Here is a 72,089-nt window from a genome sequence, read left to right as displayed (position 1 = left end):
GAGTGATGATAGCAAACAACAACCTGAGAGGTTCTTCCTCTTCTTCCATCCCTTTCTTCTCAGTAGCTTCTCTCCTCAGCTGGGCAGGAAAGCCATGGATGTGTACAGGGTAGCTGCTGATTCATGTGTCTTCCTGAGCACCGACTCAACTGGGGAGCCACACTTAGGCCCTCAGATCTAAAAACCACTAATCAGCCTATCCAAAGGCCTGTTATACATAATATATGGCAATGAGTTCTACATTAGATATAAAGTAGTACATTTTTACACGCTATGAAAAATAAAACAGGGGTTTTTTCTATTTGCATTATTATTTCTGCCATGTTTATTAAAAAAAAAAAAAGAGAGAAAATATGCGTCAGCCAGATCAGATCATGACTAGAGTTTATTTATTGGCAGTCAGAAAATGGCCTAATTTTCTTTCCAGTGCAATGACTTAGACTAGGCATCAGCACTACAGAAATTAAAGACTGTGAGTACAGTAGTCTTCAGTCACTAATTCATAAAATTTGGAGAGATTTACACCCAACTGGTAAAAAAAAAATATGTCTGCAGCAACAGAAGCACTAAAGTTTTATCAGCATGTAAATCTATCACTGCTTGAGAAAAGCACAGCAAAACAGAAATCCTTGACATTCTACTGTCACTGGGTTTGGGGCTTGGGATTTTCTAAGGTGACAATATTCAACTAGACTAAAATGAGCTAGAATGCTAATTTTTCTCTCTAACTTCTTATCTGCTGGAATTAATCAGCTATCCAAATACGTGGCTGATTAAACTGAGTTGCTATCACTAGACCTATATCAGGAGCAAATTTGTTTCAAGGGAAGTATTATTCATTTAAACATGCAGATGTGACTTAAAAATATTTACAGGGAAGACATCTGGGAAAGGAAAGAGTATAGTTTTTCCCAGTCATCATGGGTTTGTGGCATCCGTGAATGGCACACAATATGCAATCAGTGTGAAAAAATCCACCTTACTGTTCATAAAGCACATGGCAGCTCCTCTGCACAACATATGTATTTCTTCTCTAACCGTAATTCAAGTATTGAGGTAATCTATTTTTCATTTTCAGTGCAGACACATTTATTAGCAGAGTTAATAAGACAGTCTTTGTCAGAACATATTGTCTGTTGTCAAGATCTAAGGATTAGCATTGTATTGCATGCCTGAATAGAATTACTTTCCCATAAGATTTGCTATACCAAGTTAGTTACATGGTCCAGTGGGTCTGGTGCCCTGCCAGATAGCAATAAATAAATGGCAAATAAATAAAATTTCAGAGAAAAGTTTAATTCTAGTACACCAACTCACTCACACATGCATTATGTATCTTGATAATTGTTGCAGTACAGAACACAGAAGGAAACATTTCCTTCCAACCTCTGCAAACAATTAGTTTATGCCCTGAAACCTGGCATTTGATTACCCTTATCTACCAGGCATAGCTACAAACACCATTATCAGAGATTCTTTCAGGATTACAACAGCCTTATCACATCTCTGGTTATGATAAGAAACTGTAAAACATTCAGAAACCTCTGCAAAAATCCAGATGAATTAGATTTTAGTAATAAGAACTTGATAAAGGAACATGTTCTCCTAGCTCTAAACACTCATAAATATGCAGTGTCTAATAACTAATTATCTCAGGTTTTCAGGAGATTATTTTTCTGGGAATCTGTCAACAGTGATTTTATTTTAGATATGGCCCTAGCTTCTCAGATACAGTTAGTTTATGGTTTCCAGACATTTGGTAAATGCCCAGAGGAAGGTCTTTTGTATGTGATGTGTCTCCCTCACTCTGAACTAATTAATCGTTACAAATATGGAAAATATCCATTTTGCTATGGTGGTGAACTTTTCAAATCTATTCATTTGGAAGATCAGAAACAATCCAATCAAACTGCTTACCACCAGGCTTCTCCACATCACTTTCTGCAGTCGAATTAAATAAAATTATTATTTCCAATTTGAAAACAAAAGTGAAAAATAATTAAACAGTGACCTGTGTGGTCCTTTAATTAGTGCTCTGTGCTTACCTAAAACACAACTGGTTTGATTTTTGCTGGGTTTCTGCTCCTAAAAGTGGCAAGTGTTGTGGGCTCTCCTGGAGAGGCCTTAGGAGGGGGGCGGGGGGGGAAGCAAGGAGGATTGGGTTTTTTTGCCCAACAGCATCCCCTGTCGTTGCTTTTAAAAATGATAATGTTTCACTTCCAAAGCACTTCCCTGACATCCCCAGCCAGCAGAGCAGGGCAGCTCCCAGGGCTCGACAACAGACCTGGAGAGCCAGGAGTGAGGAACTGGAAAGACTTAGTGTCCTCAGGAGACTTACAGGGGACTCTTTAAGGGAAAACTATTGCCCTAATAATTCAAAATAGTGTATGTTTTGTTACCATAAAAATCTCAATGACTGGAGTAGTAATTTTCTGAGGAGCCTTGAGTACCACAAGAGACACTTGTTAATTTAAAACAGACCATCTCGAGCTGTTGCGGTTTCTCCCAGTGAGCCCTATTTCCTCATGGAACATATGCCCATGTTTCTCTCAGTTATGTGACAGCTGTCAGCCCCAAATTGGCTTCCAGGTGTTCATAGAAAAAATGAGTCTTTGAGTGTACTCTTGCAAATACCTGTATGCCTACTCAGAAATTTTGATTTCTAGATGCCTTAATAATGAAATGTACACTTACAAAATCCTTTTCTCTCAAGGGAACAACTTTCAATTTGCATTTCTAGGGGTATTGAATTTTTTCCTTATATATGAATAGAAGCTTGCAAAATATAAACAGGTGGAGGTAGAAGTCTGAATATACATCTACTGATTTCTCTGCATCTTGCTTCCTTTATCTATTAAATTGGGTTAACGGTACTTCTGCACCTCCCAGGAGTGTTGTGAAAGCTTACTCGTTAAAGTTTGTACAGTATTTTGAGATCCTTGGTGGTAGATGCTACACAAGTGCAGAAACACATCACTTGATATATATGAATGACAATTCACTCACAGTCTCAGTGGTGTTCAGCAGGGGAGTAAGTGAAGAATACCAAATGCTGCAGGCTCAAATAAAAACAAGATCATCAAAATAAATGATCTACCAGAGGCTTCCAAACACCCTGCTTCCTACAGATGAGATGAAGAGTTCATCCCCTTCTCTGCTTGACAACAGAGGATAAGCCATAGCATTGCACATCACTAACAGTGGTTGTAGCATTATTCTCTGTTGGAGAATTTCACTTTATTGTACAGCCCCTTTAACTGATGAATTGAGGTCAGAATGGTTCATGTTATCACTGTGAATATAGAAAAAACTTGGCCCAAACATGGAAACCAAACCAACTTTCTTTTTCCCCCTCATTTGATATTCTAATCAAAAACAAAGCTTGTGGACATTAAAAAAAAAAAAAAAAAAAAAGAAAAAACACCCAAAAAACCAACTTTTGAATCTGGGGGAAGGAACCACTTACATTTCTGTGTGATCTACAGAAGGAAAGATTACTACATCTTCAGCACTGTGAAAAGCAAGCAGTCTGAACTCTTCTTTAATTTTGAGGATTTATAGTGACACAGTTACCTGAGCTCCTTCTGCGGACAACCTAGCTCCTCAGAGCAACAAGGTCTCTGGCAGATTCACAAGTCCTCAGTACTCCACAATTTCTGGAATAAAAACTTTTCATAAGATAGAACTTGCTGGTTTTTTCATATTTTCTGTACCTACAAACTTGACACATCGTCCGCACAAACTGACCCAATTTGCCTTTTGAACAAAAGTCGGATAACAAAATTTCTAACACTCACTTCAGCTGGACTAGAACTAGTTCAATCACATCTGACCTTGTGACAGGCCAGGTATCTTATATCCCTGCCCAAGGAGCAGTTGCAGCTGCACAGTTAGAAAAGAAGTGGGGAAAGATTTTTAAACTGGATCAGAACATAAAAATTTTGGAGTCATTTTTTCTTCTATCCAGAACCAGATAGTTCAACTCCAGGACAGCCCTGTAACCCCAGCCATGTTCTGCACTTTGAATAGCTCTTAATCCGGAGTAACACTGTAACTACCCAAGAAGGAAATACCATTATAGACCTTAAATAAGGGTGCAGGTCTCAAAGCCCGATTCGAACTCCTTTTGAATCTGTGGCAATTTTTTTAAATAGCTTTGAATTGAGACTTTAGCTTTTAACCAATTTGCTAAACTGATGGAGTTTCAGATGTCAAACTCACAGATAAGAGTGCAGTTTATTTCCTAAGCACCTTCTACTCCTATTGATTTATCAGATCAGGCTGAATGAATGTTTGTAGTTTGCTTCTTACCCAAAATGCAATTTGTCTTAATGATGTTTTTCCCAGAAAGTTGGCATAAATGATTTGTAGACAAAAGAATGTAATCTTGAAAGCTGAGGAGGAAGATGGCATTCCACTTCTCTTCTAGCTTTACTTTAGAGTCTACTGTTTATCTTTTAACTTTTCACAATTCATGAGCAAACAACTTACTCCATTCTAGTCCTTTCTTTAAAGGAGACTAATTATTTTCATTGTTAACTAAAAGATTTTCTTCTAATTAAAAGAAATTATAAGGCATTCAGCAGGGACATTATTCTAGTCAATAAACTAATTATGGTTGTGGCAAGTGAAGGAGAAACCATCAACTGATCTTAGGACCATGATTTAGAAAACTTTAAGTATGTGATTTTCCCATTCATTGAAAAAGCAACGTAGATCTTATATGCACTTTTAGTCACTGTTTAGATTCTACAGAAAAAAAAATTAGTCCTTTGAAATGAGCATAGTGCCTCTGGAAATTTCTAGCTGCACTAACTACATTCACTTGGTGTATCCTTGTAATGTCGTCTTGACTGGAACAGGAGAAGAGGAGCATTGAATCTCCATTTTTTGTTGCACTGCTGCCCTGTAAAATTTCATTCCCATTGAAACTAAGTCATTCCAAATAATGAAAGTGGCATTCTTTTGCTTTCAAAGTAACACCAAAAATAAGTTTCAAATGCTATAAAGATTTCAATGATTTCTCCCTTAAAAATACTACCAGCATCATCGTCATCATTGCAGAAATGAAAACTGTTTTTCACAAAATGGCAATGAGTTAAGAATGATGCGTTAACTCTACTCTGCAATTAAAAAATTGAGAACTAGCATAGTGTAGTTTTCTTCTGAAAACTAAACGTAAAGTCACTAGCCAAGTCAGGATTCAATTCAAAGGCAGAGATCTTACCTTCTGCTTATTAATTCTCTCACATTTGTGCACCTTCAAGACATTTTCTTTGGCACAAGCTCAATGTATGAGAACAGATAGACATTACATAAAAACTTGTGATTCTGCTCAGCAGAGATGTACCAGTTGCCTAGGCATAGATTTGTAATCTAATGCAATATAGAGCAGAAATGGCTAATTGTTAGGTTCATAGAATCATGGAATGGCTTGGGTTGGAAGGAACTTTGAAAGATCATCTAGTTCTAACCCCCCTGCCATGGGCAGGGGTATGTTTCATTAGACCAAGTTGCTCAGAGGTCCATCCAATCTGGCCTCAAAATGCAAACGTGGTGGGGTTTGGGTGTTTTTGTTTAGTTGGTGTTGGTTTTGGTATTGTAGTGTGAAGCCATTGTGACAGGGTTACAAGCATTTGTTATGTTCATATCCTCAACCTTGTAGACTTCAGAAATGTTTTAAAAAGGAATATGATGAAATAAGAGGGGGAAAAATACTTATTCTAGAATTTGAAGACTCATAACAAAAAAATTAGTCCTCAGAATCCAAAGTATTCTAGCCATGCCCCTAATACTTCTGCCTTCCTTTTTGATAGCTTGCTTCTCTCATGTCTGCATGAAAATGTTCCAAAATCAAGATGTATTGGAAGGTATTTTAAGGTCATTTATACAAACTGTGTCAGATAACAATACATTAAATCATCATTAACATTCAATATCTATTTGGCAATTTTTGCATCAAAGTCTAAATTCCACATTTACTGTTGGGGTTTTCTGTTAAAGTTTTAGCATTCTGTTTTGAATCAACCAGACAGGAAAGAGGACAAGGTGCTAAGGTTGCTAAAAGTTCAGGAAATTTGCTGGGTAACAAGAATTTCTGAAAATCTCCTAGGGGTTTGTAACACACTCTTTGACCCACTAACTGACTCTGCACCTACACAGAGTTTTGGATTATTAGCTGAAGAGGAAGATGCTGCCATTACTCCATGAAAAATGCAAAACAGAAGCCAATTTTTTACTCTACCAGGCATGTCTTCTATTTCCTGGATTATGTACACAGCTAGTTTGGATGACAAGCTGGAGAAAAATAAACTGAGATCTAATTTACTTTCACAATTATCAGTAAAATTGCAATGAGGATCAGACTCCACAGTTTTCACACAAAAAAGAGCAAATTGAGGACAAGCTGAATTTTGGGCTTCACTGGGCCTTCTTCACAGCCACAGAGGCATGCCATCAGCAGATCCAACCAAGACTAGAGCTATGAGTTTACGGTATGTCCTGTGGCTGCTCCTCAGCTCTGAGAGAAGGCATTACACAACAGTCATATTCACCTGGATGCTCCAGAAAATGGAGAGGAAAAGACTGGTGTCTTTTCCTCAGCTCATTTTCCTCCCTCCTTCTTAATTTCCCATTGCATTGTCTTTCCTGTTCTATGGATTAATCCTTTCAAACATTTCTCCTATGCCCACTGAACTTTCAGCAGTGACCGCACCAACTTTTCTTAAGCTGATGCTCGCAAAGCTATTTTGCCTTACATGGACCAGTGTCTGTAATTGCAGGATAGATTACTGGCCTTATTTACAAAGCAATGGTATACAATGTGGCCTTTGACATTAAACAATTCCCTTGGAACACTGTCAGTGAATGTCTTCCTCCTTATTTATCGGGTTTCCTCCTTTCCTCCTATCTTCAAGTCACAGCTCAACTCTGACCCTTTCTGTACCTCATCCATCACTTGTATTTTTCTATTCCTTACCACTGTTTTCTCCTTATTGTTAATCCTTAATCTCTTCTTACTCACAATTTCATATCTCGCTTTTTATACAGTCTCCCAGACCTTTTGACAAACGCCTGTTCTCTCTGTCCTCAATAGTTAAAAGCTTAAATCCTGTTTTATCTAGTTCCCATTGACACAGCAGATCTCATCTTTGTCCTTACACAGTCGCCAGTCCTCTCCCTGTTGTGTCTCGACTTTCTCTGTCTTGACTTCAGGGAGGAAGTGCAGGGACCTCACATGCAGAGAAAGAAGATTAACTGGGATTTACATGTCTAAGTTCAGACATGTTTGCCAAAATACCCAGCCATTGGGACTTAACCTTGGAAGAACACAAATTCCTTGTGTGCCTCTGAATTAAACTGCAGGGCTTCCCAAGAGTTACAAGATTTATACCATTCGGCTGAGTGGATTTGCCACTAACTATGGGAAGATTCACATATGGGATATTTCTTTTGCCTTTCCTGCTCAAGCAACTTTGATCTAGTTAAATTCCTGAGGGGCAGCTGACCAGATCATAAATTGCAGGTTGTAAGGTTTCACTTTAAATAATAAAATACCAGTTTCTCATTTTTACGTTTGTTTGGTGTGTTTTTTGTTTTGTTTTGTTGATTTTTTTTTTTTGTGGAGGTGTTGTTTGTTTGTTTACTTGTTTTAATAATATCAGGAGGTTGAATAAATAGATTTAATTTTGTCTGCTACCTCAAATACAAAGCTCCAATCTCCCAATCCTCAGAGGCTGCTCTAACAGAACTTATCTGTCATGAAGACATGAGTTCTTGCCATCACAGTCAATCTGCTGTATAATTCAGGAAAGAATTAAAACCTTCTCTTAACAAAGACTAGAAAAGATGGAGGTTGTTTTCAATACTGGTCCTTTTTGCAATGCAGCTCCACACACCTTTAGAGCATCCAGCAGAACAAGGCAGTCCAGTGTGCTGCAGGGATAAAAAGAAGGTGGTGGAGGAAAAGTGACAAATACCCCAGAGCTATGGCTCAAGATCTACTCATACAATGCCAGTCTGTCTTTAAGGTATTTTATGGGTATATTGCCCAGTTCCCTGCCCATCTTTGTATATCGGAATTCCTATATGTATCAGAGTGAACACGAAACTGAGAGGACACTGTGATGGCAGTCTCTGCTGACTGCTTGAACTACTCTGTAAAAGTGTAGATGGTCAAATGAATGCACAGAGAGTATTTGTGATTGAAAAACCAGACAATTAAGCCAGCCTTAAGGAGCAATGAAAACTAGCGAGAGTAAAGACTGGGGTGAAAGGGCAAAAGGTGCAGAGGTTAAGACCAGAAGCTTCAGCTCATGCTTGAGTATGGCCAGCCAGTGAAGAGTGTGAAGAAATTATACAAACTGAAAGACAGCACAGCCAAAATGTCCCAGCTGCTCAGGAGCATCATTATTTGTATCACATGCCTACCCAGAGGCTCAACATAAGTATCAGGGCCCCATTGCACTACACCTTGCACAAACACAGCAAAAGACAGTCCAAAGTCATAATCGCAGGAATAAGCAGAGAAAAAGCATCAGCTCTGCAGCGTGTAGGAGGCAGAGCTTTGGATCAGCGGGGAGGAAAGTGAAAAGGCTTCATGCCAGAATGACTCTGGATATGCTACAAAGGATCATGAACCTCTCAATGAGGTTGAAGCCCAGTGAGTTCCACGTAGTTCCAGATGCTGTAATGAATGTTTCACAGAGAGATAATTAACCCCCCTCACCCAAAAGCTTCACAGTGCTGATGCTTTTCAGCACAATCTGTCCACGACGCCATGGTAGAGTGCAGAGCCAGCTTTATTATTTCAGTTTGTTCTGTTCCTTTTTACTGCTACTGCTCTCTAAGGCTAATTGTATTCCCTGTGCTGATGCACAGTGGTATCTATACATAGACCTCACTGTATGGATTCTTTTTTTTCTTTTTTCCCTCCTTTTTAATGGATAAGAAGTTCAAACACTATGCAGCTTTCTCAGTAAAATGCCAGGAATTGTCCAGTGAATTGGGAGAGGGCAAGAGTAAAGGAGCAAACCCTTGACCCTCTCTAGCTCAGTCCACTCTTCTTTTGGGTTAACATCCAGCTAAGTACCCAGGCCATTCCTTCCTTCTTCAGACTCCTAAATTCATGTTCACTTCAGAGCTATTTGGAGACATGTCCTTTTTTGGGATGGGCTTCAACCAATGTGACTACATCCACACCAGCAGTAGCACACAGACCTGTCTTTTCTCTGTCCCAATTAATCCTGCAGTTAGAAGTATACGGAGATGTAGAAAGACCAGGATAGGTCTTCCTGTTACAATAACTAATTGAAACCCTGGCTCTGGTTTTCAGGTGAAGGCTCAGGTTCATCAAATGTTAATGTAACTCTTCTACTGGTTTTAGCTGTCTTCTAGCATTGGACCCATGAATGGACTCATCACCACAGAATAAGATGAAAGAGAACCAAAGGTGCCTTTCAAGATTAAGGATCATCAAAGGCACTGAATCACAAAGTCATCATGTCCACAGCAATCCACAACCAGTTGAGAGGAGGACAGATGTATGTTTTTTACCATTTCATGAAATGAGACAAGACCTCTGTCTTGAATGGCAGCCTGTCCACATGGCTGCTCACAGCACTTGTGCTGCATGGGGCCACCATGCCTCAGACATGACATCCTACAAATCTGCAGCTCCAGCAGGTGTTTTGCAGTCAGTCTCTAATTTTTTGTTGATCAGTTTCTTAGGGGTACAAAAACAGGCACAAAGACAATCAAGTTCACGTGTCAGAATGCAATGCTATTAGCAAGTTCAAAAATATAAAGATTATGACAGATCCACGTCAGCACGGTGGCTACTACAGTACTTGTACTTGGCCAGTTAGGTCAGAAAAAAATATTTTTCTCTTATTAGGTGCATTTGCAATAAATTTATCCCAGTGTCTAATAAAACTGTCATTAGAATCTGATGAAGGCTAAATGCACAGATCATGCTACCCTGATAACTCTTGCAGTATGTTTCCAAGATAACCATTTAACACTGCTCACTCTTAGCAAGTATTTTTGATTTATATTTTAATTTTACTTTGTGGGAGAAAAGATTATTGCAATTTAACAGAGATCCATAACATATTCTTGGCAGTAAGCAGTGAAGAGGTAAATTGAATGATTAATTTCATACTGAAATCAACCTACACTGAAAGTAAAGAACCACCTTTTGCTCTCTTTTGGATGATCGAGCTCCCTTGCTTTAGAGCAGTTAATACTTAACTTTAACAAATCTCTCCTTGTTTGGAACTTTAGATTTGAGGAACAGACCAAGACAGATGGTTTCTTTCTCTGTAAGCTATTGATTAATGGATTGTACTAAATGGTGTGACATGCCCTTTAAATGGAATTTACAAGTAATATATTGTATGGCAACTGCATTATTAATGATTTTGATACCTGGTATTTGTGTCTTCCTACTCTGAATTCTTCTTATTTATCCTGGTGAAGGTGGAGGAGAAAAGCTGGTTCCCTCCTGCTTGCTGGGTTTTGCTCTTGCAACCATATACATTCCTGGGCTTATTTTCTTTATTCACATTACATCTAGCCTGACAATTTCCCTGACTCTGTTCCAGTACAAAAAAGCAAAAAAAAATAATCTTCCTTTGCAAGAAAAGTGCCAAAGCCTCTAGATAAATGTATCTATGTAAGAATTGAAGATGAATGGAGATTTCACTCATCATTATTAAAATATGTTTACAGTTCTACATAAAAGCAAACAGAGAGAATCAAATCTTGCGGTTTGACTTTTTTATTACTTAAAACTTTCTCTACTTATTTTTCCTGCACTTTGAGAGGCAGCCTGCACTACAAATGTACTTATTGGGTTTACGAAATGGTAGACTTATGTATGGAAGACTGAAATAAAGGGCAAAGGAATATTAAAAAGCAATTAAACAAGAAGGAAAACTCAGTATTGTTCAGTTCATATTATCCAGTCGTTCAAGGAGAGAATTCTGAACTCCCAGAAACAGAGGAATAATTTACAGAAAATAAAGACATTGCAGAAAAAATATGCTTAGCCTTCACCAGGGAAAACATTAGGGAGATATTTATTTTAGGCTCTTTGCTTACAGTATCTGAGTTGTTAGAAGAGAAAATATACTATCAAACTGATGAGTTAAAGAACAGTGAATCATTAGAATCTGGTGGAACTGCTGAGGAAACTTACAAGTGAAGTAACTGGCATCAGCATGAGTGGCACAACCTACTCATTAAAGTATTTTGCTGTCACTCCATCAAAACCAAGGACCTGGCTCGAACAAGTAATAATGTCTTGCAGCTTTACAGACTGATATCAGATATTGAAATTTATCTTTGCTTAAATAGCTCAGAATGATACAAAACCAACAGATTAGAGCTGTCACCTGTTCAAAGCATCCTAACATCAGCATACATATCTAAATGAACATGATATGATAAGGACTGGAGGTAATTGAAAGCCGGAAGTACCACTCTTCACGAATCTGTGAACTTGTAAAAATGCTTTACCCATTTCAGAATGAATGTTCTAGCTTCCAAAATGAGATAATGGGAAGTAAAATCCTTAAGTGATGGCTTGAAAAAATCAAAACATTCAGTGTTGCAATTTTCCAGGAGGTCCAAGACTCGCACTGGGGCACAGTCTCAGTTTGCCTCCATTTCCAGGTACCAACACTGCTGGACCTAGGGAACAGAGTAGGAACTAGGTGGGTACAAACTCTGGGAGCTGCATCCAGAGAGAGACACCAGAGTCGGGAAGTCAGGGATCTTTCATGTTCAGCTCTGCAGCAGGGAGCCAGCAAGTCCGATCACTTGAGCGAGTGTAAGGTGGTGATTTTGCCTCAGAATGGAAGACGCCTGAAACTCAGGCTCCAGGTAAGGAAGCCAGACAAGCTAAGTTTTTTCATTGAAAATAAATTTCTCCTCCTACCCTGCAAAGAATTAAATTCAGCAAAATTCTTTTTAGGTGGAAATAGCCAGTGTTATTGAACAACAGATTGCTCCGGTAGAGAAAGGAAGAGAAGTAATTACCATTGGTGACCAGCAGATGTGAAAGTGTGGGTGTGCTCTGTGCTGAGCATGTCAGTATACAAACTTACATACTATTTAATAATTATATTGTTCTACCTTGTGCCATGGTGTGACATATAAAATCTCAGTATGTCAAAAGACCACTAGAAGAAGAAGAAATAACAAACTTAGCTGTAAAAGCTTTGAGCAATGAAGTAAAAATAGATACAATTCAACATTCATCAAAGTAATTTCAAGGACAATTGCTGCATTCCAACAAAGAATATTACTTACAAGCATTTACTTCGTCTAGAGAGAATTCTTTAAGCCCTTAATGTTTTAGAAAAACTCATGAGAACTTCATCTCTTAAAAATTAAACCAGAGAAGATAGCTTTTCTCAACCAGTTCTTTAGTCTCCAAGCACTGTTTGAGCAACAGTCCACCGAAGACACTGGAAACACTTCCATGAACTTCACTGTGACTCTTCACATCTTGTGCAGCACTGAAAGCAAAGAAGGTCTTGATAGCTAAGACAATAGGTTTTTAAGCCTAATTGTCTTCTCAGGTGTTTTCATGCAGAAGTTGAATTTTCTCGAATCCATTTACTCAGTAGAATATAATGAAGTTCCTTAAAGTCGAGATTATGTTGGGCTTTGGTTTTGCATCATTAAGCAAGTTTGTTTTTCTACTTAGCATGAATTTTATGCCATTTTCAACAGCATGGTAAATGCCCTCCATGTTCCAGTTCAATGCCAAACTACCTGAGATGCTAACTGTGTTTAGGTGCACAAAATTTCATCTCTGAGACATATGTATAACATCACAGTCAAATGAAATGTTAATCCCAAAGCAACAATGTACTTTGGAGTTGTGATAAAAGATTCTCATTATGAAAGAAAGCTACTGTTTTTGTACACTCCATAAGAAGAACTGGATAAAATCAGAAGTCATCTGATATGTAAGGTCAGTCTATACAGAAACTGATCCAAACTCTTCTTCAAGTTTTAAAAATTGCTTAATATCTGATTACAAGTTATTTTAGTGATAATTTTTTACAATCTATTTATAGACAAATAAAAAAAATCTTAAGGTCTTTCAGTCCATTTGAAGACAGTAAGCGTCAGATTTTTTTTTTTAAATAAACACAGTATCATGGAATTGTCATGTCATTAATGAAAACACAAATCAGAGTTTCTAATCTACCAATGAAAAGAAATGGAAAAAAAGAAAAAAAAAGCTTTGTAAAAATTATCTAAACATCTGAACATAGTTTTAGCATGGGGATTCTGTAACATTTTTTCTGGTTATCTGCATTTTTTTATGGTAACCCATTATTTTGAATGGATTTCACTGATTTTTGAGTTAAAGGTAAGTGGTGAAGTTGGAAGCCCTCTTTTCCCTTTTTTAATAGAAGTAATAATAACAATTGAGGAACATGATCATTTTATCCAAAAGTATGCTATTTCCTTATAAATCACAAGATTGATATAACAGAAATTAAACCAACAAAGAAAAACATTGCAAAGAAATAAAGTAAATTTACAAATGGAATCAGTTCAGAAAGACGTGTAAACAATCACGTACATTTAATTACTTTTTCAAAGGCCAGATAACAGAGTGAAGAAACGTATTTCTTTCATTAGCTTACCCAGTCCTATGCTCCATATTATCACCTAGGAAAGGTTAATATATTTGTGTGTTGAGTCCAGAGCTAGCAAATGCCCATGAAGAAAAATAAGAAATAGTCTCCTTTATCCAAAGCTTTCTCATATGCTTATTAAAACAATTTGAAAAGTCAAATGATTGCCTTCAAGAAGTTAACTGTTTGAAATGATTTGAAATTCTCCTTATTTAGGAGCACTGCAAGATTAACATATATGCAAATAAAACAAAATTAACTATAGACTTCCGTACGATCACTTGTTTCAATTTGTTATAAGCCACCTTTTTGTCCCAAATTATGTCTTTCTGAACTGATTTTGTATGCACTCTCTAAAGATTTCTTTTTCAAGGCACAATATTTGTAAAGGAGTGAAGATTTTTTGAAGCTCTGCTTATGCAGAAGACAATAATATAAATCCTACACAATAATATACATAAATCCACACATATATATTGTCAATATACAAGAAACAGAAGTTTGTATATGCTTCACTCGAGAAATAATGGTGTCTAAAATTGAAATTCCTAGCTTTGGACTTTCTGTGGGCAAACTCAATGTTGATGGAAGAAGAAACCCCATCATCACACCAGTGATGAATGTGGCACATGCTAACTACAGTTCTCATTGCCACATAATTTGGTGGTGAAACATATACAGCACTTCATACATTCCCTGTACTACTCCCACTATACAGGTAACTATATATCATAGTAAGGAATGGCCATAGTCAACATTCTAGTGACAACTTCTTCTACTCTACGGAGTGGTCATGGCAACCGGACTACCTTTCCAATTCTTCCTTTTACCTTCCCAAAAAGCATTAGCAGAAAATGTTTTTCTGTGGTATCTTTTCCTTGATAAAAATGTTGACTTCAAAAGGATTTAATTTTGAAAAGAAAGTAGTCAACACCTACTGGTATCAAGAGAATGCCCTATATCTTTCAGCATCTCCGGAGAGAAAAGTTACCTCTTTGGAATATATTTTTGTGTACCTTTGGGGGAAAAAAATAAAAGAAAAAAAAAGAAAAGAAACAAACACCAAAATGCTCCAATCAAGGTGAGACAGTAATTTTAACTTTTGTGGGACAAACACATATATATCTATAGATAATGTCAAAATAATAATAAATAAAATAATAAATAAAATAACAAAAATATTCTCTTTGAAAACAGGAGAAAGCTACGAGCAATTATCAATGCATAGCTAGCCAGAATAATGTAGGAATGAGATAAATGACAGGTGAGAATTCAGAAAAATACAAACACAATAATCCCAAACACACTGTCAGTGGCATGTACCAAGTTCTGTATATAAGAAATACCTGATTGCATTCAAAACACAAGCTGAGTCCCATCTAATTCAAGACCTCAAGCAAAAGATACTTGGCCTTTCCTACTCTCCATCACAATGAACCTCTACATGCTGATGGCCCAGCCTCTGGCTTGTACGGCAAGATAACCAGCGACTTACTGCAACAGCATCGCAATTGACACTGTGCCAGCAGTGACGTGTCTGCAATGCCAATTAACTGCAGGAGCGGTGCTCTGCCCGACCTGCCCAGAGCATCCTCCAGCCTTGTCAAAATACCTGCTCTTCCCCAGGGGAACCTGAGATCCCTCGGTGGGGTGACAATGGTTTCATAGTGCCACAAGGACAGGTTGTCCCCCTCCTTTGACTTTGAAAAGAAGGAGTTATCTCCCGTTCCTCAGGAAGCAGAAGGTCAGGGAACATCTGCATTTAAATCGAAAACAGTTAGTAGTGCTAACACCCGGAGCAGCTCATAATTAGGGATTATTAGCACAGCAATATGGAATGATTGATACAGAGTTGAAGCTAATGACTTCAAGATGATTAGGTCATTTTGTCACTAGTTGTTTACTCTGTCTATAGACATAAAAATCTGTGTACTTTAACCACTGCAGAGCTCTGTATGATACCTGATGGATAGGAAAGAGAGTATGAACGGTAATGCTGTAATACTCTGTAAAATGAGCACATGGGAAATAAATGCTGAAACCAAAGAAAAAGCTTTGTATTTGTTTAGGTGAGCAAGCTGCAGCACAACTGAGGATTGTTTTGACTGTCTATTCCAGGAATTTCTGCAGCAGACTCAAGCGCCACACCTGAAACCTGTGAGGTTTGAGCTTAATTTACTGTTTTCAGTGGTTACAAGAACTCTTTTCTGTTCCATCTCTTTTCCTTTAGAAGCAAAGTTCAGAATATGTTTGAAGACAAAAACGTGCAAGGAAACCCACAAAAATCTTTCTAGGTGAAAATGTCTGAATGTATCTAAATGAGGTGGTACAAAACTATCCTGTAAGAAATCCAGTCTTCTGACTTGATTCAATATAGAATGGGAGCACCCACTTGTACCTTCAAAAGCAACAAGCCTTAATCACCTACTTAAGATAAGCATGTTCTCACATTCTCACATTTCTCAAGAGGGAAAAAACCCTTTACCTCTCCAAGTGCCTTGCTGAACCAAATCTTCAATAATGACCTTTGAGCAACTGCAAATGAATCCTGAGTGAATGCTGAGTCAGCAGAACTGCTAGGCCTCCTGCACCTGCTTCTTCAAAATCGGGGGAAAAAACAGCAAAACCCTGCAAAAATCATTTCTCCATATGCCCTAAGGGGTGTGAGATATCTCACCAGTCTCACCTGTGAACTCTTCATTGCTTAAGATGTGCAACACACCCCAGTTGCTTTATACCCTGAGCTCAGGAAGATACATGAGCTGGACACTGGCATCACAAGTAAAGGGTTTTCCATTCCAGTGATAGGGAAGTAATCAGGGGACATAGTGCACTGGAGGGCAGCCCTCTGAGGAAGAAGGGAAGAGGCAGGGAGGGAGCACAGAGCCATGCCTGATGCCATCTGTCATCACTGCAGCTGCCTCACAGAAGACAACCCTGTAATGGAAGCCTGTTAATTTCTTTGTAAAGTATCTCATTAGTCCCTCCCTTCCTGAGCTGCCTCTCTATTAAAATGCGATAAATTAATTCTGCCATTCCCAGTTCCAGCCTGTCCCCTTACTGAAATGAAGACGAGTCATGCTGGTCAGGACTCAAGAGAGATCATTATACAAGGGCCGGGGGAGGTATTTCATTTCCTGACTGCTGAGCTGCCCTATCTGTAGTAGACATGGAATCTCCCATCCCTCCTTTTGCTCTAGGAAACTTTGTACAAAGAATAAGAAGGTATGGAAAATGCATGTACGAACTCTCTGTGTAGCACTCTATTGAAACATACATATGACTGACAGGAGCAATGAATTTGAGGAGTCTGAGAGTTGGACCAGATTCCAGTGCAGTAACCCCTGGGTTCAGGACAATGTTTACTGATGCTATCAAAGATGTACACACTAGTATGAGTGCTCTCTTTGCCTGTTCATGGGGGTGCCTGGCTGTGCCAGCTGTGCAGAAAGGACATGCTGAAGGGCTGCAGCCAAGGCTCTGACCTCCTTCTCTGCAGTGAGTGCTGCTTCTGAGAGGAAGCACAGTGTGGATAGTTTTGATGAGGCAGTTAGCATATAAGGGGATGCCCTTTACATCTCTGAAAGAGAGGATCAGTATTAAAACCTACAGATGAAGGTATAATATTCTTACTGTAATTCACCTGAAACACTGAAATATACTAAGGAAAAGTGTTTAAAATTATAGAAGAAAACAGATTCTACCCTTTCTACCTCTCAGCCTGCACCCAGCAATAAAGGGGAATTTATGATTGAAATTTCAATTTCTGTTCTCCTTCCTCCACTTGTACACACAGAAACACATTTCTAACTTCCATCACACACACACTCACACACGACCGCACTCTGCTGATTTCCACCGGGCATTTAATTTCTGGCAGGCATCTTATGGGTCATAATGAATCTGAGAATTTGACTGATTTTTCTTTTAGCACTTTGCCCTCTTAAACACTGACAGGATCTCAGAGCCCTTGCTACTTTTCACAGCCAGCTAAGTGATGCATTGATGTCTCGCCAGCCACATTTGAATTTAGTTTTGTGCAAGACAGAAACGTCTTCTAGATGTGCTGGATTTTAATTGGGTAAGGAAAAAAAGCAAAAAGCTATGAGCATTCTGAGCAAAAATATCCCATATTTTATCCACCCTAACTTAAGTTAGTGTTAGCAAAAATAAAAGAACTTTCTTCCCCACTATAATCACCATCCTTCCTTCTTTTTTCTCAGAACAAGTAATAACTGAGATTACAGCTAAATGATACATACTTTTTATTGTTATTCTTAAAATTTATGTATTGTGTTTCATTTACATCAGAACAACAGCCACCCCAGGGAAAATCCTTGTTCCACTGTTCTCCTGTGCAATAGTTGAGATAAAATAAATTAATACCAAATGTCGTATATGCTTAAATAATGGCCATTCCCCATACCTCCCATACTCCAAATGTTGCCCTTAAACAGAAGCAGAGTCATTCTGTGCATCTATGCTACCTGTAGCAGGCAGGGCCACTACCAAGGGTCATACAGTATACCCAGACAGAATCTCCCAGAGTGGAGTCTGCCCGGAAAATCTGTGCTTGTAGGAAATCTTGGGTACCATTAACATTGAAATCTATAACCAAGTATCTTTTAAAAAAATTTCTGAGATAAAAAAACCCAAATCTACAAGAGTACTGATGTACCCCCTTCTTTCCCTCCTTTCTTATTTGTCCTGAGGTGTTTGAGGGGGGTGTGTCCCTTTCTTCTTCTTCTTTTTTTTTTTAATACATTCTTCCATATAGAAACAGTGTTTTCAGGCTAACACAGTCATTGCATTAAACAATAGCATCAGCACAGATCAACACAGAGCAGAGTTGAGGTGTCTATGAGAGAGCATGGTTCAGGTGGGTGATTCACTACGTAACAGAAAGAACCAGGAAGAAATTGTGAATGCAAATATCTCTGACCCTCTCAGAGACGTCTCTCCAGCTGTCTGTCCATTCTAATCATTGGCATTTACCATCCAGTCAGCTGCATTGGCAAGCAAAGAGTAATTCTACAGCCTACAGAGAGTAACTATACTGCTTGCCCAAGAATCTGTAGAGGTAAAGCTCTTCCAAACATCCATGAAAGCTTTCCCACATCACACCCAAACTGGGTGGTTGCTGATTGGCTGAATCAGGGTCACAGCACAGCAATCTCACTGCTGCCATCTGTAGTGGCAAAGAGTCCTAGGAATGCAAGACACAGGAACCAATGTCATCACATCTGAGCAAATATAAAATACACATTTCTGTAAAAGATATGCAACACTCAGAACAGAAAGGACATAATCCAGTCAGAGAGAGAAGGGGAAAAAATATCAGATGAGACTGCAACCACAATTTGATTTTGAGTCCACTCTCAAGTTTGCCCTTGAAATGGCCACAGCCCAGACAAATTTTTCCATGGCTTAAAAATTATTTACCTCTGGTATTCAGACTCAAAGTAGAAGCTGTGGGTAGCAATGATCTGCTGGTTTCAACTAAAGGTTTGAACACAGTTTCTATGCCCTTCCAAGATGATACCCTACTCACTGGCCCCTATCAGAGCTCTACTTCTATCTCCAAAGCTTTTCTAGATGGTTTGAAATAGCCACTGCAATTTAGAAGTAAAATATCATTAGTTTACTAATTCCCCAGCTGCTGCGCTCTCCACACTTTGTTTCTGGGTTTTCTTCCACGTTGGCTTTATACAATATTATACAATATGGCTTGTCTATGGATACCTGAAGAACTCATTACCTTTTTGAGCATTTGCATGCTCTACATTGAGTGTCATGTGCTCACATTTACCAGTGGAGATTGAGGAAAGTGGAAGGTGATTTGTTATTGCAAGGTAGTCTCTGATTTGCACATATGTTCAATTTTGGAAGGGGCTATGCTCAGAAGTCTTAAAAGGGTGCTGGCTTCTAAGTACATTTGGGAAGCTTGCAACAGAGGCTTACTGTTTTATCTCTTCTTGAAATATCTTTCACTTCTTTAATAAAAGAAAAACTATGTTAATAATCCTGGTAGATGATTTGTGAATTTTCAGTACACTGGTGCTGCTGTTAAACCTCCACGGATTAAACCTGCAGATCTGTAATTTTAGATTCTCTTCTCAAATTAACATTCCTAGGTATATAGCATAACCCACTACTGATGTTTTCAATTAGCAGTTTCACTTTATATCCTCATTAAAAAGGTTTTTCACCTAAAAGACATGTACATATAGAAAACTACAGAGGTACATTTGTCTGTCTCAGGAGGATAAAGAGTAAAGAAAATGAGGACAGAATATAACAGTGCATCCAGAGTGGCTGAATATTTTGCGTGTGATCACTGAAAGGCAGGTGCCCACCCCTTCATTCAGAAGGGAAACTCTGCACTGGATTTGGGCTCTCCCTTTTGCTTTTGTCATTAGCTGCACAGAAGTAAAATTGAAGAGATGTGGAACTGAATACTTTTCATTCTAGCTTTTATAAGAAATTCAATCTAAGAATTTGAAAACTGTTTTCTCCTCATACCACAGTGGTCTCTCTGTGCAAGAGACCTGTAATTCTGAGGCAGCATAAAGGGGCTATATGAAAGGTCCATTAGCAGAAAATTCTCCAATTCGTAGGAAACTCCCTTTCAGTGGCAACTAACACAAGCTGACTCTTGCCCTGTACCTCTTTCCTGGCCTGAGAAAGGTGATATGTCAGGGTCAGAGGCTCTGACAGAGAGGAGTTACACTAGGCATTTTTTTGGTACAGAGTCTATTAAAGGATGTCAGCTAAACAGTGGAATTAGAGCAACCCAGGTGAGCAATATCTCAATTTGGGCTGGCCATGCCCACAAAAAAAATCATAAATGGACTTATCAAATTGATTACAGTGGGTGGGTGAGTGGGTGATGTTAGATGTCTTGGTGGGTGATGCCTTGGTGCATCAAATGAAATCTTTCTCTTTCCATTTTTTGCCCAGAATTTGCATCAGTATTTATAAGTGATTCCATTTTTATTCTAAAATATTGTGACCAATACAGCTACATCAGTTCTGTATCTCCCTACTATTTCATGGAGCAAGCTACTCTCAAGTGGGGATGAGAAGAGAGAACAGGCAGTGAATTAAAGAACAGTTTAAAAACCAAACCAAAACAAACCAAAACCAACAAAAACTCAAACACACAAAAATTGTTTTCCGTTATGTTTTATTTTGTAAATGTATGTACAGTCAAGAATTACTAGAAATGAGGCATAGATCCTCAGTGGACAAAAAACCCCTTACATATGTATATGTAGGTATACTTACAAATATTTGTGTGTGTGTATGTGTTTGTTCATTTATATTGTAAACAAACTGCCACGGTTTGCACTAATCACAGACATTTGGGGTAGAGGTCCAACCTGTGACCAGCCCCATACCAGGACAGGCTGCAGCTATTACCACCTTGAGAAATTACGACTGCCACAACCAGTAACATATTTTTCCAATTAGTTTGAGGGAGGAAATGAGACATTTTTCTTCGTTAATGCCTCTCTCTCTTCCTCTCTTTGCCCATCCATTTTATGCTTCCTGATGGTGCTCAGGAGGCTGTCAGGTTCCCTCCAGCACACTTCCTGCTTCCACCCAGCAGGAATAAACTGTTAGCGCTTTGTTTGAAACGATTCCTGAGAAGTCTGATTCCTCTCACCAAAATATGAATAATTGTAGCATTTGACTCTTGGCTTCCTCCTCAGGGATTGTTCTGAGTTAAACAGTTATTGAATTTATCCTGACAGAGATTGCCAAAGAAAACTTTATTTGAAGGACAGAGGGGGGAACAAACTGTTTGCTGAACTGAAAAAAGTTTGAAATACTATAAAGGGAGAGAAAAAGTCCCATAATGGAAGGTGGAAATCTGGGACAGACAAATCAGGCCATAAAATGTAAGATCAACACAGCAATGGAAAGCAGGAAAGCATATCCTGGGCCAAACATACCAATGGAGACTATTACACACATGGACCTCAGATGTCATATACAACATGCATCTGCAAACCACCTCATACTTCAAAGTCCCACATTACACTAAACTCAACAAGTCTATGCTGGAAATGAAGAGGCCTGAGTCAACACTGCTAAGTGCTCAGTGAATCTAAGCATATAGACATCTTCAACCTTATGTATTCAGTCTTTCATTTCTAAACTAAGGCCACTGCCTTTGCTATTTTAAACACCAAGGACATGGCTCTAAGTCAGGAAAATGGAGTCACCTTTCTCAACACATCTGCATAACGTGTGCCTGTTAATCACACAACATCCAGTCCCAGTGAAGAGGCAGAAAAGCATGTCAGAAACAACACTCTCTAAGAAAGGGAGCTTAAGTCTCTTTGGGCCTATGCACCATCAAGTACTAACAAGATGCCTTTAATAACAGGAAAGTGAAAGTGCCAGTGAGCTCCACCCAAGACAGGTGACTTCAAATATCCCTGTCACTTACAAGTGCAAAGCTCAGATGTGATTTTCAAGTCTTCTGGTTTCCATCTGAAAAAGACGAGCATAAGTACTTGAAAGAAAGTTGCTTTTCAGGTGTCTGTAAAAGGTGTCAGAGATTTTACAACAAAGTCTGCTTTCAGTTAAATGTTTAGCTTAGCTGTGAAATTGGTAGGTGGTCCCCTACATGGGGACATTAATGTCACACTTTGGCTTGCACATAAACTGTGTCACCTGCCACTAGTAATGATGCGACAACAAAAGCCTAATAGAGGATCCCTTACAACTGAAATATTCTGTTCTTTTCTGTTCTATTCTGTTCTATTCTATTCTATTTGTTTTTCAAGTGAGCTAATCAAATGATGGGAGATAACATACAGTCCTCTTAAAGGGATTGGAAAGCACAAGACTTTGTTTTATTTCAGCAGCCCATCTTTCCAGGTGTTTCCCCATAGTTACAAAATGTGCGTGTATGCAACAGTGGGCTGTAACATTTTCCTCTGCTTTTGCAAAAATATCATGAACCTGATAGATGTTACCATGTTGGCCATGATATGCTCTGACTAAGATATTTCAGACCTGCATTGTCACAGAATCTGAATGGTTCACAAACTGAGTGAAGTACGCAGTCACATTTTTCTAGTAACTTAAAGAAACGCTACCATCACCATGGAACTTAGCCTAATGAGAGGAAAACAATGCACCATCAGACATAGGCTCTATAATCTGCCCCATTCTACGTCCTAGAACATCAGAGCCCATCTGCAAGCACTCACAAGACCAACAATAGCTGTTGTCTCCATTGGCAGTCAGGTCTTTTGTGTGGTGAGAATCAAGGGTGTGTCCTGGCCACCAGGAGAGCAGTCAACATCACTTCCTTGCTTCACCCTCATGGCTTTTTAGGGTTCCTGACCTCTGCCCATAACTTCAAGAAAATATCCTCTCCTCTACACTGACAGGTCATTTTCCTCCATCACGAGGATCTATTAATGGTACTCCAAAAGTCTTTGCAAAGACTTCCATTTTTCCCGTGAATTTTCTGCACCAGTTGACACAGCTCATGAGAATTCATAAATTCCCTCAGAGGCAAAAGTGAGAGCATGGTGGTGGGGAGACCTACAGTTGCAGATGTTTCCTATGCTGTTTAAACCCACCATAAGGCACAGGAAGGGCAGTGTAGGACCAAGAGACGTGTGATAGGACTACTAGCCTGGGGGCACCTTGTGTGTTCACTGAAGTTTAACTAAATAGTAGGAATGCCAAATTGTCATCAAAGTGAAAACAGCGGCAAACATGGTAAGTGCTGCTGACCTTTCTTTCCATACTTACCTATAGCCTCTTGCTATTTTACTTACAGAGTCATACTCTACCTCATATTTCTGCATTCCCTTCTCCTGTTAAAGAACAATCGGCACATTGTGTAGACCCTGGAAAATCTTCTCTATTGGCAATGGTTAGGATTGTCAGTAGTGCTGTGACTCTGAGGAAAGAAAAAGGGAAGGATTAACACTTTTACTGAGACTGGAAATGTTAAGATTTTACATTCAACCCCCCAGAACCTGAAATTTCTTAGTACTTCTTGAAGTCACTTCTTACTCAGTTGTAACTCTTACTGAGTTGCAACCAGGCTGCAAATAACTGTAAATATCAGTACATTATAAGCAACAGAGATCAAAGTTCTGTTTGTGGCATATTTTGCCATTTTTTCAAAGGTTTTCACTAAGATCTCACAAAATCTCTACAACAAGTTGCATTTGTGCATGGGGAACAATTGTGACAGTGGTCAGAAAATGGAGGCCTTTAGACTACTAAGGAAAGGAAGGGAGGTAAGATGATGCTAGACCAGATTTTTATGAATCACAAAATCAAGATCAGGATCATACGTGCTTTCAAATAATTATTTCATTCTATATAAAGGTTATAGTCCACTGATAATCAGGTGCTTTCCACAAAATAGTCTCCCATATTATGCCTTACAATTTGGATTTTCCCTTCCTTGTTCATTTGGGAGGATGAATGAGTGTCAAGGCGAGCAGAGGCAAGGGCATGTTAAGGATCACCTTCTCAACTCCCAAATATCTGTGAACATGAGGTAGAAATATAAGAAAAATCTGAACTGGTAACCTCCTGAGCAATGGAGCGAAAACAAGGAAAGAGAGGCCATAACTGTTGTCCTGCTACACCACAGCATTCTCATGCTGATCATTAGCAAATAAGAAGCGCTTTTTCAGCAATGGACATTCAAAACCAGTTCCTTTTCTATCACAGAGCAGTCATAACATTACAGAAAACCAGAAGAGCAGTCATGCTATGTCAGATGAAAGTCACTCTCTGCTAATACCTAGGGAGGAGTGTAAGAATGCAGCAAATGTGATTTCCTCAGTGCCTCTTGCAAGCTTTTTTTAATGCGAAACTCAGAGACCTCTGAAGCCAAGTATGGTTTCCATGAATACAATGACTCTCAATGGATTCCTCTTACAAGAACTTATCCCGTCTTATCTCAAACATATACAAACTTTCAGCCTGTGGCAAGGAGATTTGCACTCCAAGGATTAAAGACCCAACTCTGATTTGACACAGTTATGTCATCTTGGCTTGGAGTTCTCAGGAAATCATTTACCTCTGAAAAAACAGCTGTGAGAAAGTCTGTAGAACAAAGAACTTTAAGATAAGAATGGGAAAATTAGAGAATTAGAATTTTTGGGCCAGTGACTGCAGGTAGCTCAGAGATTCAAGAAGAAAAACACCAAAGTGGAAAGGTATAGAATCCTAAGGGGAAAATAGGGAAACAGCACCACAGAGGATTGGCTCTAGGGAGCAACAGGGATCAACCTTTCCCCTCCTGACCAATGCCTGCTTTGCCAGGAAGGATTCTTGGGGGACTTTATTGGGTGGTGATCCTGCCAGCATTTAGCCTTCTAGCTCTGTAAATCATCACTCTCATCTGTGTTATCTAATAAATATTTATTTTATACTTTTAAATCTTCTTGCAGAGTCTTTTTGCAGACAACTGAGGTGCCAAAATGAAGTGTCTCAATGAGGGAGGTTTGCACTGTTCAGAGTACAAGTAAGGCACTCAGAGGTACCTGCAGCACATTAGCAAATGTATGGGAGTGAGCCAGGCTTTAGCACTTCAGACTTCCGAGTTAATAAGGCCAGTGACGTCTTCCTAATCCAGGATTTTTACCCAGTATTTCTTTTTTGTTTGCTTTTTTACAGTCGCTGTGCACAAATAACAACCATATTCTTGGGTCACTATCAAGCCTAACAAGAGACATGCTTAACACATGCAGATCTTAAGGTCAAACTGTTCTCAGGGAACCATTAGTATCATGGAAGTAAATACAGTATTTTGAGAGTGAACACTGCTTTCGAAGGAAGAAAAAAAGAGGTAAGACACAGGCAAACTGTCACTCTAAGGTACTCACATTCATCAGATGGAAGTACTTCAGTCATTCGGGATCACGTCATAACACAGCCCTGTTGGAGGATCAGTCTGACCTGCTCTGACCACAGATGCTTTGGTTGTTATGTAGCAGCAGGAAATTATTATCGGTCTTCAACACATTAATGCCTTGGTCCATTCTCATTATTCCTCAGTTCATGAAAACATCAGAGTTCACTTCATGGTGAAAGTCTTAGTTAAGTGTCTGTGGGAGAAAAAGATGCATATGGGGCATGGTGGCAGAGAGAGGAGAAGGCACTGTTTCATATGTCAGCAGGGGAATTACTTATTCATATATACCTCATGCATGTGGCAAATCTTTCTGTAAAAGTCTCTTCCAGTTAATAATTATTTTCTAAACACAAATATGTTCTCACAAGAGAAAAAACACTACTTGTGCTTACTCAGAGTTTCCCCTTTATCCCTCTTGTACATCATGTCTACCCGAATTCTTTTGTAACAGCAGATTTCAGACAAATATCCCTGTGCTCCAGTTGTCCCTGTGTTCAGGAAGGCTCTCAACCAGCTGTTAGGCATGGAGGGCATGTGCCATGTAGGGTAGGTATATAAACACTTGCCAATTCATTATCATATCTGTCAGCTTGCTTTCATGTAATTCTCAAAAAATAATTCTTCAAGATACCCCCGGATAATCACTGTGTATAGTCAAGAGAGAAAACCCACAGAAACATTGAATGCTAGCCTGTCCATAAGGTTAAAAATGTTGTTACTGTTAGTAAGTGTTATTAGTAATTCCAACAACAAAAGAAAGAAAATCAACATGGTATTTAATGAGCTTTTGCCTTGTACAAAAGTATAGGACTGCAGATACTGGTCATGGAGATGTATGTGAGACAAGGCACCAGACTGCAAGCCCATGGCATCTCACCTGGGGTTTCTGATTTTGATGGAAAGTAATGAGAGTTTGGCAGCTTTGGCCAAATATTCAAGTGTTCTTGTAATTGCTTCACAAGCCCCCAGTCAATCTGCTACAAATATGTGTTTGGAAAAGCAGAGTCCCAGAGCTAAAGTAGCAGGGTTGATGTTAAGTCAAAATTGACTTTCACAACTTCTGGCTACAATGACCCTTGTTTTTGCAGCCAAGACTCAATACCCTACCAATAAAAAAGTACTAAATTTATCTTCATAGTGCTAATACAAACTGAGGGGAAAATGCCAACACAGTAAACCCTCAGCATTTTTAAAGTACAACAACTTCCTTGACAGACTCCATGTACTTCAGCTGGCAATCTTTTAATAGTCATTCTCCTGCCTTTATGAACCAATGCAGTGTAGAGACTTCTCAGCACTAGTCAATGTCTCCTCCCAGAATGATGAACTAGAGTATGGCTAAGCCATTTCTTTCACAAAGAGAAGTGGAGATGGAGACGGAGACGGACATGGAGACGGAGACAGATATGACATGACATGACATGACATGACATGACATGACATGGCATGACATGACATGATGAGAGAACTGGGATGGCAAGCAAGGGCTAGGAGAGCAAGGGCTGGTCCTCCTGCAGGGCCATGGATGTTGTTGCTGGGGAAGGCCACCAGCCCACCAGTGGCTGTCCTGTCTCCCTCAGCAGCAATCTCTTCAGGCATCAACCACAGGCAACACAGGCAGCTAGGTTGTGCTCCTGTCACAACTGCTGCTTCAGCAATTGTCTGCTTTGTCTGTTCCTCCTTTTGATCCTGCGTGAATGTTTCTGACTCTTGAAAGGACTGTTGAGAAGTTACTGGGTATTGTTTCAGGTCCATACAATATAATTGAGCTATGAGTTTTTGTTGCCATATGAGGATGCTTAAGTTAATGGTAGGAACAGAAGTTGCCTAAAGTGCAGATCTAAGTTCCAGAGACTTGCTTCTTTAGTGTCCCTATAGTTCACAGTTTGTAAGTTATTCTGATTTGAAAATTAATTTCTATTTTATAAGGTTAATTTTCAGTTAGATCAGTTTTCTGAACTTGTTCGTCATGCAACCACAAGAAAGCTAAATAACAGCAGAAGGGAAAGGTGGGAACGTGGGCAGCAGCCCAGGCTTGTATCAGCTGAGGCTGCCATAGGCACACACGTGCGGTTATATACACAGCTTCACATAATTACTGGATTATGGTCTTAAACCAAATTTTGAAAGATGCTCCATTGAAATGAAAATCACCCTAGAGCTCATCAGCGCCATCAGGCCTTGGTCTGCTTGACAGAGTACATACCCCTTAGAGAAATGAAAATATTAATACACTTTTGCTTGATCAACACTTGATGAAACTGTGCAAATACCGCCCTTTCAACTCTTTCAGTCATTTCCACTTCAGAGTTTTATTAAACAAAGAGGTTTCTTTACACAAACACAGATAGCAATATTACAGATTTGTTTGATAGATGGTGTCTATACATTTTTTTCATGGCAGGAGAATGCCAGACAACTTAATTCTAGACTTTCTAATAGGAAGAGTTATTGAGAAAAAGAAAGAAGATTGAAATATGGGCACATTCCTCATCAAAGGAAGCTGCTTTTTGTCAATAGCAAAACAGTATATATGGTTTGAATACTTTGTAATTGAAGATGCTATTCTCTGTAGGGATCATCATGCTCTTTTTCTTCCTGCTCATTGGTTTTACATCTTTTTTACATTTATAATGTTTGTTAAGTGAAATAAGAGAGCACTAGTTTCATCGGCTTTTTATTTATCAAGCCCAATTAATCACTTAAATATATTAATTGGACACAGTAGGAACTTCTTTTTAAACTGATCTTGATTTCCACATATAAACCTCCACCTATGAGCTGTACACAGGTTACCCTTGATGTTTGTTATTCACAGGATTTGGAGGATAAATTGAATACCATGGCATCCTTTCTGATACCTGTCTGAGTTTAAATACGTGACTTATAAAAACAGAAACATTTCTATGCACTAAATGTTCTTGTTCACAACCCAATAGCAATGACCATCTTAGGAGCAGTCTTTCTTCAGACCTGAATATTCATGAATAGCAAGAAGCAATGTGAGTGGGCTAACCCACCACCACGAATTTGTGACCCAGCTGCTTTGAAAGGCTCTCTATCTCCGCATTTTCTAATATGCTCATCACTGTAACATGGAGTGCATTTTTGGCTTGCTGCATTGTTGTGGAGGGGGTACATTCCTTGTGTGAAAGCCTTGCTGACATTTATGGTTTTGCACTGAGTGGAATAAGCAGGCATTTTATTAGCCAGATCCCAGTCAGGACATAAGAAGAGAGGAAATATAACTCTCGCCTCTAACAGCGTTCAGCTCTGTGGAGATTTATTTATTTCCTCCAAACCTAAGCTGAAGCACAAGCAGCTACTTGAAGCCTGTAACACAAATGGTTTGCACATAATGACCCAGTGTCTTCCTTTTCAACTTTTGGACCAAGTGCAGATGCCAGTGAATGTTGTTTCCCACTTCTTTTGGCATAACATAGCACCACAAACCATAACTTTCCCACTCCCAGTCTAAACTGTCTTGTAGGTTGTTGGCAACAGAAATAAAAATCTTAGGGCTCTTTACATAGTTTCTCACAATGTCAAAGGAACATTAACAGAGATAGAAATAGTAATGGACTATTCTTTTCCAGCTGTGCTGGAAGCCTATATATTCTCTTGATGCATTAACAACGGAACATAAGGATACTAAAGAAATCCATGGATTACAACTGTCAAAAGGCAACTGCTTTTAGGAAATGAAATGGAAGATCACTAAAAGTGGCCAGACAACTTAGGACATAAGAAAAATTACTCAAAAATTCTTTCCAAACCAACTAGGCTACACGAAGGTCTTTAGCAGGTTGGCAGACACTAGAAATAGGGAAGGTGCACCAGGGTTGCCACTGCATCATGGCTTCCCTGGGCCCAGCAGGATGTCTGAGATCCCTAGGATGTCTGAGAGCCAAGTTTTAAATGGGGCAAGCAATGGGTCTGCTGCAGCACCTTCCAGTGTGGACATTATTTCACAATCCCAGAAAATCTTACCATTAAGATTGCTTCTTGACCTTCATAGTGAATTTTCACTGGCCTTGATCTTCACACACACAAGCAAATTCACTTAGCATTTTTCATTCCTTTCTTATGCAAATTGTTGCGAAAACAAGAAGCAGAGGTTGTCAAATTCTTATAGAAAGGGGGTTGGCGTTGGCGTTTTTAGTATCTCTAAAGTCCCCAAAGTTGATGAATTGTGTCCTTTTGACCACCTCAACTCCAACACCTCTGCCTTGAAAGTCCAGCAAAGCTGTCACACATTTTATTCTCATTTTATGAGTGCTGCTACTGTCATCCACCTTTTACTTCTTTATTCCATTATTGCCTACACAGTTTGGCTTTAATACTTAAATATTTTTTTTTTTATTTCAAAGTCTCTGGGTCCTTGTTGAATAACATTAAAATCTTTCTCATAGGCTTACTTCCTTGTAAGATCATGAACCTTAATTTTCGTCAGTGTATGGCATGTACATAATTTGATAAGACACACAAATAGATAGATAGCATCCCAAGTTAACATCTACCCAGAAACCTCCCCATGAAGTTTTCCTCTTTGAATGTATTGATTTTAAATTTCTCCCCCAGGTAAGCCTCTCATTCTTTGCTCCTTCCTTCCAGGGGGTAAACCTTTTTTTTACTAGGCAATAAATAATATTATTAATGCCGACACTAAAGACAGACTTTTAAAGAAAATGAATGCAAACAAATCATTGTGGCAGCAATTCGTATTTGTCATGGGTGTCACATGCCTGTCTCATTCCTTCTTTGTTTCAGGAGGGCAAAAGTCAACAGCAACAAGAAAATCAGACATTTTAATTGTGCCTGATGTCTTTCTTTGCATTTCATGATTCATGTCTCTCTTCTCTTGGGCTATTAAAAATATAGAAGGCAATATCATGTTTGTTGGGGAATACTAAACTGGTGTCACCCAAAAGAATCTAGTCTTATCTGTATGCAATAACTTCCCATCTTTCAGTCTTCTCTCTCTATACCCAAGGACTGTGTTTTGTGACTCTAGTCAAGTGAAACCCAGAGTGTCTGCTAGAGAGTGGGATAGGAGTGACACCACCACCTACTCAGAAAGGCATATCTGAGCTTTAATTTAAAGTTGTCAACAAATATAAAAGCTCCTTCATAATTTTGCAACGTTTCCTTTTTCTCAGGAAAAATATCTCAGTTATTCTGTTCTGTTCTTTTCTCTATGCACTCCTTTCAGTGAAATTGGCAATGGCTTAAAGAGAAAAAAATTCTATTTGATGTTTTGTGCTGTTGAAACAGAAGAACAGATGGTAGCAGAAACTAATAGGAGACCTCTGCAGACAGTTCTAAAAAAAAGGGCAAAAAATGTTGTTTAAACCACCATCTGTATTAACAGAAAAAAAAAAGAAAGAGAGAAAGAGAGAAAAAGAAAGAAAGAAAGAGAGAAAGAAAGAAAGAAAGAGAGAAAGAAAGAAAGAAAAAGAAAGAAATTAATTCCTATAATCTGCTTCTAAAATAAGCTCCTCTCCATAGAAGCATATGTTTGTATTGTATTACCACTAATTTCATGGTGGGAAAAGCTAAATGATCTCAGATCTGACATAGGCTAAAAGCAAGATTTACCATGGCTCAGTTGTCTTTTAGGAGCTTGTTCAGCTGCACTAAATCATAAATTTAAGATCCAACACAGATTAGTTAATCCAATAAAATGTTTCAGTGCACTACATTGTGTTGGACTAGAATAGAACAGAAGGGAAGGAGCCATGTTGACCTCCATGATTGACTATTAATTAATGTATTCAAAATTTTCTGCCTAATTTCTTGCACTGTGCAATGCAGCTCAGAAACCTTTGACTTCAAGACAGATTCCTATTACTTAAGTCCAACTAGAAAACATTATTAGTAGAGGAAAAAAATACGTGCTCCCTAAAATAAATAAATAAAGTAACACTACATATAATGTGATTATTCTTTCTGTATACCCTGATTGCCATATTATTCTAAAGATACTTATTTTTATCCTTATTGCTAGTTACAAATATAATTTGAGACCTGAAAAACTTCTCATTACGATTTTCACCAAATCAGATCACTTTTTATAAGAATGTTTATTTCAAAGACTAAGCATTTTCTGAACAAAAGAAGAGTTTTATTGGATAATCTGTGTGTTAGTGTCATAATTTTCCAACGTCAAATTATGATGAGGTAACATATCTGACCTTACACTGTGGAAAAACATACAGCTGTTGTGCATAAGAGAAGGAGGAAAAAAGAACAAAAGCTGAAAACCTGGAAGTAACTCACTCCGTCTCTGTTATGAGGCAATGAGTTTTATGAAGTATCATGGCATGTAGATGTTTTCTCTCCATCTTTGGAGTAGCACACAAGAAAAAAATCTTGATACATAATTCACTTGTATTACTATTTCTTTAATTTCCACAGGAGAAGTTATTTTGCAGAATGAATTTAATCACACACAATAACCCAGGCTGCTCTCTTCACTTTCATTCCCTGTCAACTTCTAATCTGCATTCCTATTACCAATAAATACAATTAATTGCACTTGGCCAGAAGCAAAGAATTATTCTGCAGCTTCTCAGAGATCACTTGCTTTGAACTTTACCCGCAGAAATCCAGGGAAACACACACAACAGATAACCTCCAAATTCCAAGAGAGCACTCATGATCGTGGAACCTCCAGGCATCTAATGATTTCCAGGTGCACATCACCAAGTGTCTCATCCTTAATTAATTAGCCAGCTGGCCTGGTTTGTCAGCAGCAGTAGAACAGTACAGGCACAGCTTCAAGGTGGGTTATGTGGTTGAACTTCCAGCTCTACCTGAGATCAGAGAAAAAAGGCAAAGTACTGCTACGGAAAGAGCATTTTGTACAAGTAGAGGCATGCAAAAAAGCCAGTTACAAAATCCCAGTGCTTTCATGACAAGTACAGCAATAGTCTTGGTCAGGGACAAATGCACGACTTTCATCTTTTTATCTCAGTAATCAGAGCAAGGAACATAGAAATTGATATAGGAATAGCTGAGTATTCTTCAGGGTAAAAGAAAAACTCCCCTGCAGACAACTAACTTTTCTTCAAAATGTGATTAATGAGAACATTTTTGAGTATCTTCCTTGTTCACTTTGTTTGGTTTCTTTAGCTTTAAATGTCCACATCTCTATTTTTACTTCATGAAACAGGCTGAAGCTAGAAGAAAACTGTTACCACTTGTATTAATGTTAGAGATGAAACACTAAAAAAAGGACAATATTACAAATTTCTCAAGTAAATTGTTTTGATGATCCACTGGAGCATAGAAACCTCAGTATAGAGAAGGGGAAGTGCTATGAGAGTTTTTGGAGCAACCAGATCTATGTTCACTACTCAAAAGAGGGCATGTTGTTTAAAATTATCTGGCACTGATAAATCGCTGGTTTAGTGATTTACCCCAACCACAAACCAGAAACAATGCTGGACCAGTCCGTAAAATGAGTTCACTTAACTGTGGAGGATGCAGCTGGGTAGAATTTGAAATCAACAAATTCAAACCAGTCATGTTTAATCATGTTTCATACTACCAGAAAGCTTTGAATACGGGAATTGGAAACATCTCTCGATTATTTAACCCTTTAGGGATTTATTATTTTTCGTTACTAGTTAAGAGAAAAACAGGGATTTTGAGATAAAACAACGTGTGACAACTCTGTGTTTTTACCAAAACAGAACCTCTAACCAAAACCTGGTTGTTCTGGTATTCCTAAGGTGTTTCATTTCCAGTTAAGCAAATATGCCTTGTTACTTCTGGTTTTGTATCAAGCTGGGCTGAGTAGATCCTGAGTAGATTCTGTTTAACTAAATCACATTTTGCTAAAGCATCATCCAGGAATGAATAGAGTTTTGTTTTGAGGCATCAGGGAACAGAGAATCCACCTGTGGTTAAGTTTTCTGACTGCTCCATTTTTTGGTTTATATGTAATTTGATTTGATTTTTTTTCCCCAGCTTCAGTTAATATTTTCTGACTCATTATGTTTTCCTCCACTAGATTAAAAAACTGTTTACTACTAGGCATTTTCTTCTCAGGAAGACACATGCTGCAATCAAGTCATTCCTTTAGGAAAAACTCTTAAGATTCTTGGTATAACCTTTTTCTCTAACATTTCAATTATTTTTTCAATGTTCTCCTTAAAATTTAGACACTTTGGCTAGATGCAGTATTCTAGTATTGGCTCTCACTACACTGTGTACAGAGTAAATCCCTCCTTAATCCTACTTGTTACTCCTGCTTAAATTTCCAGGGACTGAGCATTTTTGCTGCTTGGTTTTATTTTTCCCATAGGAGCATTCTGGGAGTCTCATGTCACATTGCTTTTCAACTCTAAGCCCTATGTCTTTTCCTTTGTCACTACCTTCCTGGGAACAGAGCCTGATTCTATAATCTCTGTGTGCATTCTGTTTTCTAGACAGATGGTTCTGACCTAGTTTATTTGAACTTTTATCTCTTAAATCTATACCTTTGAAATCACCAAGGATTTAATTTTTACTGCTAGAAGATTGCAAAAAGATGTAAGTGGTTTGCATCTAGTACTCATCCTTACACATCCCCACCGGAGATCATCTGTAGATGTAGGCTACAGGGATAACAAAAAATAGAGTGTCCTGTTGTCCTCTTAACCGTGGAGCGGATGCAAGGCAGAAGAATTTACTTTAATCTGTAGGAATTGAGTCCTAAAAGTGTCTAGATTCCATAGCCTGAGATTAGCTCTGTTGGTTAAAACATGGTGCTAATAACACCAAGGTTGAGGGTTCAATCTCTGTATGAGCCATTCACTTAAGAGTTGGACTCTATGATCTTTGTGGGGCCCTTCCAACTCAGAATATTCTGCGATTCTGTGAAAAATAAAGAAGCAGCAAAACCAATCAACTATGTTTTTTCTTGTGTCTCTCATTCACTCAAAAACATTTTCTCATAAAGATTCTTCTCAATGCTTCTGAATTAGAGGAGGCTTCAAAAATTTATTCCAGTCAGTATCTTGTACTTTGCATGTTTTCCACAAAAAGCTGAATCTCATTTGTCCTCTGCTTTTGAGGCACAAGAAATCTGAATCTATATTCTCTACCCTGTTGAAAGAAAAGGCTTTTTATGACAGAACAGAGTGCAATATGAATTAGACAGGATATAAAAATTACCAACAGCTCTTCAGAATGACAAAGTATATATCTTCCATGAATCATGAGACTGCAACTCAAAGGTGATTCTTAATGGAACTGGCTTGATGTCGAGATAATTTTGTATGAAAATTGTCATGCTTTTGGAAAAAAGGTCTCAGTTCACAGTGCAGATTTTGTAACTCCTTCTATTGTAATAATTGAAGAAAAAACTCCACAAAACTTCATGTAGAAACAACAAAAAAAGATTCTTCTGGCTTATCAACGGCTTGTCTAGGAGTAATTTTCAGGATGATTTCACTTCCTAAAGGGAGAAAATAAAATTGGCTCTTCCTGATAACTCTACTTCAGAAAATATGGTGTCATGGTCTTATCCTCCATTATTCATCTTCAAGCCTTAATGGTAAGTCAGAAGGAGAGAGCTAAGACCCCTTCGGTTTGACAGCCTACATGCAACTCTTTAAACTAGTGCTGGTGTACTCTCCCAAGAGACAGATCTTGTTCTTTCCTGAATAGTATCTTCCATAGTAAACTCATCTGTTTTTATTCTACATTATCTGCCACTATGGAAATTACATAACAACAGGAAACATTTTCACTGGCTCTGTGAAGAAGATTAAAACCTCTTATTTCAATGCACACCTATCACACGTGTTGGTACTTTGGCAGCTTAATGTAGAATTATTGAAAGACTGAATTTGGAAAATCTGGATGCAAGATTCAATTTCCTAGAGAATCTTGAAAGGACCTTCTGGTTCAGGGAGTAAGTGAAAGATACTTCAATAAAATCACAAGGGTGGAAATCCAGGAGATCTTAGTCCAGTTTACAGTGAAAGTGCTTGTTACTGTTCAAATATTTATCTTTAATATTGCTAGAGAAAACAGATCTGCCACTAAGTGAAAGAGGTTTTTTCAGTGACTTTGATTACACTGTCTTGACAGTCTCACTTTCACATAAAAGCCTGTGAGCTTGATTTTCGAAGGTGGCTTCCAATTGCAGATGCACCAATTTCAGCTGATAAAATGACCGCTGCGTTTTTGGAGAGAATACCCTTAACTTCTGTTGTAGGTGGAGACGATCAGTAGTCCTGAAAATCTGGCACTGAATTCTGTGAAGATGAGCACCCAAAACTGGACCATAAAAGTTTAGCATCCTTATTTGAAATGCATGGCTTAGGTTTACCTGCATCTTTCATGGTCCATCCGCAAAACAATGTACACAGGTTGTCCATGACCTACCTTACATTCAGCTCCCCCAACCTGGCTAACTTATTATTAATGGGAATAAGTTATTCTAGTCTGAGATCCCAGGGAAATCTACTGATACCAAAACATTATTAGTTTGCCTCCTTGGGCAAGTAGATGGTCAATTTCCTGTGAGACTATACACATTGTTTGCTATGTAAACAGCTGCTTTGTGCGTCATCATGAAATACATGAAAAACACTTAAAAATGTCACCAAACCATTATTCTAGCTGTGTTCTACTAATAAGATATTCTATTGTTATGTATAGGAGCTTAGGTTATGTGCAATCAATGGCTAGAGTTGAACTTACTTTCAATTCTTAGCATCTTTGAAGATTAAGGATGGTTTTGGTTTAAATGTTTAGCTTTCAAAGCTTCTGGGAAGAATGAGAAACAATTTCCCTGTTTAGATTTCTTATAGTGCTATGTTGTTCAAAAGCAGAAAACAGAATAAGATGGGCCAGAAGAATAAAAATGGCTCATAAATTCCATTGGGTTACCTGTGGAACTCAGAGATGAGGAATGGCCCCTTATCATTTAAATCTACTTTGTTTTTTCTTGTGAATCTAGCAGATTTTAGAAAGTCACAAATGAAAAAATATCTATGTTGATATTCACCTTTCCTGTGGTTTTATTTTGTGTAATGCCTGCCTGTGATTTAGTGAAGAAATAATCTAATCCACTTAGTTCACCTTCTGGTTTTCATGCAATATTGCTATCACCATGGCAAGTTATTGCCTGTGGCAAGTAAACCAAAGCTGTGTTGTAAATACTTTTGCAAATAAAATTTTCTAATGTTTCCACTGCTGTTCATTCATGTTTTTCTTCCCGACTATGCAAGTGGGAGCATGGTCATGCCCAAAAAAGATCCCCTTGGAAGATTCTCCTTGCTCTCAAAGTCATTTGGAAATCTGCATTCACTGATTGCACAGCAATTCATTGCATGCTCTGCCAAAGTTTGCAAATAACTGTGGAGGAGAATGGAATTCCTGCGCACCATCCAGGCTGAACCACATGACATTACAGATAAATACCTCAATAGAAGAGGTTTTTACCCACCTAAACATCAAGTTTATTTTCAATGCTTGAGTTAGTTAGTGCCTGTTCAAGTTTCTAGTCCACATCAGCTCCATATGATCCAACCTTGGGCTTTCCTCTTCTTCAGCAGGTGCTCTGTGTAGTCGACTGAGTACATAGAAAACTAAGGCTTCTTCTTTAAGCTTGCAAGTATCACGGTATCACAGATTGGGTCAGCTTGGAAGAGACCACAGTGGATCATCTGGTCCAACCTCCCTGTTCAAGCAGGGTCATCCCAGAGAACATTGCACAGGATTGCATGCAGACGGCTCTTGAATATGTCCAGTGAAGGAGACTCCGCAACCTCCCTGGGCAACCTGTTCCAGTGCTCGGTCACCTGCACAGTAAAGTTCTTCCTCATATTCAGGTGGAACTTCCTGTGCATCAGTTTCTTCCTGTTGCCTCTTGTCCTATTGCTTGGCACCACCAAGAAGAGCCTGGATCCTTCCTCTTGACGCCCTCTCTTTGGATACTTATAGACATTCAGAAGGTCCTCTTTCAGTCACCTCTTCTCCAGGCTGAACAGGCCCAGCTCCCTCAGGCTTTCCTCATAAGAGATGCTCCAGTCCCTTAATCATCTTTGTTGCCGTCCACTGGACCTGCTCCAGGTGCTCTATGTCTCTCTGCTACTGAGGATCCCAGAACTGGACACAGCACTCCAGTTGCAAGTTCACTAGGGCTGAGTAAAGGGGCAGAATCACCTCTCTCAGCCTGCTGGTAATGTTGTTCCTAAAGCACCCCAGGATACCATTGACCTTCTTGGCCACCACGGCACCCTGCTGGCTCATGGACAGCTTGTTGTCCACCAGGACCTCCAGCTCTTGCAGAGCTGCTTTCCAGCAGGTCGACCCCCAGCCTGTGCTGATGCATGGGGTTATTCTTCCCCAGGTGCAGGACCCTGCATTTGCCTTTGTTGAATTTCAGAGTTCTTCTCTGCCCAACCTGTCAAGGTCCTTCTGAAAGGCTGCACAGCCCTCTGGGGTATCGACCACTCCTCCCAGCTTGGTGTTGTCAGCGAACTTGCTGAGAAGGTACTCTACCTCACTCAAGTCATTAATTAATAAGTTAAACTGTATGGGGCCTAGTATTGAACCTTGAGGGACACCACTAGTGACAGGCCACCAACTAGACCCTGTGCCACTGATTAGGACCCTTCAATGAGTAAATTAATCTCAACCTCTTCTCCATGCCTTGTTCACCCTGCAGTGGGATTTTTAGCTTTTTCATCAGGTTTGGGACTCCGTCTGCAGTCAATATGTAATAGTTTTTCCTGTCTTTTTCCAATATGCCATTTTGTCATCAGAGCCTGACAAGTCCAGAATAGACAGATCCCTGGGTTACCCAGTAGGAGAAATCCCCATCATGATACACTCACAGCAAAATTTTAAGACCTTTACTGATTTGGATAAAACTATTTTTAATCCTACCATCTCTGAAAAACAAAAAGAATTTCCTTCATAACACTTTGGGGAGATATGTGTACACATGCCTGCTTGTAAAGCTCTCTCAGCCCTTAGGAGGGGGGAGCAAATAGGAACTATGGATTGATATCAGTCAGGGTAAAAATGTATGTCAGATTTCAGGCAGATTGTATTTTCCTGTCTTGTTCAATCTCTTTTGGGAGAGGGAATGGAGATTTGTGCCTGAATTGTTTTCTTTTCTCCTTGTCATTACCCATATAACAATTCAAACTCTTCCCTTCTTAATCTGAGGTGACTTACAGAGGTTCCCTATCAAACACAGACACTATACAACACTGTATTAGATTATACACTTTGTCAGAAAATTGGCACTTTGGATACTAAACGATAGCCTGTGCTCTGCAACCATGCTATCATTCTTGCTCTAAGATCTTGTCAGAGCCTATAAATTACGCGGGATTTGGACCCGGAGTTATATGAAAGGGAGGGCTGTAGGAAACAGGAGGGTGCTGCCTCCACTCACAGGACTTATTTAAGGAAAAATTCTCTTCAATCTGGACCAGGACAGGCCTGTCATCTCACCACAGACTGTCTATTTTAACCTACACGTTACAGAATGAGCAACAGCATTAGGATGCCACCTCATGCTATTTACTGAAGACTGTATCTTAGGTGTCTCCATCTACAGGAACTGCATCTCCTATTGTGGTGCTATGCCATCCAAGCTATAAGAAATGCTGTCCAAGTATGCACCGACTCTGAAATGATGGCTCTGACAGTAGCTTATCTCCACAAGGCAGTGGGTCAGTGCTTTGAGAAGCTGAGACAGCATTCATCAGAAATAGCACCCAAGTTACTGCATAAAAAGGGGGATACAGTCAGCCAGATCACCCCCTTGTCACATTCCCATGTACATTTTAACCCCTGGGAGGAAAACTGAGGAATCCTTGCACTGCAGTCCCTTGCAAGCCTCTCCTGGGGACATGGAGGAAGTCCTTTGACACTAACTGAGAAAGACTCAGATAATGGACAAAAGAATGGAATTCAGATGCAATGTTTTTGGGATCTCTAACACTACTTTCATTTAGTAGTGAATATCCCACAGCAATTGAGATAACTCTAAGGATGAATATAATTTGGTCTGGCAGCCTCCCTGGAAGGAGAACTAAATGCTGTCTTCGCATCTTCAGGTATGTTTACTTCAGAGACAGGTAGCTGTACCATATACAAAGTTCTTTCCTATCCTTAAAAGAGAACACATCCAATTTCAAAGTAATTATTAGTCCTGCATGGTGCATTGGTTCCAGGCGGACAAGGTGTGTGCAAACCACATGAATGATCACCGAAACCCCCAGCAGTGCTGTGCTCCTGAGCCGCGCAAGGACTCAAAGTGTCAGTAGCTTTGCTGCAGCCTCATGTGTGCAATATTTGTGTGCAAAATGAAGGCAGAAAAAACACAAGGCAGTTTGCAAGAACACACAACTCCTTCTTCAGGCGTAAAACAGAAGCAATAAGATTTTGTGTTTATGACAAGTAAAAGGAACATTTGCTTCAAGTGAAATTGGTTTGAGTAACAAACATTTTGTAGAGAAGAGGGAGCAGGGTGTCAAAACTCCCTGGTTTGGGACAGTTGCTGTGTAGCACTTCTCGTGTTTGAGAAGCAGTGTGGGCAAGCAGTGCAAAGACAGGATGACAGAAATGCCATTTTCCCAGCCCACAGCTGGATGCATTTGGGCTGTACACCCCGGATTCAAGCCCAGTTCACAGGGTTGTGCCAGCAGCCGGTCGCCCTTTGCCCTTTGCCAGCCCCTTTCAGCGTGGATTCACAGAGCAGAACGGAGGTAGAGATAGCACAGAGCCTCCTGCTCAGGTTCTCCTTTAAGAACCTCCTTGCCACTGCCAGACCAAAGGAAAAGCCGTTGCCAGCAGCCGGCAGTGGCAGCAGCACCTGCCCTGCAAACGTATAGTGACAGTGCTCTCTGGTGGCAGCTGGAATCCTCACCCACTGCCTCAGCCTGCAGAAGGATGTGCTGAATTCCGAGCCACTCCTTTCTGTGTGAGTACGAGGTGATGAAGACTAGGACCATAAGCAAATATACATACAAGCACAGATACGCATTTTAAAACCTCTGGAGGTTTTAAACTAAAGAGTTGGGCAGAAAAAAATTCCAATTAAAAATCTCAGTGCAGCAACAGTGCTTATTTTTAGAAGGTTTGTGAAAAACAGGCTTTTCTGCTCTGCTCTGACTGGTTTGGGTTTTTGTGGGTTGTTTTTTTGGGGGAGGGTTTTTTGCATTTTTGGGGGGTTTTTTGTTTTATAGAAATGGCTGCCACAAGCCAAAAAGAAATACTTTCTTGTCTCTAAGCGAATGCCCACATACCTGTTTCATCAGCATATACTCTTGGTACAGCATAACACAGAAGAGTCACTCCCATAGCACCTATAATCTGCAGATCTTCAGAAATTTTACACAGCCCTTGAAGTTCAGAGTATCATAGTAAAGAAAATAGACGTACAGCTGGGACACAGCTGCAGAGACACTAAGAGACTTGCAAGTTGAAATACTGCAGGGAATATTCAATTTTGGTCTCTGCTTTCTACAGCAATGACAGACTTGCAAACACAAGAAGCCACATGCCACACTCATATTTTCTTCTAACTGTGTCACCAACTACAGGCCATGAAGGGCTTATCAATACAAGATCACAAAATGGTTGAAGCTAGAAGGGACCTCTGGTTCAACACCACCTCTCAAGCAGGACCATCTAGAGCTGGTTGCCCAGGACTGTGTACAGACGTTTTTGAAATTCTCCAAATGGAGAATGCCCAACCTCTCTGTACATTCCGCCTTCAGTATGCTGCCCTGCGACTGTTTAACAGTGTCTGTCTTTTCTATATTTGCCTTTGACTGGTACGTTCTGCACTGGAGCCTCATAGCAGCTCCATGTGACACTGCGTCATGCACTCTTATTTTTGTAATACAAGGTTAATTAATGCTTCATCACCCTCATGGTAAAAAAGTATTTCCTCATGTTCAGATAGAACCTGAAGTAGTTGACCAACAGCCTGTTAGAGGAAATACCTATCCATCATGAGGGAGATAATATGGGTTTTTTTCATTTATATGGGAGAAAGACATACAAGAAGATTTTAAAGAGCTGAATGAAAGCTTTCCTTGCCTGTGAGGGATGGTTTCTAATATATTGATAATCATAGCTAAGTATTTTCATTTCTCAGCATTCACCGTGGCACCTCTGCCAGTGCTTTGCTGACAGACATGAGCTTGCACTGACTCTGTACTGAATCAAGCAAAGGCAGGTTGGGCCAGAACAGGTTGAATATATATATGCTCAACACAACCTCAGCAAAACTGAGAATACTGCCAAAGGAATGTGATGCCTTGATATTGCTGGTTTGGAGGGGAGGCAGGCAGCATCTGTCACAAGACTTCAGTCTACACAGAATATAGAATAAGACATTTTAAAATTAAGAAATTTCTGTTAGGACACAACCAATTAACAATTCTTGAATTCAGTCGTACATTTTACATCAGAGAAACTCAGATGAAGCCATGAGACAAGCAATAGGTATCGTCTGAATTCACAAACCTGTAACCTAATGTAGACCTTACTCTCTCCTCTGAGGGTGAGACTGAAACAAGCTGGCTGGAGAGATAAAAGCAATAAGAATAATAATCTAAATACATAGAGTCAGTTCAGACTTCGCTGCCAGATAGCCCCTGAGTCCCACTGGCTGTTCAGATACAGACTCTCAGCTCAAGGTAAATTTAAGTTACACCAAAACCTTTTGTGCTTCTTGTAGGTTAAAAGGGTACCTAACCATAACCTTAGCATACATGTGATGTTTTTTTTCCACCAGGTCAGTCACATTCCCACTGAACTCTATGAAGTGGATCTAATTAATCCAGGTAAACCATTTCATATTAGCTGGATGTCCTTTTTCACTCACCACAAAATACACACACTTCTTCAAGCATTTCTGTGGTTTTCTTTGAATACTCTACATTAAAAATTAAATATTTCACACTGATTTCTCTTAAATAAGTCATAAAAAGAAATCCACATCCAATGCATGTGCAATCAGAGAAAAGGAGAACAGAAAAAAATTGCATTAAAAGATATCTGTCAGAAACTGTTCACTTGCCTTCACATTGATGTCTCTGGTATCAATGTGGGAGAGCTGGGGCAAGAAGGAATAACGCCACACAGAAGAGATATCCTTGACTAAATCCTTGATCCCCAGAAGCAGCTATCAGAAATACTTCATGCCGTAAGATTCACAGCAGGTTTTACTGTTGCCATGGTTATTCAAAATCTTCTTTTCAACAGAAGAGAAATAAATTCTCCAGGTCTCTGCAACACATAGCAACACAGCCATCTCACTGTCAGGCTCTCTGCATGAGGGTAGGCTTCAACAGCATCACCCTAAATCTAAACATCAAACATCAAATTGAGGTCATTTAAATATTTACAAGGACTGAAAAGCAACAATTACTTAATATAGAAGATGGAGAAGGTGTGAGGGAGGGAAGGATGGTAGGAAGGAAGGAAGGACGGAAGGAAGGAAGGAAGGAAGGCGTCATAGAATGGCTTGGGTTGGAAGGGACCTTAAAGATCATCTAGTTCAAGCCCCTGTGCCATGGGCGAGGACACGTTCCACTACACCAGGTTGCTCAGAGCCCCAACCTGGCCTTGAACACTTCCATGGATGAGGCACCCACAGCTTCTCTGGAAAACCTGTTCCAGTGCCTCACCATCTTCACAGTAAGAAATTTCTTCCTTATATCTATTCTAACTCTACCTCTCTCTGTTTGAAGTCATTACCCCTTGTGCTATAACTACACACCCTCATAATGATGCTGGACAGTTCTGTTTATTATGCCCTAACGAGGACCGGCGCTTCAGCACAAAAACATGTAGTGTTTTCAATGTTACCATTTAAATACAGGTTATATTATATCATGAAGCTGAGTTAGGGGAGGTTTAGCTTAGATATCAGGAAAAGGTTTTTCTCCCAGAAGATGGTTGAGCACTGGAACAGGCTCCCCAGGGAAGTGGACACAGCACCAAGCCTGTTTGAGTTCAAGTGTTTGGACAATGCTCTCAGGCACATGGCATGATTCTTGGGGGGTTGGGTGCAGATTCAGGAGTTGGACTCGATGATCCTGACGAGTCCTTTCCAACTCATCATATTCTATGATTCTATGTCAAGGAAGACTTAAAAAGGTCTGAAGTGCCATCACTTTAGGATACCTCATTCAGAGGGCTGTGTTGTGCAGTGTTTTCACCTCCTACAATTTAGGCTCATCTCCCAAATCAGGGATGCATTTAATGGTCTCATTCAAACTCCATAAGGGTACATCACTATGTAGGGTCATACTCTCTGCTTTCCCATTCCTAATCAGCAATTTTCTTCTTATTCATCTGAGGTCACATTAGTTTTCAGCAACAGCATCAAACTGAGAACTCTTGTTCAGTTAATTATCCAACCTGACTTCTAACTCCTTTCAGGGTCACTGTTTCCCTGGAAGCAAGTACCCGCTCTGCATGTGTATCCCATTGTCCTTGTTCCCAAACAAACAACTTTGCATTTTGCTACATTAACATTTGTGCTGGTTAAACAAGACTTACTTTCCAAATGAACTAGACTGATCTGTCAAACTGATCCAACTTTACCACTGTTTACTCTTACTAATGCTGTATCCTCTGCAAATTTTACAGGCACTGATTTCCTCATTTCTAAACCATGAAAAAACCTGCTGAATTGTGTTAGGCTGAAAAGGATCCCCATGGAACCCTGCTGGAAATACTCTCTGTGGATGATGATTCCTCATTTACAATTCCTTTTTTGAAATCCATCAGACAATTATAATCTATTTATTATGCGCTACATTAATTTTGCATGGTTCTAATTTTTTAATTGGAATGTCGTGGTATGAAGTCAAATGCTTTTGAGAAGTGCAGGTAGATGTCAGCACAGCTCCTCTTATCAACCTACCTTGTCAAAAACAAAGTTGTGTTTGCTTAAGCAAATCTGCTCTCCATAAAGTGAGATGAGCAACAGCTGCTGCATAAGACTGCGTTGAAACAAAATGCTGCATCTGGATTCTTAATGAGCAATGAGGAACTGTAGAAGTACAATTTTAAATGGGAAGCAGACTAGTTGCATTTTCTTACTCCCAAACCCAAAAGTTTCCAGTCCCTGTTCAGTGCATTTGTCTATATTACATACTCTGTTAAAATTCAAAGTGTAGAGAAAGGACTCATTGGGGATCTCTCAGCACTTCAAGCCACAAACACTTATCTGCTCTGCACTATAAGAAGAACTGAACAGCACATTTTCTTGCTCCCTCTTCATTCCGGTTCAGCTCTCAGTCTTCCTGAGGAAAAGTCTATCTCAGCTCTTATCTCTGTGTATAGAACATGTTCTGGAAGTTGCATAGAAAGTATCTTGTCATGATGACACCTGATGAGAAATCTAGAAGATAGTTTCAGTTTAAGGGTATAACTAAATTACTATGTGAGAAACACAGAGGCAGGACCTTTTCTGATAAGTTGATCTCTGAAACTCTAAAGAACTGTCTCATCTATTTCTGCATCACTTTCTAGAAGAACATGCAGATTACACAACAGTCTGAACTTCTCACAGAAGTCCTAGCAACTCAAAGAATATTTACTCAAGATGGAATGACAGGAACAGTCCAAGCTAAAAGGGAAGGATCCTTCCCTTCCTCCTCACTCCCCTCCATCCACATATACTTAAAAGCGGTGCTTGTTGGACTCACAAGATGATTTAGTTTTCGAGACTGCAAGACAACTAATCTACAGAAAACTATCAGGAAGTTGGGTAACCTCAGTAAAGCACTGGACAGGGTAAAGGATGGAGCATCAGAACAGGGAAGGTGAAGGGGAAGAGAGAAACAGAAGAGTAGGAAAGAGGAGAGAGACATTTTCCTCCTGTGTCAACGAACTACTAAAGCCTTCAATTACTTCTGAAAGAAAAAGGTAGGCTGGGCTGGTTTGGCACTGTTCCCTGAACAGTATGGTAACTGCCAAAGAAAAAAAGAAAGTCACCTCTTCCTCTACCTTCCATAACCCTCTTGCAAAGAAAGGTCTGCCCATCAATTTGGGGCAATTTCAAGTCCTCTCTTGAGCACAAGAAGGTAGTTGTGATAATTCAATAAGCACTCCTGTTCCTTACTGCGTTGAATCACTGCGTGAGAGCAGCACAAGGAACTTGAAGCTGGTAGAGCTGCTATGTTCTTGCTTAGTCAATGAACAAGAGAAACTCATCATCAGTGTGCTTTGTTTGTAAAGAGAGTTATGACCAACAGTTATTACACGCTGTCACCGCCTGGATGCTACATCTTTTTCTCTGAAATCCCATGCCTTATTAGTGGATAATAATTTTCTCTCAGTTTTATAGTATCAGTAAAGCATAAGTTAAAAAGTTGCTGTATATAAGTTTATTTTAAGAAGAGACTCCTCAATAAAGTAAATCAATCTCTGTGTGCACACGTACTTTCATACACAGGGAGTCAGATCCTCTGTCACTTTGCAGATGCTGCTGATGGGCTACAGTTTGCAGTACAACTTGGAATTCTTTCTGTGCAATTGGTAGGCAGTCTATGGAGTAGCAAGGACTGACAATAGTAATAAATCAGTACATAAGAATTTGTATAAAGATTTCAACTATAATTTAAAGCTACTGTTTTTAAATACCAAATTTCTTCAGATGCTTGCCAAGATGACGAATTCCTTTACTTCTCAAGGAAAATGCATGTTCCCTGACCCCGAAGTCAACATAATGTAAATTGGTAAAAATCACTGTAAATTATCTGGGTACAGAAATTAATTTGTTGCTAGGGTCTGATTGTGAATCTCCAACTCACAGTATTGAATAACTCAGATTCAATACCACATGGTTCTACATGATATCAATAACCAAAGGACCCACATAAGAAATACAGTACTTTCCTTGATAAATAAGATTGTACCAGTTATTTTGAATCTTTCTGTGTGACTTACTATGTGAAATTACAGACACCCCTATGCAACTCCTTTGAAATAAACATAGTTACAGTCACCATATAAAAGACATCATTGGCAGGTATTATACATAAATGAAACAGATAAAGGACAGGTTGATCTAGTACTGGAAGTCACTCCTTCTAAATCTGATACCAGAACTGACTTTGATTTGGTTTAGTTCTCTTGGATATAATAGTAGTCTCACTTAATACAGATTTACTCACTTTTAAGAATTGCTAATAGCTCTCTGTGGTCATTTTGGTCACCTCTTAAAACCAAGGTCTCTCTGTAATTTATGAGTGGGTCAATGAAACTGTTAATAATTCCAGCTGACTTCTTACACTCTCCTTATGTTTCAAAGCAGTGAGATGTGTTCCTGTCTTACATGGATAGCAACATCTCTTACTTGTCCTAGGATGAGTGACTGCTACTGTTTCTGAAGTACTGCACATATAAGATGTGGATTTGAAGCAGACTTTTCTAACATCCTACAACGTACCAATTAAGGGGACAGAAGTGGAGAGTAAGCTTAATGTTGCATAAGTCACTAAGATGCAGCCCTGTACCACTGCACATGCCCGTATTAGTGAACTTAAAAAGTTTCCATCTCTCTTTAAAAGGTTTCAACACTCTGCTAACACTGTGCTAATATGGCTACAACCATTATTTGTCAAAAGCTACTTCCCTAGTTCCAGCTACCTTTGTAGATCACAGATTCATAGTGTTGTGCTTGCTAAACATTGATAGGACCAGTAATATATTGCTATAAAGAAACTGGTGTTCGTGATGACTGATCTTTAATTAGATGCTGTATTAACTCAGTTCAGAAAGTGACTGTGCAGCCAGTAATGCTGCACAGCAGTTCAGTGAGTTGTGAGGCTGGCTGAGCTGCTGAGGAAGATCATCCATGTTGCTTGATTTGCTATTTGGGAACTTGTGAAAATGATGATGAGTACCTATGATACTGCAAACCATACACTTTCTGAAGAATATACTCACAACAGGAAAAAATTACAGAAAAACAAACTGTAATAGCCTGAGAACAAAGGTAGTTGTCCAAGCTAGTCCGCTATAACTGTATAATGACCTGGTAAGCCTGGGTCAGTGTCTTCCTGGTGCTCTATTGATCTTGTGTGCACATCTGTTTTGAAACTGGGACCAAGAAAATTCATGATTCAGAGTTGGGACATTAAACTCTTCCAAGGTGAGTTAGGACTCTCAGCGAATAAGCAGATATGTACATCCACAACCATGGTATTTGGTATTCTGCCCCAGTGCATTTAATCTAAATCTAAGCTGCCCTGAGGGACGTATAGAGACTTGTAATAGAAATATTAAGATTAGCACAAATTAAGTATAAATGGAAATGAATGTATGAAAGCACCAGAAGAAACACTAGAAGAAGTGTTAAAAGTCTGGCTTGCATTGCCAGCAAAGGACACTGTTCCTAGAAATAGAAATGAGAAATGTGTTGTTCATGAGAAGGCCAGAAAGTCTGCACTTTAGTAAGAACATAGCACAAATGAGTCATCAGGCCTTTTGACAATAAGAGGATTGCATCAAGGTCACAGTCCATCACATGTGCCATTTCTTTTCCTGTTAGACCACAAGGAAAACAGGCAATAGCTACACAGATGTGTATTATTCCCGACATATTTTTCAAACAAGGCAAAATAGACAACAAGCAGTAACCTTGCCTAAGAGTTATGTAAACTTACGCAAGATTCTGAATATGAGGACAACCCCATAATAACTTGATTCTTAATGAGTTTAAAAGACCAGTCCCAAAACTAACTCAGCATCACCTAACAAGAACTCCAGAATGTGATGAGCACTCAGTGGCTGGTACATCTCATCCCCCAAGGCACAAAGCTGATCTTGGGCCAGTATTTGTGAAGACATGAGAGTGTGAGTGGGTTAAATCAGCCTATTTAGAGTTTCTGAAATATCATCTTCCCTTCCACAATATTTTATGACAGTAATTTCTGACAAGTGCGGATAAACTTCTTCTAGTACCAGATATGCCAGTTGTCATGTATCCCCTCAGGACACTCATTGTACCATACAGGTATGTCCTCTAGGCCATCAGCTTCTTATGATTTAAATGGGAAATTGTGGAAGTTAGAATTTAGGGAACACAAAGAATTCCTAGCACTGTTTAGGTTAGTCTTGGACATTCTAAATTTGGTGTTGGCTTCTTGCAGAGAAAAGTAGAACAAAGCTGAGTAGGAATAGGGAAGAGAACAAATGTATAAGCAGGTCTGAGACTGTCCTCCCAGATAATCCCTCAGTACTTGATTATAGTTTCAGATGTCCTGAAGCCCTTTAGATAATCTTGTTCTTCTATTGTATAGACATTTGGCAATTATCACTATAGCTTCTTGTTTAAAAAAAATAAAAAATTGAAGTAGATAAATAAGGCTTAGGATAACAAAATATATCAACCACCCATTATCCCTTCAGTATATGTATCCTGCTGGCACGGTTCAGATTTCATTTACATGATAGATGCTTCTACTTCAGCTGGTCTGCATGTCATTTCCTGTAAGGAGTCACAGAACCTCAATTATTTATTTGAGATAAATGATGCAATAAAAACACACTTTACAGTCCAAAAGCCACCTTCATCAACTGCACAATGCCTGGCTTTCTGTTTGATTCCACCCCTTACCCCGTCCCTGCAAGACACTCGCCACAATGAAATAAATTATTCTGGTACCTAAGCAGCACAACATCCCCTTATTTTGTTCCTTGTAAACAACCTATCTGCCTCAGCCATCAAAGCTGTCCTAGCAAAAGGTAACATGAGGAAGAAGAGGAAGATGACTTGTAAATTCTCTGACTGAGGCACTAGCTGAAGCTTCAGGAGCTAAAACAGGTTAGACCTTATTTAACTGGCTGATGTTACACCCATTTCTCTGCTATGCTGACTGGGGAACAATCTAAGAAGGAGAGAGAAAAGGGGCTAGAAAAATTTCCTGACAGTGACAACTTCTTTATCTTCTTACTTTATCCAACCTGACAATGAAGTAACTGAGGGCTTAGAGTTGTCTGAATTCAGCAAGAAATTAAAATAACCAGAAAGCAGTTACTTCTGTCATAGAGCAGTACTCAATGAGATCAAGAGCTGTTATAACAACAAATTAAATTTGAGTCTGTCTCCTCTATTTGCAGTTTCTCAGTATATGGATATAGGAAATGCAGAGCAGAATACCCCATGGGGTGTGGCAAAGACTAATCTATGAATGTATTGCATTTGAAAACATAAAGTGCTATTAAGTACTAGATTGATTATTTTAATCAACAATGTTTTCACATCATCTGCAATTTTATGGCTACAAATGTGACTGTGAAATTATATTCCATGTATACAGAATCTCTCTTCAGTTCTCAAATCGTACTTCATCATTGGCTCAGCATCCAAATGCTTAAGATAAAATAAGGTTCAACTGCAGGATGAAACATCAAAGAAAATGCAATGCTACCGCATTTCTTCTTCTGAAGGGCCCAGACCAGTATTGTCAATAATCAATTAAAATATGAGACATTTTTGATTTACATGGTCTTGAAATTCTTGTGTAAGAGCCAGATTTGGAGGGGGTTGGTAAATGTAGGCTTTATAATTTTCATTTTCTTCAGAGAGGTTATTGTAACTGGTGTAAAGAAAGCAATAAAGCAAACTTTAGAAGGAAGACTTTCAGCTCTGAAACAACAGAAAGTCATATACTTCATACTTTTTATTTACAGGTTAACATTTTAAAAATAAAGAGGATGAAATTTTATTAATTGCACGCACAAAATACCATTTGTAACCTTAAAAAGAAAAGCAGGCAGTACAGAAATCAAGAGAAAGAGGGTTAGGAAGAAATCTGATTGTGCTTGCTAAAGAAGAAGCACTGAGGTGTTAAGGAATTCTGTGATAATCTTCATCACACCCTGAATTTTGTCTGATGTTGCTCTACAGTGCTAAATAGTTCTGGATCATGCTCCTGCATGTTATGGCTGTGGTAAAATTAGCTCTTGACCTTTATACTAGAGGGTTATGTTATTCTTTATAAAGCAGTTTACTGATCAAAAATCACCACCACCACTCCCTTTTTTCTTGTTGTTACTTAATACTGTGGAGTCCATTATCAACTTTATCCCTGAATCAGATGCTAGTAGCCAAAATATGTGTCACCTGTCACCAACTCTTTTCATACATCCCAGTCTGCATCCCCAGTAGAGCTACAGGGAAGAGGACAAATTAAAAAACAACCAAACTATTATGAAACCTGCAGTTATAGAGGGAGTAAAGTTCTAGCACGGGCACAAAAAACACATCTACCCCATGTCAGTTTGGGCAAATAAGGGAGACCAGGGTACCAAAGAGATGTTTATTTCCCCTTCCCTTCCTTTCCCTTCTCATCCCCTCCTTTCTTCTCTCTTTTCTTCTGCATTAAGATGTGTTCAAAGTTGCTGAGTTTCTCCATAGACACATATATCATGAAGGCTGGAGATTTCTAGCCAAAAATGCAAAGAGGTTAATTTGTTCCTGAATTTACATCTGCAAATCTTCACAGGAAGCCATTTGTGTAACCTCCATGAATTAAACATACCACAGTCAAAAAGTCTTTGGCACCAGTTGGGGATTAATGACCAACTGGAAAGATGATAGCTTGAAGAAAGTTGAGGCATTATTAAGCCTGTGTTCTAAAGCCAGGTTATTGCCATTATAGGCCTTTTTAAAAGGACTGAAGAAAATAAATATTACAGAGCAAGTAGCCAGTACCCTAAGGGGTTTTACAGTTTTGAAGGGTGCTGCTTTTACTCTCGACAGGTTTTTCCAAAGGTCTTTAGGAACCAATGCCTGAATTGGCTCATACTTTTTGCAATTTGGGGCACAGTCATGAGCTTGGCATCTCTTCCAGAAATGCTGGAGGAAAGATCCCAGAAATGAGCCAGCATCCATTTTGGTTGAGATGGACCACTGTAGATTATGACCAACAGGTAATGGTTGGGAAAGCACCACCTTGAAACCCACTTTTTCATATCCAAATGTATTATCACAGTGTAGAAAGTCTGTTTCTTGCTTGAAATTATTTCTGGGAAAACCTGTGGGTCTGTATAAAATTTACTGAAGCTATAAATGCTGAAAGGCTGAGCTTTTGGAAATGGCCCAGTCTTGGCTATACAGACAAGGGCTGGATAACCAAAAGGAAAATACTGAGTGATGTCAGATTGCAAAAGAGATGATCAGAATGTTACATCATCTTTCTGTTGGCATAAACCTAAGTACTGCTTTTTTAGACCAATACAGATGAGGAAAAGAAAATGCTCATATATTCAGGCTATTCATTTGTGACTCTTTTGGGGATCATTTTTATCTGTCACCTTTCCATACTCTGGCATGTTGCGGTAAGTAGAAGGGAATAACATAAAGTGCAAGCACAGAGTCTGGGGAAGTACTGTGGAAGTCTGTGGTACATAACGAGAACTCCTACTGTGAAGAGTTCTCTTACTGAAACACCATTTCAGCTCTAAAATGATGAAATCCACTCTTACTAAACAAGTACGTTATAAATCCCTCACTATGTTGTGTTCCCTCTGTTACTCACTCTTGAACCAATTTTTATAGCCCCTTGCTTTGCTGCTCCATTGTAACCTTTCTGAATCTAACTATATCTGAACAAAACCAATGATTATATGAGAGGATTACAATGGTGCTTGTACAACATTTAATTCCACTCATAAAATTGGGGGCCCTATGTCATATGGGCATCAATGTTAAAGCCATATCAAAATGAGAATACTTTATCTAGAGACAGTCTTGTTATCCATGGTTAAATCAACCTAATCAACTAATTGAAGAACACGACTTAGGTCTTTGATGTGCGAGAAAAAAGATTTTACATGCAGTCTCATCTGCTTTTGGATCTTCTGGCAGTCACAGTTATTTGCAGCATCTCAGCTGTTGGCTGCTATGAGTTCCACTACACTATTCACATCAGGAATAAAAAGCTAGGGTTTAATTCAGAACAGAGACAATTCCAAAGCTTCCACTAGCATTTTTCCACCACTTCCTCATCTAGATACAGTCCAGCTCCTCTTATCAGATACCGGAGTCCACTGAAGATAAGGATAGAAAAAGAAGTTATTCACTAGAAAGCTTTTGAACTTTCCATATTTTTTTTCTTTTAATATTGTAAGATTTGAAATGGGTAGGGATAGCAAATGAATCCTCTGGGAATTATTCTGCCTGGAACATAAAGAGGAGAACAGTTTCTAGAGGAAACAAAGTAAAGGTTCATCTGAGAGAAGGTGAGTTTAAACTAAAGCATAGTTTGGGTATCTAGAGGAAATCTACAAGTTTGCAGTATATCATATTTTTATGAGCCCTTTGTTGGACATGGTAGCTGGCATATTCTTCTATAATATTAATCTGCTTCAGTTCTCTTCACTTTGCTTTACAGATGTGAAGAAAAATGAGTACCTCATTAATTAGCTTTAGTCCAGTAACTAGTAAGGAAGAAATTTCACTGATTAGACTGTATTTTATTGTATTGGCTGGGGAAAAAAAGCAGACCTAAAAATAAGCAAAACTGAAAACCATTTGATGTATATGGGTAACTAAGTTTGACATTAATCATTACTAATTACTATAAATATTTCAACCTTGCTTTCCTTCTACATAACTAACATTTTTCAGTCTTGTAAAACTTCTATCTTTTGAAAACAAGAGGGATTTCACATTGAGACAGGGTATGCTTATGTTAACAAGTGATAGGTAGAAATTCTGTGCCCGTGACAGAAAATAAGGGGAAGGAAAAATCATGGTTTGGGAAGTTCTAGCTAGCAGTTGAACCTCAAAGAGCAGGACTAGCAAAGTGATAGGTTTAATCCATTACTACCTGTTTACTTTGCTTAAATCAGATGCTTGAGGAAATCGCTGCAGGTGCCTATGGACAAATAAAAAATGTTCATAACAACTGATTTGTGAAAAACAGTCACAGCAATCACAATAGTCACAGAAATCATTAGAAAAATATATTTCTCAAAAAATCACTTTCTTCATCTTGGATTAGAAGTGATTGTTGTGATATGGAAGCTGAAAATATCTGTTGTTGGACAGGGTAAGTTACTGAAAATTAAATGTTTAAATAAACAGCTTTACTACTGTAAGGTCTTGCAGAAAGATCATTTAATACAGCTGGAATCTGGTGGACTTGACTAGATTCTTCAAAGGCACCAGGAAGATTACACTGTCGTAGAAATGATGCAATTACATTTTCCCAGTAGAACTTCAAAGTCCAAATTTATCTATTTCCAGATAAATAGTGGCATCAGCTAAAGAAGACAATTGTCCTTGCCAGTGTCTCTCTGACTGGGTATCTTGAAACAAACATTAATGTTCACTGCAACCCTGTGAAGTGGTTAAGCACCATCAACCCCAGTTTCCACAGAGGAAAAGTAAGACAGAGTTGGGATGGTGATAGAAACATGTATAGTGAGTCAGTAGCTAACCAAACACCTCCTACACCTGATTTGGCCACTGCCACCAAGGGAAATATGAAAGGAGAACTAGCAAGAGACAAACGAAACAACACAGGTACTCAATAAATACTATATAGTTACTTCATAGTCTATGTCTCCAAGTTCCACTCTCTAAGACCCCCACTATCATCTCCCCCATGCCTTCTCTCTGCACTCAGAGTCTGAATGATAATCTAACAAATCTATTTAATATTCTTCCCATTTCTAATCTTCTGTTGGAAAGATTACCTAGTTGACGATAGTGCAACTTCTTTCAATGAAAACTTTTCTCATAATGGAAATATAATACAGTCATTATATGATAGGAAAAAGAGTCAGTGGCAATCCAGGAGTGTAGGTCTTTCCATTTTCTCTTTCTGTGGCCCTCACTTTCACATTCCTATTTCCTACTTTTTTTTTCTTTTTCTGCTGCATGTCTGCTAAGAATCTCACCTATTTCTATTTTTAACATATTACTGATTTTAGCTCCACTCACCTCCCTTCTCAACATTTTTTTCAAGTGTTTATTATTCTTTTGCATGAAATCACATTCTCTGAAAGTCTGTTCCCAAGTTGCTCATTTTCAGGTGATTTTTTTCCATGCTTCCTGCCAGTAACAGAAAATTGTCTTCCTTATATTAAGTACTGGAGTATGCACTCCATAATTTAGGTTAGTTCAAGCAGGGGTCACCTCAAAATTCTCATTGTTCCAATTGGAAGAGAGACTAGAGCTGATCACACCTCCTCCATATTACTCATGTCTTGTTGATTTGGTGTCATTTTCAAACCCTCCTAATTTTAAATAGAGAAATTTCTTCCTGCTGTAGCTGTACAATCTTATGCCATCCTGTACTAAGTAACATTGATAACACTGGGAAAAAAAATTGAGATTTCCTGTCTGAAGGAAAAGCGCTCTCAGAAACACAGACAAATTCACTTGACTGCAAAGCACTTATAAAAATTCATCTACAAAATACATCAAGAAACAAAAGAAAGCAGAGTTGAGTTCTTTTTTACTATGTCACAGGTCAGACTGAACAGTTATCTTGGGTTTTTCTAGCCCTTGGGAAATGGAAATAGAACATAATATGTTGTAGAAAAAAAAAGTTGTGTGCTTTCTGTAGGCTAATTATAGGATAAATTTAGTTCGGGCATGAAAACGCTCCTATTTTACTTTTTCTTTGGGTTCACTAATTCTGAAAGTCTCTTCTACCCGAAGACCATTTGGAGACCTCCATGAACAGAATTTCTGATGAACATGCATTACAGTGAGCATTACTGGAAGTGAGAACATGAGCAAAATCAACAGATACGAAAGCTTCCATATGAAAGTGTCATTGATCTGTGACATATCAAACAAAACATACATATTTCTGGTCAACAGGAATCTCCTCTTTCACAGCTCTTCCTTCCAGGAGTAACCTATCCATAGGGCACAAAGGCAAGTTATCAGTGCAGTACTTCCCCTAAGAATAAATGCAAATGTTAAATACATTCTCACAGCCTATAGCATCTCAAATGTTTTTATAGGAGAATTGGCAAAAGTGGCTGAACTGCTCTAGTCTGTGTCTTACTGCCAAGTTTGGATGCTTCTGCAAATAGCATAAAAACTGTTCTTACGACCATCTGGAACTAATGGAGAAACATTGTGGAAATCCTGCAGAGCAATAAAAGATGATTCAGTTGTGCAAGAATCTTGTCCAACAGCATAAGCTTTCCTCAGTAATCACTCAGATTCATATATAAGCCATACACATGTAATAGACCATATCAAGCAGACTATAGCCCAAAGTTGGGAAAAGGGATATTGAAATCCATTCTTTAAGGGAGGGAATGGAGCTAGAACATTCAACATATTCAAACAATAGTGTCCTTTTGATTAATTCACAGAGACTTGTCATTCACTGACAAGAGGTAGAGCTGCCAAGGCAGCACTATTGTTGGAAATCATAGAATCATAGAATTGTAGAATTGTAAAATGGCTTAGGTTGGAAGGAATCATAAAGGTCATACAGTTCCAACCCTCCTGCCATGGACAGGAACACATTCCAATGCACTCGCTTGCTCAAAGCCCCAACCAACTTGGACTTGAACATTTCCAAGGACGAGGCATCCACAACTTCTCTTGGTAACCTCTTCCAGTGCCTCACCACCCTCAAAGTAAAGAATTATTTCCTAATATCTAATCTAAACCTACTACCTTTCAGTTTGAAGCCATTCAGTTTAAAGCAGTCACTACATGCCCTTGTAAAAAGTCCTTCTCCATTGTTCTTGTAGGCCCCCTTCAGGTACTGGAAGGCCTCAATTGGGTCTCCCCAGTTGTTAGGCTGAACAATCTTCTCAGCCGTTTGTCATAGGAGAGGTGCTCCATCCCTCTGATCATCTCTGTGGCCTCCTCTGGACTCGTTCCGGCAGGTCAAGGTCTTTCCTGCACTGGGGACCCCAGAGCTGGATGCAGTATTCTAGAGATTATGAGATTGCTTTAGTATCTGCTGGCTAAATGTTTTGCTGCTTATATGCAGTTAAAAATGTCTGGAATTTATCTCCACTAGACAGAAAATAATAACTTATAATAACTTACAATTTCAAAAGAAAAATATCACATCAAATTTGATCTATTTTATATATTCCCTGATACATCACAAGGAGAAAAGAGAGATCACAAGGAGAAACCTACAAGTGAAAGTTAATTCTCTCACACCTAACTGATCAAAACTGTTTAAATTAGGGTAAGACCTGTTTTTAATCTCAGGAGATCAGAGGAAGAAAAAAAAAAGAACAAATACTGCTTTCCTATCTAAGATTTAAAAATTTTCCTTTTGTGATTTTAAGATTTTTATATTGAAGTCTATATGTGAAACACACTAAACAAAGATAGCTATAGAATCACTTCCTTGCTTAAATGCATTTTATGATAAAAGTTTTTCAGCCTAATCACTAGTATCAAGTGGGACAATTGTGCAAAACCACAAACTTGACCTTTATGCTTTTCCCAAATTGTCCTTGTCCCTTCAACTCTCTCTTTTCTGAATAAAAGTGTTGGCTGGAACACAAATATCAATTATTTGAGAAAACAGGGAGGTTCTGGAACAATATTAAAGACAGAAGTACCATAAAAAAAGCCCCAAAAACTACTTCTAAGAAGCAGTTGATAAACACTAGAAATGGCAATGAACTGCACTAGGTACCCTCCACCCACAATATACATTTCAGTCTCATAATCTCACTTGTGTATGTCTAGCACATCAAGACATCAGAAGTTTTTCAGTCCAGCATAGAGCTCTGAATAGCATATGGTTCCTGATTAACAAGGACAGCTACAGTAGAATCAATCCTGTGTAGCATATCAGTGTTTACAGTTGTTGATTTATTTGATAAATACTTTTCACTTAAGAATAATATTATTCCACAAACCAGTCCAAAATGTAGTAATAAACAAGAAATACGTCCACAGACCACCTACAGTTCTCTGTGGTGTAGTCTCCTTCTATATTTCCTGAAGCTAATAAAAATTCTAGGGAAAAAAAGCCCACAAAATATTTTCCAGAAATCCAGGAGACAGATAAGAGCCGACTGGCTCCCAGATTTCCGAGCAATTTTATTCATTCTGGAAATCTCTTCCACATTTTTTTATGCCATGCAGTTAAGCCCTTACTGAGTGAAAAATTCTGAGGAGTTTACCAGAAGTTTATCTTACTACATAAGGATCTCAGATCCTGATTCTGAGAGACTGAAAAATATTTTATCCTTTCATTTTATAATGGTCTTCTGAACTCTGATGCTGCATTCACATGACAACTTCTTATTTAGGTGTTGAACTGGGAACTCTCAATGTCTGGGAAACATTCTTTAATTATCACAGTCAAAGGATGCAAATTTTAGAGGTTAATTTGATTTAACAGATTAATATGACTTTGATATGAGGCATCTATCTGTCTTTGATCAGTACAATTTAAGAACTGAATTAATGTGTCAAACTCAACAATTTTCTCATTTCTAGAAAATCTTTGACTGAAAGGAATAACCTACTTACAAAGAGAATATTTCTTTAGAATTTTTTCACTTACAATAGTGAGACATTTTGAGGAAGCAGTTTCCACTGGCAAACTCGGAGATACAGTCTATTAGTCTCTGACTATAAAATTTCAAACTTAAAGACAATTAGAGAAACATTTGAACTGTTTATCATCCCAGCTTTGCACTTACACAAATATGAAAAACAAAAGAGGATATGGGAAGAAACACTGATAAGTTTAGGGTAACATAGAAGTTTAGAGATATCTAGAAATTTAGATAAATAACTATGAGTTTTATTATTGAATGAAGCAGTTTTTCAAGTCTCAGCTTCATGAATAAAATGAAAGCACTGAAGAAAGATACACCATATGGGAAACAACTCGATAATAATTGATACTATCATCACACTTCTATACTAAAATCCTTTGATGAGAATACAGTTCTGACATTCAGGACACTGGAAACAGAAGGCCTTTTTGAGTGATTATTTACATATGTAGGCTGTAGACTCTAATACTGTAGGCTTGGATGTCAGAAGGACACATTTCTGACTTGGGATCAGAAGTGACCAGTTCAGATCTGGTTCTTTTTTTTACCTTCAAGTATTCAAAATGAGTTGTGAGCAGTACTAGTAAGCCATTCTGGAGGGACCCTGCAAGCACTCATGCACTACTAGAAAGGGAGAATCTTGGGTTTTAATCCATTAACCTGGTAGCAGCAGAAAGTACTGAACAGAAACCAAGAAGGCCAGCTGTCCTCATGCACGTGATCTGTAAATAAAAGATTTCAAGCTTTCTGACTATGTTTACTTTGTTGGTAAACTAAAATAAAAACAAAAGTAAAATCAAAACAGATAACAAAAAACCCCAAGACCAAAAACCAACCCTAAGCATACATACAGCTACAAAAATACACAAATCCCCACAGCTAAAATACCCAGAATACACTGAAAATGCTGCTGTAATGCCTTATGAAATCTTACTGGTTTTCATAACCCAGGTTCCTAAGGCTGGAGATTTTTCATGATGTATCATAATCTCAAGATTTCAATAAGAAAAATAGCCATAGGAAATATCATCGGGGAGTATATTTTTTATTTTTACCCCCTAGAACGCAGAAAACATTTGCCATGAAAAGAAAAAAAAAGTCCATCACATTAAATTTTCCTGTTGAAGAATTTAGGGGAAAGAAAAAGAAAAAGCTATTTTACCACCATCTTTATTGTCAACTGAAAGGTCCCATGTGTCCTAAGTCAAGACTATGGGCAGCAAGGGAATAACAGACTTTTTCTAGGAGGATGATGATATCATAACTACTGGAATTTTTTTACCATTTTGATTCCAATTTTCTGAACAGGACATGCTCTAGTCTTTCACAGGTACAGCCACAGCTAAATAAATTTGTTTACAATAGAGGGGAACTGCAGTCTTGCAACATGCACGCCTATGCTAGTCCATTTCGAAGTATTGGTTCATTCTGAACAAATTTTTGAAGCCTGGTAAAGGAGACAAAAAAAGCTTCTTTCAAAATTTCTGAAGTCAACTGGTTTGTTTTGGGAAAAACCTTGCAAATATCATCTTAGTTATTCCTCAATGTGCTGCATAATTGCAGTCTGTTCTCCTCCCTCTATGATGAATATAATCAGCATCTGTATATTTTCTTGTGCTTTTATTAGTATTATTAAACAAACTAACACTCAGAGCTCATATTCCCAAATGTATTTAAGAACATTAGACAGTACTTGTGTCCATTAAGGACTGATCTGGATGATATTATGGTGCTCATATTTGTTATCACTGTATGAAAAATAATATAGTAATAAACCCATACAGCTTTACAGCTGATTCCATTTAATCTCAGCAAAAACAAATAGCTTGTCATGCAGAGTACTTTACATTATTAATCCACTGCCGATAGAAAGTCAGAAAAGGCATAACTGTTGTTCCTCATTTACTACTTCATGCAGACTGATCTGAATACTCTGCTTGGAAAACTGGCATTGAGGGAGCCCCAGCAGGCCTGGAGGATCACTTTAAAGGCAGTCAGGTGCTCAGAGCATTTGAGATCATACTCCTAAAAAGATGTTTATAACTATTCAATAAGAAATGAGATGACAATTCAATGACTGGATGTATAAAGTGCCATGAACAAGCAATAAGATGGTACAACAATTTCACATATATCATTATTCTCATTTTATAGGCAGGGAAATTGAGGCATGTCTTCTACATTTTTGGTCTTGTATGTTGTAGCAAGTCTGTAGGAGTTTTCTACACTCAAAATCTGAAGTTCTGTGTCCAGATCAATGATATGTGGATTCAAATACTAGGACATTATTACAAAGTAATCTTGTCATTATCGTATAGCTTGTCCCAAGCTGTATATTTTCTTGTGCTGCTTTAAAGTGGGGAGCAGAAGAAAGAGGGCCACCTGGGTCTCCTAGAAATTCTTCTGTGCCCAAAGATAATTCATGCTTATGAATCCATGTGCCTAAATTGTTCTATACCATACTGCTGATAATTTGGGATTCACTGCCTAGTGCTGTGTTTACCACTTGTCTGATAAACATATTTATAATACACTGTGGAGAATTTTATGATATAAATAGAACTAAAGTTTGCTCTATTTTTAGTATCTGTGTTTAATCCAGGATGGTCTTTTGGCAGCAGTGTTCTTGGAAGGAAATGTCTTTAAAACACTCCTCACCTATTATATGATGAAAAAAGTTTTAAAGGGGAGACTTGTTTTGTTTCTGATCCAAAGCCTATGGGTAGCTATAGCCTGATTTAAGCTGGAAAATATATTTGTACTGCACGATTTTGCACAGCTTTTCATTTGAGATAATAAATCATGCCTTTCACAGTGCAAGAAAGTGTGACTTTGATTTTTCAGTTCATTATATAGAAAGGCAGAGCAAGATTTTCTCCGAAGGCTGTCCCTGAGGAGCTTCTGAAGAAAGTTAGTTTTTGAGAAGCAGCAGCATTTCTGGGAAGAAGGAACTTGCTTTAAGGTCAGGTGTCACCTCACTGACAGAGACAACATGGGAGCACTAAGACTTTCTCCCTAGTCCCTCATTCTAACCAGGGGATCATAGTCCCAAATTTCTGCAAATTAGTTGGTCCTTGCCTGTCACAAAGACTTTTATCCTTTTACAGACTGATATCTTGTTCCTACACTAATACACTAATAAGCATGGTTGGAGTAGAGTTAGTAATTGAAATTTATGACTTGTGTATTCTATTTTAACACTTTTCCAAAGACTCATTAAATCCCTTTTATGTGTATTTTTTTCTGCCTCATACTTTCATTAACTGGAAAAAAGAGAATAAAGTCCCATTTACAACACCGCTGCAGCCATGCAGGGTCCTTGCTTGACTGATATTCTTCTAATGAATTATATGTATTGTAAACAAGTACTGAAAACTAGCCCAAGGTCCTCTCCATTAATTTTTCATTAATGAAATGCACCACTTAGCTTGTTTGACACTTAAGTGATTCCCATAAATTTAAAATAGAGGTCACCATAAGGAAAGTATTTGAAAGTGTCATTGAGGGAACAAGCTAATGAACTATTCACCCTTCCCCGAGTGCTTTTAAATTCACAGGCTAGTCAGTTGTAAAATTTGAAAACTAGTAATATTTTAATTCTTAAAGTAGCTGCCAAGATTTAATGAAAAAAATAAGTACTCTAATAAGTGAACTTTTGCTCAGGGGCTTTTTCTTCTCTTCTGCTTTCAGCTTTTCTCTCCTTTACATTCCATGGCAGGAAAATTCTTACGCCTTATTTAGCTTAGTATCTCATGAAAAAATTATACCAATATAAGAGAGGAGCAAAGGAAAGAGTGGGCTGTAACACCCTGCTTCAGTTGATTGCAATTGATGGTGGGGCATGTGAGGCCACTGTTAATAGGCAATCTCTCTCATGTTGCAGACAGAAGAAAGTTCAGTCATAATCTCTGACACTACTTTCTCGCAGGAAATCTCTGCAATGCAAGCCTTGATCCAGACATATCAGACATAATTTCTTGCTAGTCAGCAACACAAATGCTAAACAATAGTTTCTCCCAGCTGTATTAGTTAGGTCACTTCGTGATGCAGTTACAAATCTACAATTAGGTAACAGAGCTGAATTGCAACCCTCTGGACGGAAAATAAAGCTGAAACACTGATGTTTCCCTCCAGATCAAAATTTGTCTGTGCAGTCAAGCAAAACAGACCCCAAAACCCAAACCCAACAGCAATAAAACAACAACAAAACCAAACAATATAACAACAACAAGAACAACAATGGGAGGAAAACACAAGTAACCGGAAACCACCTTTTGGGCAGAAATAATCCCACCTATGCTGAAAACCTGTCTACTTCATTTGTTGTGAAGCTTGGCATGTCAGAGTACAGCCCCACAACAGGCAGTCTGAGGCAAGATCCGTGCACCACAGACTGTTTTGCTGCAAACATGTTGTGTGTGCTTCCAGCAACCTGGTGAAGAGATTTTCACCCAGGAGGCAGAAGGGACCATTTCACCGAGATGTTTCCTATTTCCACTAAGAATCCGGCTTTGGCACAAAGTAAATCTGATGGATGAAGCCAAAAATACCATGGTCCTTCCTGTGGATTTTCTTAAAAAAAAAAAAAAAAAAGAAAACACCAAAGTAGAGAAAGATATAGAATATAATAGTTCAATTTTGAGGGATCTATGAGAGTCTTTAGTTTCTCATTAAATAAATGTTTGCTAATGTCAAGTCTGAACCTACCCTTGCACAGCTTTGAACCATTCCCACCCATCTTGTTGCAGAATACCAGAGAGAAGAACTCAGCACCTCCCTCTGAGAGAACAGTGAGATCATCCCTGAGCCTACCTTTTTCCAAACTAGACAAGCCTGGTGAAAACAGCTGCTCCTCATGGGACATTCCTTCCAGCCTTGTCACCAGCTTTGTTGCCCTCCTCTGGACACATTCAAGGGCCTTCACATCCTTCTTAAACTGTGGGGCCCAGAAGTGCACACAATATTTGAGGTGAGGCTGAATCAACACTGAATACAGTGGGAAGATCACCTCTTCTGACCATCTGGTTACAGTGTGTGGGTGTTTTTTCTGGAACTTTGACAATGTTATATTTGCAATGTAAACAGATCTGTAGTGTCCTTTATATTGCCTTGTATAGTACTGAATTTTTAGAAGCTTTCCTTTTCAAGAGTTGTGAAATTGGGATCTTAAAACACTTGAAAGATGATGTACTCTGGATCACACCCTAATTTGTGCAAAGAAAAATCATATTTTAAGCATTCCAATTAAGTCATCATCATGGCTAGGCTTCGCGAATGAAGATTTGGGAAGGGCTCTACCCACGTTTGTTGCAAGCGCGTTGGTGGCTAAAAAGGCCAATACGAGATAGATTCCAATTAAGTAGAGCCAATAAAACCCCCTAGACTACTTTCTTTGCTTTTCTTAGTATTCTCAAATTCTTTACTCCTTATGCAAAACTGTTATGTATTTATAGTGAGAATGAAATGTGCTTCCCCATTCAGTATTAATCTGTGCAGTGAGGACAGTTATTTGTAGGCCTTCAAACAGACTGATGATTTTTCTGTCTCTTGAGGTTAGTAATTATGGAAACGGTGATGCTACTAGTATGCAGAAATGAAGAAAGAAAAGCTTCTGTTAAGTCACACCTTAATGTGACTTAAGATATAAACAGGTAATACTGCATATTTTTAGTACATGTTCTGCCTCTATCCATTTACCTCAGAGTTTTATAATAAATCTTTCATCACTGTATGAATATCTGTTTACATTATTCTAAATCTACAACTCTTAAAAGTGACATTACCTTGGGAAAACACGTGCTACAAATCACAGTATTCCCTCTCACAGTTTACTGCACAGACTTAAGGAGAGCAATTTCTTTATGAATGCCTCATATTACTTCATTTAAAGATAATGAGACTTGGTCTGCATATTTGACAGAAGACTACAGAGCAACAGATTACTTCAGCAAATGCCATTGGTGTACAAAGCCTTACCTGTCATTTGTCTAACAAAGTGAGAGCAACCAGCTGGAATAAAAAATGGCTACCATACTATACAAGTTAGGCAATTTTCATACCAAGTGGTAATTTCTTCAATCAGACTAACTGATACAGTAAAAAAGAGCATATGAGGTTTTGGTACATGTTTTTCACTTGGTTTGTTTGCTGTGTGTACATTTGTCACCACTGTGTTTGTAACATAGTTTAATACTTATCTAGTAAGCCATTTCAGTGGGGTTTCACCAGCTTTAGCTAAATACACCTAAAATATGCCAATTCAAGACATACAACAAAAGAAAAACAAACTTTCTGTGTTTTATTTTCTCCCTCCCAAAGTGGGATATATTAACAGGGATTGGCTATGCTGATAAAGCAGAGAAACAGTTTAAGGGTCACAGGTTCAAAAATTATTTTTAGAGCAGGTCTTAAGTAGCTACTTTGCACAGAAGAGAATTTGATCTATGAGAATGAGCTGGTGGAGCTTGTGTACTGTTTCAGCTGTTTCGCATTTGTGAGGAAAGAACTCCCATCCTCAAGGCATTCAATACAACATCCTTCTGTCAATTTCAAACTGATCACCACCAGATATATATTCTATATTAAAAAGAGAGGACTGTACCCTATAGATTTGGTAACAATGTGAAGGATCTGAAAGTTAGTGAGTGCATCCCCCAGCATCACCTTGAAGATAAAGAATAAGGTGTACACTATGGTACTTCTCACACTGGAATGAGCACGCACTTGCATGTTATAGTGGATCATACATCAAAGCAGCTGACAATGCCAGTGAAAGTTGGAGGGATCACCCTTAGTACTTGAAAGCAATACAACTAGTCTGACTACAAAGAGGGGGGAAAAAAGCATTGACATTCCTGAGAGGTAAGATCTGAGTCTAAACATAAAATACTTTAGCCTACAGACTTCATTGAAACAAGCCTCTTCCTCAGTAGGATACAAAAGGCTGACAACAATAAGCACTTTGCTGGAAGGAGAGCCAGCATACACACTTTAATGAAATTCAATTCATTCTGTAATTGGGTCACATTAGTAAAAATGAATGCAAATTTATAGGTTTACAATATGTTTAGCAGTTAGAAATGCCTAATAAATCATTTTTGAAAAACAATGGGTTTGTGTTCTCACCCCAAACCCCCATCCTGTCATTACACAACCCTATCAATGCCCTAATGAGGTCTGCTATCAAGTATCTACAATACATGTGCAACTAAAAGCAAGATGTTACTCAAGATCTGTTTTAGTATAAGCTGCCTGCACTGATGGGAGGAGGTAAGGACATAAACTCTTGATAAAAAAGGTAAGAAGATGAGTACTTGAGAAATTAGTGCTTTTGTTTCATTAGAAATTAGTGCTGATGTTATTCAGTAGAAAACTCCCCTAGAAAGCCAGGGATGATGTGGGGTTTGATTCTAGAAAAAAACCCACCAGTCCTACCATCCTTTCAAAAGAGAGGAAGAAATCACTCAAAGACCTTTCAAAAGGATTGTTTTTAACAACCAGATGGAAATCCATTTTTTCTAGACTTTGGAATGTAGGTCTCAATGAAGCAGAAAGCATTTTTCTAAGATGATCAAATTACTTATGGAAATGTTCTGTATTAATTTAACAGGATTATAAGCAATTAATGTGGAAGTCTCCTGTTCTGCCATGCTTGCAAATAGAAGCTGAATTCTATGTTTGAATTTATTCCATCAGAGACCAGTACTTCTTGGAAGGTTCCAGTGTTTTCATTAGCACACTACTTTCAGTCTAATCACTTCTAACAAGTGCACAAAACCTGGGTAAGGAGCTGAATAAGGGTGACGTCCCTGCTGAGAAAGTTGCAGCAGTATGAGGCTCCTGTACTCTGAAGGATGGCGACCTCAGCCAGCCTCCTCTGTGCACAATTGTGACATGTGCCAGGGAAGTTAGATCAAATCAAGTCCCAGTGTGGACTCTGTGCCCTTTACCTACCTGGGATACACCACTAAACTCCTAAATGTCAAGTCACTTCAGTGACACTTGGTCCGTGCCTGTACAAACACAGTAACATTACTGACTTCCTTTCTAAAACTGCTTCAAAAATTACTTGTGAAATGCACTCTAAGACATAAATATTATCATGCTTGAAGGGAACAACTCACATGCAGAGTCAAGCCAGAAGTTTCTAGCAGTAAGTTCAGTAAAAAAGTTATTAATGATGGTATAAGTGCTCCATGTTTGGGGATTGCTTTTGACACTGTCAGTTATAACTTAATGTTATAAACACTCAAAGTTACTGTGTAATAAATGACAAGAAATTTTCAGATTCATCTAAATATATTGATAAATATATATAGCCTTATTCATTTAACAGCAAAACTAGATGTAAAGTGGATGCATGTGCATGAACTGTCAGACCTCTGCCTCCAGTTTTACTTCAGTGAGTTTTCCTGTGGATTCACAGGATATTCTGAACATGGGAGGTGGGATGGGGGGAGGGGGGGAAACATGTGGAGACAGCAAAATAATTTAAATGCATGTTGATAAAGACAAGATGTTAAAGAAGGTAGGCTTAAAGAACTGTATTATTTAATGTCTCTTCAGAGAATAGTCAAGATCTAAGATGGAGAAACAGGTGAATGTTCTAAGGAAAAGGTTTACATATATATAACTTCAGAACAATTCGTGTAGTCTACAGTTTTGATGGTCCTATAAAGTTGCGAGTTACGTCCATACACAAGTTGCAATATATGTAAGTGTGTTTGTATGTGTAGCTATACATATATATATATATAAACGTACTCATTGAGCCCAAGTTGAACAACTTCAATAAGACAGGATAAGCAAGTCTCATTTTAGAACACTGAAAACTTAATGATCAGGGTATTTAGGAGGAAACTAGACCTAGTGTCAGTTTTCTTTAAAGAAGATAAGGAAGAATGGATTGACCTTGAGTGTCCCACAGCTGACACAACTGCCCTAAGTGTGGTTCTGTTGGGTATAGCATGCATATTGCCCCAGGCTTCAGGGTGAATACTATGGAACATGGTCTGAGAAAACTTGGTGGCTCAAATCCTCAGATCACATAGGACATCATCTCATATCATCCAAGATGTGACACTGTCTGGATTATTGTGTGTGAACTTGTACCAATATATTTTTTTCACTTTTTGGAAACTTCAGCAATTCATGACAGGAAAAGATTGATTCCATTAATTGCCAGGTAGTAGTCAATTAACTTCAGGAAATGATAAAGGTTGGTAAAAAAAGTCAGAATTGCAGTTCAGAGGAAACAATGAAAATTTATTGTGCACCTTCCAAAAGTGAAAGACCAGAAAGTTTAAAGGCTTACAGTGTACTTCAAATTAATACAAATCTGGTAGCCATACAGAGTCTACACTACTAAGCACAGTATGAACTAAACAAGTCATTTAACTTTCTGTTTCTATTGAGCTTTTTTCCCATAATCATTCATGTGCCCATCCAACTTTCCAATATCGTTGGGCTGAGAAACATGAAAATTTAACATGAAAAGTTAAATCTCAGCTCTTTTCCTTGTAAAGAAAAAAATTCCCAAAATCACTTACGTTGAAAAAGACCTCCATCAAGTCCAACCTTTGACCAATCATCCCTTTGTCAATTAGACCACAACACTAAGTGCCACATCCAGTCGTTTCTTGACCACCTTGAGGGATGGTAACTCTACCACCTGTCTGGACAAATCTCCTAAGGATTCCCCAGAAAATTTCAAATGCTGACTCAAAAGAAATTAGGTTCCCTAATATTACTAGAGTCTTTATAACATATTTCGAGATCCACTTACATTGGGTCTGGGTAAAAAGAGATCTTGATCACAATTGCTATTCCTTTGGGAGTTTCACCTCAAGGGACTCAGGCAGGAAATGCTAGAGACCTGAAAAGGGCATGGAGAGCCAGATCCTCAAGAACTTTTATTGCTACCATTCCTTGGACTTTAGAGAAGCCAGTTCCCTCTAGCTGCAGTCATTTTTCTTGAAGCAAGATTGGTCTTGCTCCTGCACCTACAACACATTTGCAGAAGCGGATGGCAGAGGATTAGTAGCATGCCTCTGTGTTGCTAATGTGAAATGAGTTCCGTGAAGCATGTCTGCAGTTATTTCTAAATCTATACAATGTGAACTTTACTAAATCACAGCAATATTTTGTTATCCCAGACCTGCAGTGTGAATAAATATTTACACAGCTTATTAATCTTGTTATAAACTGTATGATTGCAGTACATATTTTCCACTGTTCCAGCAGAATGACATTCAAGTTGGGTCTTGGGGTTGTGCTCCTTGCTCTGGTTCTGACTTGCTATGTCACTGGGGAGTAATCCTTTAACCTTTCTGTGCTGTGTTTAATGTAAATGTAAAATGAACAGATATTATAAACTCCCCTGAAGTGTTTCCATCCCAGTTGTGTTGTAAGGCTTAATTAATTAGCGTCTGTGAGGCATTTCAAGTTCTTCCTGGGAAAGACAGTGTATACTGAGGTAATACAATTGCTTATTATGTTTATTAATGTTGAATAGCACCAGAAAACAATTTTTTAATGTATTTCCCATATATTTTAGAATCTTATAAAGGAAAATTATCATAGGGAAATTTATGACTGTAAGGCTAGTTCACACTTTCTTTCAGACCACTGTCTCAGTTCTGGAAGACCTCCTTGTACTCTTGAGCTCCTCAGCTAACTCTCACAGATCCTGTGTACACCTGAAAACCTATAGTAGTTGAATCTGAAAGGGGTCAAGGAGCTGCCTATGGCCAAATCTCAAGGCATTCTCATGGAAAACTGTCTAGATCACCTAGAAAGGAGCTAACCTCCAGTTTTTTTTACTATTGCAGAGAGAAGGATGCTTTGAATTCACAGAGTTGTGTGTCAGTGTATGGAGATGTACTGGTGCAGCATGTACCAATCAGACATAAGAGATTAAAAACAATAATAAAGAAAACAACTTTTTGAGAAAACAACTTTTCATGGACTTTTTTGTTTCACTAATGTGGTAGCAGTCACTGGTCTTAAAAATGTATTATTTCACCAAGAGGGCAGTCAAGCACGGCTCAGAAATGTTCTTTAGTCTCTGTTCACGGCAGTTTTCAGACTGGAAAAAACCCTGAGTCTCCAACACAGGAAGAACATTGACCTGTTGGAGTGAGTCCAGAGGAGGGCCACCAAGTTGTTAAGAGGGATGGAGCACCTCTCCTATAAGGAAAAGCTGAGAGAATTGGGACTGTTCAGCCTGGAGAAGAGAAGACTTCAGGGTGACCTAATTGTGGCCTTCCAGTACCCAAAGGGAGCTTACGAGAAAGATGGAGAGGAACTTTTTACAAGGGTATATAGTGACAGGGCAAGGGGGAATGGCTTCAAACTGAAAGGTAGTAGGTTTAGATTAGATATTAGGAAAGAATTCTTTACTATGAGGATGGCCAGACACTGGAACAGGTTGTCCAGGGAAATTGTGGATGGCCCATGCCTGGAGGTGTTCAAGTCCAGGTTGGATGGGGCTTTCACCAGCCTGGTCTAACTAAAGGTGTCCCTGACCAAGGTAAGGGGATTGGAACTAAGTGATCTTTAAGGTCCCCTTCCAATCCAAGCCATTCTATGATGATTCTATAAGTAATCTGGTCTGACTTCTTGCCCAACCTTCATGATTATCTCTCCATGCTTAGATGTTCCCTCATGTCATTCCTGGTAATTTTCTATCTGCTTCGCTGGGGACCTGAAAGCTCCCCAGTATGCTTATTTTTCAGTTACTGAGTTAACATGACTTTTTGTCTCTGACTGGCAGAGATGTTCTGGGCTCTCCACCAAAAAATGATTTCATATCCTTACAGAAAAACTCAATGGTATATTTTTATAAATGACTACACAAAATCTAGCAGAATTTATAAGAGATTCATAGGCTTCCTCAAATCATCTCAGCTCTATCATAATGTCTTCAGATAGCAGTTACACAAAACTTCCATTATTGAGCTTTCTCTTCCCTAATCTGTTCTATGGATCATATAATTTTACTCAGGGCAGTAAACAAACTTAGAAGAACAAAGAATATTAAAGTACATAAAATTGGGTCACAAACTATGTAGTACCACAATTGCAGGTTGCAGTTCTATTCACTGAAGAATCAGAGATTTAAACCCGTAATAATTCTGCTATGCTGTATATATTGATTAAAACAAATGTTTTGTACATAAGACCACTTATCTGCAATCATTAAATATTCACCAGCTACCTGTAGATATTCTAGAACTATAGAAAACTTTAAGTTTATGCATTTTTACAAAGATTGTAATATATACAATACTCCCTTTTGTCTAAATGATATCGTGTTAAGACAGTGCAACCATTTAAGAAAAAGACATCAGTACCAGACAAGAAAGAAACTATATCAAAATTTTTATCATTGCTTTGACCAAAAATGTTTGATATCACAAATACGGAGTCATAAAGCATCTCAGTGACTTTGTTCTTTTATTTTGGAGTAAATGAGAATTCAAGTGTGAGCATGTGTTATTCCAGAGTAATTACATCATTACAGATTTGAAAAAAATGAAAAGCCTCTTGTAACTGCCTATCTCCACTGTATTTATTTCACCTGAAATTGATATAACTTTCCTTTAACAAGTTAATGAGTATTTCAGCTATTAACTCCAGTAAGAACAAATTCATTCTTTTCAGTTATATATGATTAGATTAAAAGCTCACAAAAATTGTTTCTAATTATTAGTAAATTATTAATATGAAAAATACTTTTTAAATGTTTCAGGCAAGCTAAAACTACCGGGTTTTCATCTAGTATTTTGCTAAGGTTCTAATGTAACATTTCTTTGTGTTTTTGCCAAAACTCAAATAAGATGAATATTTGCCATGTTAAAAGGACTACATATCTGCAGACATTTAACAAACAGTACCAGCAAATCAACCTTTGCAGAATACATAAATGTATATGCGCAAATGTACTGTCCATTGGACACTATCACAAGTTGGCAGTGGTGTACCGGTGCCTAAGCCATGAAAGAAGCCAGGAATCCTGATCTGCAATTCCTACTCCAAGCATAAACAAAAATAATCCTGGTGAATCATCTTTTGAAGGTCATTGCTTTAAATGTCACCCAATTAATATTGGTTTATTTATATGATTGCTTCCTTTGTGATATTCAAAACTAGCCTAGATGAAACACTAGAATATATACAGTAGTTGACTGTACAGCATTAGCATTGAGTGACCTATGAATATGACATTTTTTAATGGAACTAATTCTCAAATCACAGTCAAACTTTAGAGCTGTTAGAAATGTTACAGCGGCTCCTACAGAGAGGCAAAAGCAGTGTTCAGTTATGTCTAAGGTTTCAACTGGATCTTCTCTTTGCTTTTGAGAAATCTGTAAAATGAAAGCGATTTCCCCTTTCATGGGATAACATGAAAGGGTCACAGTCTGACCTTCTGTGGCCATCCAAACTCCTTTTCTGTACTGCAATATTTCACATCAGAAGAGGCATTAAAGACCTTCTGTTCCCTGCATCAAATCAAGAGTCCTGTATTATATTCTGAGCTCCTGTTCATTAGGCTAAATCACTTAATTCCCATGCTTCTACTGCAAAAACAAAGTTAGCTCAAAACTCAAGATGAGAATTTACATTAATGGAAAAGATACTTTGCTGTGAAAGTGGATGCCCTGCATCAGCAGACACTCTTTAAGTGCTCTGAGATGTTCAAATGAACGTTGCCAGCACTAATACCAAATACAAGCTATACTGTTATTAATACCATCTAACAAAGACTGCTGTTTTAAGAGATTTTGCTATTTTTACGATTAAGTTACCACTGCAACTGTCTAAGAGAAACAAAACTTAGGGTGTAACAAATGAGTCAAAGAATTGCTAGAAAATTATTCCAATGAAAGGTTTAGGTGACATCTTTAACCATACAGAGATCCACCTACACACAGTTTGTAAATATTTATAACAACCCAAGTAGGAAATTACTGCTATGCAAATCCCTGCAGAATACTTGTTTTGCT

Source organism: Neopelma chrysocephalum, unplaced genomic scaffold (assembly GCF_003984885.1).
Source record: "Neopelma chrysocephalum unplaced genomic scaffold, ASM398488v2 Primary Assembly neopelma1_24, whole genome shotgun sequence".
NCBI classification, from domain to species: Eukaryota; Metazoa; Chordata; class Aves; order Passeriformes; family Pipridae; genus Neopelma; species Neopelma chrysocephalum.
Note: the sequence above shows the minus strand (reverse complement) of the source record.